General features: G+C 40.6%; 1 protein-coding gene across 1 annotated transcript; it reads right to left on the reverse strand.

The window, feature by feature from the left end:
* Positions 1-17,568: 17,568 nt before the first annotated feature.
* On the reverse strand, positions 17,569-60,448 carry FRK (fyn related Src family tyrosine kinase). The gene is made up of 8 exons (XM_067546776.1): positions 59,705-60,448; positions 46,269-46,390; positions 36,215-36,378; positions 35,375-35,543; positions 26,552-26,710; positions 23,072-23,253; positions 21,737-21,902; positions 17,569-19,024 (listed from the first exon to the last, which is right to left on the reverse strand). The coding sequence occupies exons 1-8, from the start codon at positions 60,148-60,150 to the stop codon at positions 18,813-18,815; spliced, it is 1,620 nt and encodes a 539-aa protein (XP_067402877.1). The 5' UTR covers positions 60,151-60,448; the 3' UTR covers positions 17,569-18,812.
* Between the last annotated feature and the right edge of the window lie 8,510 nt (positions 60,449-68,958).

The raw sequence follows: 68,958 nt of genomic DNA on the forward strand, positions 1-68,958 counted from the left end.
TTTGACTTCCATCTTAATGCTTCCATTTCAAAATCTGTCTCTTTGTTTAACTTCTTTTAATGCACAAAGACTTTTTTTGCGTACCTGTAGACATTGAAATTGCCATCTCTTTATTGCCCAAGCTTCTGCACTATATAGCATTGCAGGGTAAACCACTGTGTTATATAATTGGGCTTTCAGTCTTAGTGTCATACTCTTGTCATACACAACCCCTGAGATGTTTTTCCAGGCTCCTCCAGCACTCCCCTGTATAGCCCGCACCTCACATTCATGCTCATCGTCTTCTGTAACCCAGTTGCCAAGGTACTTGAACTTGTCAGTCTGATTTAGCTGTACTTCATTAATCTCTATGTCCAGTTTCCCTGTGGCACCTCTACTGACCCACATGACTTCAGTCTTGGTCCCACTGACTTTCATTCCATGCCTGGTTAGCTGGTCATACCACTGCTTTACTACATCCTCCAGGTCTTCTGTTGAGGAAGACCCTTATTACTATGTCATCTGCATATAGCAATTTCTCACCTTTTCCGATTGGGATCTCCCTGCTGACCGAGGCTATCAATATGATGAACAAACTGTTCCAAAATGTGCTGGGTACCACTTGCTTTCCCCTACTCAAAACATGGCTGCATTTTTATTTGTTTTTTTGGTACTCAGGGTAAGTTTCTTGCCTGTGCACCATATAAACATTATTTTGGGGGGCTTCTATGGGCTTCATAGATCTTGTGATGGTCCACTGCACAGGGGTGAAATTTTCCCTGTATATATAAGAACAAATCAAATCCCTGCTGCCCAGGTGGGTTCTGGAGAGACCTATGTGGATAAGGGGATAAGAAATCTTGAAAACCCATAGAACAGCTCCACTAGGTTGCTATGTTCCCCTGTGGAGCTGACTCCATATTGAACAGGAGGTGTAGATCCCTTGCTAGGGCTCCCATATCCTGGCCACACCTCTTCATCTGGACCATACCATTTTTGCTGCAAGGAAGCCTTCATTCCTGCAAAGACAAGAGCAACATGTGCCCCATAGTTTTTAAAGTTCTTCAGAGTCCTGCTGGATGAACATTGTTGTATAAGCTGTAGCCTTATCTATAGTTATAGGTTACTTTAACCAATTACCCATGTCAAGGTGAGAGTTTATATCTACTTTAATCTGTGAGAGTTCAGCCCCCAAGATCAACTACAATAGAGATGTTATCAATAGAAAGTGGACCCCCATGGAGCACAACAGAGACTTCATAGTGCTCTTTCTATAATAATTACTTTTAGTAAGCAATCAACCAGAAATACACACAGTGCAGTCTGATAAAGGAGAGAAAAATCAACACAGAACACATAGTATTTGAATTACTCATACCACGCCTTGTGGAAAACCCAAAGTGTTACACAACATCCTCATTATTATGCTTACCATCATCATTGTCAACACCACCACCACTGGTTGTTATCCAGGTGTTCCCCCCTTCACACATGCAGGCAAGGATACCCTTTTTATAATCATAGAATTATAGAAGATCAAGGATGGAAGGGACCTCAGGAGGTCATCTAGTCCAACCCCTTGCTCAAAGCAGGACTAATCCCAACTAAACCATCCCAGCCAGGGCTTTGTCAACCCAGGCCTTTAAAACCTCTAAGGATGGAGATCCCACCACCTCCCTAGGTAACCCATTCCAGTGCTTCACCACCCTCCTAGTGAAAAACTTTTTCCTAATATCCAACCTAGACCTCTCACACTGCAACTTGAGACCATTGCTCCTTGTTTTGCCATCTGTCACCACTGAAAACAGCCTAGCTCCATCCTCTTTGGAACCCCCCTTCAGGTATTTGAAGGCTGCTATCAAATCCCCCCTCACTCTTCTCTTCTGAAAACTAAATAAACCCAGTTCCCTCAGTCTCTCCTCATAAGTCCTGTGCCCCAACCCCCTAATCAATTTCATTGCCCTCCGCTGGACTCTCTCAATTTGTCCACATCCTTTCTGTAGTGGGGGGCCCAAAACTGGACACAATACTTCAGATGTGGCCTCTCCCCCCAGTGCTGAATAGAGGGGAATAATGTGTTGTGCTGATGCCCACTGGGGTTCCGACGTATTTATGAAGGTTTTAACCCCTTTTCCTTATTTGAACGTCCACACTCCACTACTTTTGAAGTGGCCCATTTTTTCATAGGCTGATTAATTCCCCTGATACTCATTAACATTTACATCACCTTATCATCACAGTGACAGGCAGTTACCTCATTTCACCAGGTTACCAATGGACATCTTGTGATGTTAACTGGTGTCTCATAGACATTATTATCCAAATTCAGCAGTTATTTTCAAAACACCAGCACATCACAAGCATAGACACAAGCTCAGCAGGTTTATTATTAATTGACATGCTAATTTACCTTTATAAGAGCTAAAACTTGTAGCCCCTGTTACATTAATTAATACTTATGTTTCACTTCCATAGCCTTAATATATCTGATATCTTCTATCCTTGACTACAATGTGTAAAATATTATTATGTCACTGAACTCATTGCTGAGCATCTGTCAATTCGTTAGAAGTCAATCACTAAAACGATTGGAGCAGAGCATTCAAAACTGGTGTTTTGAAAAAGCCAGAAACCATTCTGTCAGTGAAGTCTCAATGTGATCAAAGGTCCTGGAAAAGAAAATGTGTCTTTCTATAACCGGCCTTGTATCTGGGGTTTATTTTAGACAACTAATTCTTTTTGCAAATTCAGAAGTGAGGGGACCTAGTCTCCCTTCAAAACCCATTACTGTCAGTGGGAGTTTGGCACCCACAGAGGGCGATCCTAAAAAACGCTGAGGTTAACAAGTGTTACTGGTGTGCAGCAGCACTGTAAGATACTCAGCACCTCACAAAATCAGACTCATATGGAGAACTGAAAAGAGCCCAGGTACCTGAAGGCCACGTTAACCTGTGCCTGGCTCAGAATCTAAAAGGAATGGACAAAGATGCGTTAAAGCTGTGTTTGTGTGTCCTCAAACCTGGGGATATATATTTGAGCAGCTGCTGTGCTGCTGTATCTTATACCAGCAGGAAATAGAGCTTCATAGGCTCTGACACATCCTATCCTATAGCACACAACATCCTACTCCTGGGTATGCTGAACCTACCCCATGCGTAGATTCCTTATGCAAGGGAAACCCTCAGCTGCTGTGTTAAGATTCCTTTCTGTCACCTTTCTGCTGTATTGTTGCTAATCCTATTGTTGTCTGACTCTAGAGCCCTACGCTCTGTTAGGGTTCCCCTGCCCCATCAATCTCAGTTCTCAGACATGTTCGCAGACAGGAAGCAGCAGACCAGAGTCCAAAGTGCAGGCAATGTGATGTTTAATGAGGCTGAAGCATCAAGCACAAAATCATAGCCCTTCACACCAGTCAGGCTTCCTTTCCCATAACCGTAGATCTATATGCCCCTAGAGCTCCCTCTTCCCTTCACCATAGCTCCATACCCCGCTAGAGCTCCCTCTTCACCTCCTTCTTCTTGGTAGGCATATTTCTACCTATAGTGCCCACCTCTGCTACCATCCCTTACAATTTATGGTCATATTCTGTTTTGAAGGGTCTTGAGTCTGGGGGCTTTGGTACCACCTCTTTTGTATCCCTGGGAAGGGTAGGGAGCGAGGTTTTATTTTGGCTACGGTCACTTTATGGCCATTTAGTGTTTCTTTCTCACACCTCCCTTTACCCCCTTGCTCCTCCCAAGAGGTTGCTTGACCTTGCCCTGGCATCTGTCTTGAAGAGGAGTCAGAGCTACCCTTCATTTGTACATTCATATATCAAAGTCCATTATACCTCAAAACATTTTAACTGTAGCCCTTAACTCTTCTCACAGTAATAAAGAAAACCCATCAGGTTGTGGGTAGGCAAAAATAAAACACAACATCTTTGTTCCTTGTTTACATGTGTATCTTGAAGACCTTAGCTTTCACGTGGGCAAGCAGGTCCAAAATTCTATACACAGGCCTTAATACTTATACAAATCTAAATTTTATACTACCATCCCTAATACATGCCTGTAAAAACAGGGGTATCAAAAATCCATTGTTCTCTCTAAACCTAAGGGGAAAAAAACACTTAAAAGATGAAATGTAAAGCCTTGAAGAATAAAAATAAAAGGTAAAATAATAATGTTTTAAAAGTTACTCTAAAAATGTCTTCCACAAGACTATTCAATTGAGGCATTTTTTTCTTCAATTTTGAGAACAAAATGCTGAACATGGTTAACAAGTCATTTAACCCAGAACTAATCAACCTGTTTTCTAAAGTATAGCAAACATACTACCAGGACGAAAACTGCCATTTCATGATTAACAATACCCATCTGAGAGTTGTAGGAAGTTTCCTACGGTGTTTTCATATCCATAGAAATATACTTAGAATGATAGTGTGCAACTGTAAATTTTAATTCTAGAAGGACAGCAGTTTAATTTTACTCATAAAATATAAAAGATAATAAAGTAGAGAGGTCAGCTGTGTTTAGCCTTGAAAAATGCTATTATTATGATTTAAATATCAGTCATAAGTTAACTCAAAATCAATATTTGATGCTTGTACTATATTTAAATTATATTGCTGTAAAGTACATTAAGAAGGCAATGATGAAAACAGTTATTCCACAGACCAAACTAAGGAAGGGCCAATGCAATAAGCAATTTATAGCTTTAATGTATATTTCCTGCTGTAAACTTTCAAAAGCCATTATAAATAAATCTTTTATAATATCTCCTTATAGCTCCTAACCTAACTGCACGGGGGATGAAAGAACTAAATTATGGTTAGTCACTGGGCATTTCAGCTTTGCTCTTCAGAAACATTTTGTATGAGAATTGATTTCTGAAGCCGCATCTCAAGGGAGGTAGCATGAGTAAGAAAAACTACATAAAATGATGTTTAGTGCTTTAGGACCTATGATTAGATGCACAGGTAGATTTACTTTATATGCAATATCCACTGATTTACCACAAGAAGCAGTGAAATCCCTCATAGTTGTACTGGGTAGGAATTAGTAAATACACTTTTTCTTCATAATTGTTATACTGTGCTGGGGGGGCAAGGAAAACTGTATGCTGTGTGTTCCTGAAGTGTAGTGGGTAAACGATTCTCAATAATCAGATTTTGAGGTAATATGGCCAGAAAACAGTGTGATGCCTGAATAGGGAATGATTGCTCTCAGATTCTCTCGAAGAGTTTATGGCACCTTAGGTGCTTCGTTTTAGCATTGAGTTTAGTTACAATCTGTGCCCCCACCTACTGGGGAGTTTGAGAACTGTTAGCATACAAGGAACTGAGCACGCTATATGAACATTTCCACAGTTTGCTCACTCTCTAAATCACAAACAAGACCCATGTCAACCTATGTTAAAATTACCAGCAATGTTCTAGAAAGCATCCTTTCAACCAAGACTCTGGTTAAGATTCCCATGTCTGCTAAAGCCTAAAATCTTTAATATGCTCTTTAATAGCCCCTCAAAGAAAAAGAAATATCTTAAATATGTGCACACAACCTTCAAGACCAAAGCAACTTGTCTTATTGTTGTAACTTTTGTTCTCCATAATTTCTACCCCATCCCTACTGGTCAACTTCTCTCAAGATGTCATGCCTTAATTTAGGGCCCAATCCTGAAAGTAGTTCTGTAAATATAAGGCCTAACCCAATTCCTAATTAAAGTCAATGGGAGCTGAACTGGGCACTAAATCATGCCTGCATGAAGCCCCATAGAAATTAATAGAATGAAACTTAGGCGTAGCTACAAGCATGGAATAAATGTCTGTACCTTAGGGTACACGTACACAACAAGCAAGATGCCATGACCGTGAGTCTCAGAGACCGGCTCTACAGACTTGGGGTTGCACTGTGGCACTAAAAATAGCACTAAAAATAGCTATGTAGCTGTTCGGGCTCAGGCTGGATCTTGGCTCCGAAGCCCAGCCCTCTCCCTGTGCTTCAGAGCACAAATCCCAGCCTGAACAGCTACACAGTTTTTTTAGCGACATAACGTGAGCCCCGTGAACCCGAATCTGTAGACCCGGGCTCTGAAACGCACTGCTGTGGGATCCTGCTTGATGTGCAGGCGTACCCTCAGACAGTCACTTTCTCAGGGCAGGCACATTGTTTCGCTTGTCTGTAGGAGCCATGCACATTTATGGCCCTGTATAAATCAGAAATAAATAAGCCTCTACAAAATATAAAGCCCAACACACTCAGAACAATGGTTTATTTTTCCTTTTGTAGAGTGCCAAACCTAGGTCAAGAACTTCAGGTTCTGCTTTCCACATGCAAGCTTACATTTGTTGTACATCGGGGCTTTAGAAATCCCCTAACTGTCCCTGAAGTTCTTGACCATGATTCTTTATGTGTTCCCTTTTTAAATCAAAGAATGAGGAAGGAATTAAAATCTGTGACTGTTTTACTGTAACTAACAAATCCTACTTAGAAACCATCATTTTCAGAAGATTTTTCCGTCTGTAAAAGCCTAGGTTTCATGTTCCAGACAAAATAAAATATTTTCCTTCTAAAAAAACTTCCATATTCTTGGGCCTTGCCTACCTCTTGGATATAGTCCTAAAAGGTGAAGACGAGAAGTGCAAGACCCCTATGCCACTTAAGTTCTAATTTTTGTGAGCCAATCCTTGTGCACGTATGGAGCCCTATTGTAGTCACCTGGTCTCCCCACAGGTGCAGGGGTCCTCCTGCATGGATACAATTGTAGGATTGGGGCTTTAATGTGTAGCTAGGGTGGAGGATAAATGGAGCAGATATCTTGACCTGGGTGCTATTCACTGGAGTGAATTTCACCCATATTGAATAGTTAAAGAATTAAACCACATCTTTCGCTGTTCATGTCATATCATTTGTAACTTGGTGTATCCTACATTTTTGTTGCTTGTTTATTTTAGCAATAGGCTGATTAAAATAAAATGTGAGCTCAACTAAGAATGCACCATGTGTCTCAATTAGAGCTGGTCAGAAAAATAGGAGGATTACAATTGAAAACATTTCAACCATCCAGTTTTTCCTTAGAATTTGAAATTTTGACAAAAATTGTTGCTAATGTTAGACAACTTTCAACCGGTTCTACATGGAATCATATAGAAGAGGTAAATATTATAAAGTATCTTTGGTTAGAGCTGGGCAAAAAGCTAAATTTTTACACAAATCATTTTTTCCAATTAACAAAATTTTGCAAAATGCTTATATTTTGCACCTGTGAATTTTTGACCTAGATGAACTCTCTCTGGGGGTTGTAACCAGGGCCCCCAGCTGCTCTTCCTTTCTCTCTTTTTTTAAAGAAACTGGTGGACAAATGTTGGGGAGCTCAACTTCCTCCCAATGCCCAGAAAAAGCACTCAATTTTATTTACAGACTATATTGTTTGTAAAATTCCCTTCAAGCCTTAGCCTGAGTGTGAATAGCAGAAAAAAGATATTAAGAAACCCCCTAAAGTCCATGCTCATTGTCTATATGTAGGAAGAGGCACATTAGCTGTTTTCTCAAGTGGTTAGTCCTGACCTGCTTCCTGTTCATATTTTCAAAGCTCTACCAGCTCTTGTAGGCAGACATTGCAAAGTAAATTTCATAACTCAGATTTGCTTAGTTAGTGGCTAAAATGTCTTCACGCACTACTAGTGCAAAGATTGTCCCTGTCCTCCTCTGAAGTTGTTTATATTTCATTCTGTTTGAGTCAGAAGTTACACAGATCTGCCTCTGAATAGTGACTTGTGAATGATAAAAGCAGTTTTCAATCATGAAGGCTTTTTTTTGTTTCTTCAAACATTTTGGGCAAAAATGTGCAGATTCATTCTGAGTACAGATCTGAGCCCTCATCTTGCAAATGCTTGTCTTACTTGACTCCAGTGGGACCTACTCAAAGTTCATAAGATTAAGCATATGTGTAACAGTAGTATACTGAAGGGGGCGGGGACCATGTCCCCCGAAGCTGGCCAGGGGGGTGCCGACCGGCCCCTCCTTGGAGGAGCCGCCCCGCGTTGTCACAGGCGGCCCAGGTCGGGTGGCCTCTCCAACCCCAGCTCAGGCCTGCTAGGGGCTGAATACAATGAGGGAGCCGCGGGGACCCGAGCCCATCACACACCCCCAGCTGCTGGGCAGCCCAGGGACATCTGCCCCTGTCACTCCCACTCCCACAGTTGGGGGGAGTGGGGGAGAGCGGGAAACAGGCCCCAGACCTCCTCCCCCATGAGATGCTGCCACTGACGGGGGAGGCAGTGGGGGGCCACAAAGGCAAGTATTGGGCCCTAGGCACCAGAGACCCATGGTACATCGCGGATGTGTAAGTCTTTGCAGGGACAGGCCATATTTTGTTCAGTTTTGCTTGTATCATGGTGGCTGACTTCCTTTCATTAGCTTTCCCCTTTCATCGCTTTCTCAAATTTTATTACCTTGTTTCATATTTTAAAACTTGCTCATGTGCAACAGTAAGGGATTTTTGTATTTGTTTTTGGTTTCAACTCAGGAGAAGTGCTGAAACTCAACACCTGCTGAGATGAAAGTACCAGAGCTCAGCTGACGTGAAATGCTGCCTTCAAGCATTGACCTTTATTGTTCAGGGACTGTGTTTAAGTTACCATTAGACTTCCCTGGTTTCAGGAATCAATATATTTCTACTAAAAATTCCTTTCCTGCTGAAATGTGATACACACTTTCTTAGGTATATTCTTAGGTATGTTCTTTCAAAAAAAAAAAAAAAAAGTCAGCTGGTATTATAACAACTCCTGAGGGAGTAAAAAAGTTTTATATTACATTTAAAAAAAAAAAAAGTTATTAAAAAATGTGATGATGCTGTGACTGGACCAATTTCAGCCCATTTGGTGCCAACCAGATACTTGGTGCAACATGAGGCGAAGAGGGATCATTAACGGGGATCTGTAGCTATGCTGTTTGCATCTGATCTGAAGAGCAGATCTACCACTCCAAATTAGATCTGGTATAATGTGTTCATCTTGTACGTGAGATCTGGGATGGAGTTAAGATAGGACTGGTTCTAGTGTATGCATTTGCCCACTGCCTGCTTGAGCTGTTGGAATTTCTTGCTGCAGTGCTGAGGTGCGCCAGCTGATTGTCTGGGTGATTTCATAATGATCTTTCTTCTGAATAAGTTCAAGATGTCCTGCCACCAGGACACAATGGCCTATTCTAGGTGGTAGTTGGCTCAGGTCATACAGTTGGTTATACTTTGGATCCCGTGTTTGGGCTAGGATCAAAGGTTGGAAGGGTGGGAATTGACCTTATCATGGATTAGTCATTAGCACCTGTGGTTTGATTTTGGGGGTCAGCTCTGCTGTTGGGGCAAGAAACCTGTTTTGATGGTCTGCCCTTGAAGTTTATTAGAGCCAGAAGGTTTTCAAAAGCCTCTGAGAGAGAATGTAGTTCCCTTAACAGATTGATGGTTTACTTGAAGTGCATAATGTTATCATAGAATCATAGAAGATTAGGGCTCGAAACAGGACCAACCCCAACTAAATCATCCCAGCAAGGGTTTTGTCAAGCTCAACCTTAAAGACCTCTAAGGATGGAGATTCCACCACCTCCCTAGGTAACCCATTCCAGTGCTTCGCCACCCTCCTGGTGAAAATGTTTTTCCTAATATCCAATCTAGACCTCTCACACTGCAACTTGAGACCATTGATCCTTGTTCTGTCATCTGCCACCACTGAGAACAGCCTAGTTCCATCCTCCCTGGAACCCCCTTTCAGGTAGTTAAAGGCTGCTATCAAATCCCCCCTCATTCTTCTCTTTTGCAAATTAAACAAGCCTAGTTCCTCAGTCTCTCCTCATAAGTCATGTGTTCCAGCCCCCTAATCATTTTTGTTGCCCTCAACTGGACTCTTTCCAATTTGTCCACATCCTTTTTGTAGTGGGGGGCCCAAAACTGGACACAATACTCCAAATGTGGCCTCACCAGGGCCGAATAGAAGGGAATAATCACTTCCCTTGATCTGCTGGCAATGGTCCTACTAATGCTGCCCGGTATGCCATTAGCATTCTTGGCAATAAGGGCACACTGTTGACTCACATCCACCTTCTTGTCCACTGTAACCCCCAGGTCCTTTTCTGCAGAACTGCTGCCTAGCCCGTCGGTCCCCAGACTGTAGCAGTGCATGGGATTCTTCTGTCCTAAGTGCAGGACTGCATTTGTCCTGGTTGAACCTCATCAGATTTCTTTTGGCCCAATTCTCTAATGTGTTTAAGTCACTCTGTATCCTATCCCTGCCCTCCAGCATATCTACCACTCCGTCCAGCTTAGTGTCATCTGCAAACTTTCCGGAAGAACAATCCACCCCATCCTCCAGATCATTAATGAAGGTGTTGAACAAAACCGGCCTCAGCACTGACTCCCGGGGCACTCCGCTTGTTACCAGCTGCCAACTAGACATTGAGCCATTGATCGCCACCCATTAAGCCCAATGATCTTGCCAGCTCTCTATCCACCTTATAGTCCATATAGTTATGGTAGGCATTTTATTGTTTACACCAAGCCAGATGGGATCAGACTTCTCTTTCATATGAAGATCTTGCTACCATCATCTATGCCTTTGTCACTTCAGGTTACACTATTGCTCTACATGGGGCTACACCTTACATCAATCAAAAGCTAGAACTGGTGCACAAGGTGGCCATCTGCTTGGTAAACTGTGCATCCTACATAAAACACATGACAACTGCTTATGTGTAAGCTCACAGACAGAAGTTAAGGGGTTGGTTTGGATCAAAACCAGCCTACCTGAGAGATTGCCTCTCTCCCCACCATACATTGCTACAAATTCCAATCACAGAAGTTACTGATGCTAGATCACCCTTGGGGTAGGGGGCTGCCAAAGTATTCTCAATACAGGCATTAGGATTTTAGAATGTTCTCCTGATCCTGGTCCAAAATAGCTTGGGTTTGACAACTTTCAGGTGTAAGGTGTATTTGTTTCACCTGACCTTTAAAAAGAGATAGTGGGGCTGAAATGCAGCCGAGTGCATAATAGAGCTGATTGAGAAATGGATTTTCTGTTCCAGTGGAAATTCCAACTTTTCAAAGTTTGTTTTTGTTCCATATTGGGACAAAAAGTTGAATTTTCGAAAATTTCTGTGGAATTCAAAAAAACCTATGATTCAGAAACATCTAAATGTTTCATTTCAATAGTGTCAAATAATTTTATTTTGATAAGATAAAATGTTTTATTTCAATAACATTAAAATAGATCATATAAAGTATTGAATATAAATATAAAATATAATATAAATTGGTATTTTGATATATCAAAAGTAAAACCAAAATGAATTAAAAAGTCAAAACAAAATGCTTCAACACTATCAAAATTAAATAATAAATTCAAAATGATTAAGACATTTTTTGCAGGGAAAATTTTGTAAAAATCAATATGTACCATTAAATGTCTGATTTTGACAAAACTGTATTTTCTGACGGGAACCTCTTCCATTCGAACTATGCACTAATGGTGGTCAAAAAAATTTCAACCAGCTCTAGTGCATCATGGGTCTAGTGTCTGATTACATGCTACTGTTTGAGGGAGGAGAGAGTCAAGGATAATGTATGATGGTTTTATAATTATAAACAATTGGCAGGATACTCAAAACCCATATAGGAATGCTTTCTATTTCCACTAAATTGAAAGAAAATAAATAAATAAAATTTTGAGTGAAAGAAGAACCCATGTTTATAAAAACAGGAAACAAAAAAACTAAGAGGAAAAAATATGAATAATAAAACAGATTGAGAACAATAAAAATTAGGTGCTACAATGAAGAGGATGGCATTCATGTCTAGCTGGAGAGACAGACAGAAAATAAATCCATTTTGCCATTTCTATTGTTATACATTTAAATTATATAGTATATTCAGACAAATAAAATATCTGGTATGCACTGTCAACATATTCAGACGCTCATTACGAAGGAATGCCAGGAAAGAAATATACAGTGCAATATGCTTTTCTTTTTTCTGAAAATGTAACCAATTCCACATGGCGCTCCAGTGCTTCTTATGGCATCAGTAATATTTTATTATCTGGCCTAATTTCTCATCCCCATGCGTACTTCCAACAGATGGAAACGTGCTCAATAAAAAGAAATGACAGACTCTTTCATTCTTTTCGTTTCTTTGTTTTCTTTCCCCCTTTCCCTTTTAGACTCATAGACTGTAAGGCCAAAGGGACCATCATGATTACCTAGTCCAGTGGTTCGCAAAATGGGGGGGGCACAAGAGGGATCATGGGGCGAGGGTGCGGAGCAGGGGACAGAGCCAGTCCAGCTCCATGCTCCCCAGAGATGGAAGCAGCCACCACCGCCCACCTCCTGCAGCAGCAGCAGCCCCGGGCTGTGGCCGGGCACGTTCCCCATGCTGCTGCTGCCCTTGCACTGCTGCTGCTGCTCCTGCTTCCTGCGCTGCTGCCGGTGCTCGCTACTCCCCACTGCCGCTGCTCCTCGTGTTGCTGCTGTTGCACTCACCTCTTCCCGCACTGTAGGCCCTGGATTTTTTTCTGAAAGGGGAGGTTTGGGGGAAGGGGGGGAAATGATTGTTAGGGTCTACAGTGTGGGAAGCGCCCCCTAAACAATCACGTCCCCCCTTCCCCCAAACCCCACCTCAGGAAAAAAACTGGGCCTACAGAGCAGAAAAAGCCACCCTTGTTTTTTTTCTGAAAGGGCCCCCCCCCTTTCAGAAGGGGGGAACGGGATGAGATTTAGAGGAAGGGGGGACGAGACTGTTAGACAAAGGTCCACGGGGGGCGGAGGGGGGGCTCCATTTAAAAAGTTTGAGAAGCACTGATCTAGTCTGACCTCCTGCACACTGCAGGCCACAGAACCTCATCCACCCACTCCTTTTGTTTCTGAAAGGGAAGATATTAGGGTCAGTATCCAAGGCCCCACTTTTTTTTTTCTTTACCAAACTCTCTGTTCCTTACTGCAAAACTAAAGGTGTTTCTCAGTTTGATGGACCGCTAGTTCTATTTTAACAATCACAGAAAACTATAGAGACACCAACTGTAATATTGGAGCTGTTCCTTCTCTTCCCACATGTATGCCTATTTTCAGCTATATTTACTGTGTTAGAAGTAATGATGCAACCAAGCCACAATCAGAACTTTTTGAGACTTCCTACATATGCTCTAGAATGCAGGTCATCTGTCCAAAGACTTTTCTATAAGAATCAGAAATAAAGTTCACAGCCTCTATGATATTTAGGGTGGAAAATGTGATTTCATTCCTCCATAGTTTTTTGAGGAATACAGAGCAAAACACAACTAGGGAGTCATCTTACTGGACTGGAAATTTTTAAGCTTATGTCAAAATGAGCTTTTGAATGACTGCATGAAATGATTTAGTTCTTTAAAAAAATCCCTGAATTACATAAATAAAACATTACATAAAAAGGTTCTCAGTACAATTTATGTTATGTGAATTTTACAAGAGCTAGTCTATTGTAGAAAAATTCATCTTATATCTTCCTGATCCCTTTATTCGATCTAAACATAGAAATTTATGTCTGTTTAAAAAAAATCTATTACTGTTTCTCATAACTGAATCCATTATTTTCCCTCTATGACCCATCAGGCAAAAACAAGTGCAATAGATTGGTTTGGCAGAACCTTGAACATAAAAGGCCTCAAGAATCAAGTGCAATAAGTTAACCCCATTTTAGTGTGCACTATAACTGGAAATGCTAACCTTGATGTTCCATTTAAATCAAGTCTCAGAGAAGAACTCTGGATATAATTGGTATCTGTCATATAAATACAAATTATTATGAAATGGATTGGATTAAGGAAGCAATCTGATAGGAGGATTTCAGCCTAGGCCTACACAACAACTAAGCAGGTTTGATCTCTATCAAAGTCTGATCACCACTGTCACACTGGCTGAATAAAGGGGGCCCTTGAGGTGTATTCAGGACCTCTGATTACTCCCTTCTACACCAGTCTCGCGTTGGGGGTGTCATGCTGGCTGGATTGGGGGGGGAGCATTTAGTATATTGTTTGACATCAGTGTGTCAAAATCATAGTAATTCATGTAAGATATGCCAAGTCAGGTACTGTTAGAAAGGCTATAATGTGCTAAGTAAGATGATAATGTTTATGTTCATGTGTTATATGAGTAATGTAAGTTATGGATATATTTGATATATCTGTATTTCAAATTGTGCTGTCTGAAACACCCTAGACAGGGTGGTGGCAGAACAATAGCCTGCTTAATGGCCCATTGAGACATTCACAGGTGCAAGGGACCCAGGGGGAAAAGCCAGAGGTATACCTGATGGGTCACCAGGACTTGCTCATGTAACTCTGAACTCCATTTTGGTTCCCGTAAAATTTCACAAACAGCATGGCAGGGGTCAGAGGATATATAAGGCAGAGGCCTGGGAATCCATTTTGTCTTCAGTGGGGATTCAGCTTCAACTACCAACGGATCAGCTCATCTACAACTGAACTGAAGCTGTGAAACAAAGGACTGAGACCCATCCAAGTACTGGATGTATACCAGAGGGACTGTATAAGCCTGCAAACTCCACAATTCTTCTAGAAACCTGATGTATATGGACTTTCAAATCATTTGTATGTATCTGATTGCTCTAATCCTTTAACATTTCTCTTATTGTTTGTTCCTTTCTTTTTATAATAAACCTTTAGTTTTAGTTACTAAAGGATTGGCTGGTAGTGTGGTATTTTAGGTAAGATTCAAACTTATGTTGATCTGGTACTGTGGCTGACCCTTTGGGGTCAGAAGGAACCTTTTTAGTAAAGAGCATAGAGTTTAAATAACTGGTCTCTTTATTGGACCTGGTGGCTGATTGGAAGCCAGAGACTGAAATGCAGTAAAGGGGGCTGTGTATATTTTTATTTTGGCTTCTTGATAGCCAGTATGGGAAATCAGAAGCACTGTTTGTGGATGATTGGGAAGACTGACTTAAGTGTCACCCACCAGGGCTGGGATAATCTGCTCTCCTTTTACAGACTGCCCTGACCTTAGCATTAACAGTTGGCTACCCTAGGCATGGAAGGGTCACATGTTGATCAGCTACATTAACTGGGCCTACAGAAAAATGGAGAAAAAGAGTAGATAGCAAAGCTTTAATGTTTTAAACTGCTCTATATTTTATTATTTCTTTGGGACCTAATTCTCCATTACCTTTCACTTTCTAAGTAATAGTGAAAAATGGAGCTAAATTAAAATGGTAATGTGTCACAGCCACTTCACACAGGTATAAATGACTACAGAAGGTGCAAGGCTGTGGAGAATCAAGTCATTTATATTCAGTCTTTTTTAGTTGAATAAATGCACATGCTTAGGAGCAGATTCTGCCATCCTTATGTTGAATCCCACCTTATTTCCCAAGTAAGCCCATTGATTTCCATGGAATTTTCATAGACTGGCATACTATTCAACCAGTCTAGTCCTTAAACATTTAGGAAGTTGCACATTATTACATCTCAAAGAAACAAACATATGAGCAGCCTCAACCTTTGAAGTTTGATCCAAAGCCAAATTTTACTTTGTGGCTTCAAACTAAGTGCTCCAATTTCCAGACCCTTGCAACCACAGGACATGGAGTGTCTGAGGAAATGTCTCTGGGCCAAATGAACTGTCACCAACTCAGTGCTCTGGCTGAGGGAAACTTAAGCGCAGACTAGCAAGATGACACAAAATCAAGACTGTTATGGTGTGGCTAGAGCATCATCTCTTCAGAAATGCAGTACAATCCCCATACCTCTTTCCCACCCCCACCCCCAATCAGGAAGAAGGGTTGCTATATATTGAAATGTTCACAGTTTTGCTTTTTCTAAGTTATTATATCCCAGCACATTCAAAATCCTCTGTGACAGGCAGTACAGTAGGGGTGAAGTGCACAATTTCTCTACTAACTGTAAGCTTTAGACAACTACACAAATCTTAGGCCTATAGTGTACTTAAACTAAGTTAAACAAAATCATGGAAAAATATTGATTTTTACTGTTTTAAATAGACATTTCATAAATAAAAACTCTATTTGGGGTGTAATTGTACAGCAGTGACATTCCAGTTTTGGGGTTTTTTGGGTTTTTTTTGTTTTTTTGGGGGGGGGCGGGGGAGAACTGGAGTATGGTGCCAGTAAGATACTCTATAGTGTGCATATCTGGGAAGGGGATGGAAATTACAAGTTTGAGTTCATGGTCCTGTGTTGGTGTAACTACATGATTGCTACATGTAAGTGCTTTTTTTGGACATACTGAGCCGTTAATTGAGGTTTTTAAGGATAGTATGAGAAGTTGTCCATTTCAAGCGAACTACACTGTCTAGCACAGAAGATTTGGACCCATTTGATGATATAACTTTGAATTATGACAATTAATTCCTTGCCTTAGGTTTTCTTCTCTTTGAGAGAGTTTGATGTAATAACTCCCTTGCTATAGAACTTCTGTAATCTTTGTCATTTGCTGTAAAAGTTATCTAATATAGGTGCTTTCTATAGCTAAGATTCCAATAAGTCTTAAATGTCCCATTTGATCTCATCTTGATAACATGAACGTCCTTAGGGGTTAAGACCCTCAAACTATAGGGCCAAGGAAGTCCAAAGCCAAGGACCTCTCTGAATTTTACAACTCTATAAACGTCAAGGGAAAACTCAGCTTTTAATTAAAATGTTTCTAACTTATTTCAGTGTGAAAATCATCCCCAAAATATACCTCCTTGTCAGGATTGAAAGTTTGTCAGAGATGTTTTCTTCCTGAAAAATAATAGGCTACCCAAAGTCAAGTTGTGCATGGCTGGCCTTTGAGACCTGTTAAACTCATGGTTGTAAGGACCATGGACTGACTTTATGGTTAGTGGGACTGTCCCCTGGGCTGATGGTGCTGTGGTCATAACAAGTTCCATCTGGTTGCTGGCCACTAATCAGTAGGTGAGCTTGTTTCACTGTTGAGTAGTAAGTGTGATTTCTTGTTACAAAGAGGGGGGTGGCACATCATCATGAGACTACACTGTATTCCATCCCAGTGCCAACATTGACTTCCAATGTGGTTTTGGCCAAATCACTTAACCTTTTCTTCCTTCTATGGGGATAGCAATACTTTCCAACATCACAGGAATATTATGGCAGTTAATTGGTTAATGTTGTAAAGTACTTTACAAATGTAATTCGTATTAAATAACGGTGGGACAGTGGGGTTAAAAACAAGGAAAGAAAGGAGGATAGAGAGAGAATACAAAAGTAAAAGGGAGAAAGAAAGGAGGAAGTGGGAAAGAAACTATATAATAAAGGAGGGAGTTTGGGATTGACAAAAGAGAATGGGGTACATGTGGAAAAGAAGGAGATGCTGCTCTCCAAGAAAAGAGGAGATGAGACAAAGAGAAGAGAAAGGAGAGTTTAAAAATAGTTTTTTGAAAAAGGCTAAAAGTGGGTGGTAGTGAAATGGAGTAAATAGGCTTGATGTGGAAGAAGAAAATAAAAAGAAGAGAGAATAAGCAATGAAAGACATACAAACTTTAGGTTAGTGAATCTTTTCATTTATTGATATCTGTTTTAGGATTTTCCTGTCAGACATCATATATCTCTGATATTGGGAGAAAATAGTTGGATACCTATTTTGTGCCTATACTATATGTTGCAGAAATATTACAGACTGCAATGGATTCTATATTTCAATAATTGAAAATGGAGGAAAAATTATAGTTCACAATTATGCACAAAAAAGTCTTTGAGGTCTAGGGATTTAGCAGAAGCCATACGCCTGGCTAATTTTCCTAGAACTGTTTTTAATGTTGCTAACAATGCACAGACTCCCGTACGAGCAGCAGTGCTTCACTTTTCCTGCAGCGGAGGAAGCTGGACCTAACGTCAACCTATGCTATATAAAACACATCAGATATCTTTCAAAAAGAGAGAAGGGGGGAAACAATCATTTTGCTGATCATCCTCTGTGCTGTCAAATGAGTCAGCTGAGGCTGGGGATTTCACAGAATCACTACAAAATGTTAAGTTCATTTCGATTTCATTTAAAAAGATCTTTTCAGCTACACGATTCTTAAAATTCATGGATTATAAAGGGGCTCTATGCATTTCAATGGATAAAAAAAATCATCAACTTTGTAATACTATCTGATTCTCAACATTAGTAAACTAATGCTAATTATGATTATTTCATAAGACAGACACTGCACATATACAAAGCATAAAAAGCATACAAAGCATGTTTTGCTATTGCAGAAAAAGAGCTAATTTAATTCTTTTCCCAATATCTGTTTCATTGTCCTCTGTAGCAAAGGAATGTGCACTCCATGTACAATCAAGACATTTAATATGGCTTTGCCAACATTATAGACACAGGATATTTAAAAAAAGAAAAGTCTCAAAGCACAGATCCCGCTGTGCAACAAAGCAATCAAATTCCTTCATAGAAACAAGCTGATGAGCTTCAGCAATCTACGGTATAACAAATAACCATTCTAATAAGTAAACAGTAAAATGCAACAGGTCTTATTGAGCAAGAATCTCACGTTTTCTGCTCTTTCTTTTGGTCTATTTAAATAATAAATAGAAGAGAGCTTATTTCACAAAAAAACAAACAAAAAAGCCCTCTCCTTTCAGTTTTCTTAATCTTGGAAGACAACAGCTGGCATTAAAATCTGTAGTGCCCTGGAGCATCATCACAGCCTTGAAAATGTATAAAATTCTTTAGTTTCATCTAATAATTTAACCTCTCCTCCCTCATATTTTGAGGTTAAATTGATTTCACAGTTACCCTCTATGTCATACTCATTTAATCGATCATTTGATTTTCTTCAGTCTTTGCCACAGGTTCATTTTACAAAAGCATTTGCATCAATATAGGATGTAGGGTCCATGTCATAATCTTCCAATTTCCAGTGCAGTGTTTCAAAAGTGGGCCGTTCTTTGGGCTCTGCGTTCCAGCACTCCAGCATAATGTTATAGAACTTCTCTGGGCAGCTAGCTGGTTGAGGGATTCTGTATCCTTTATCCAGCTTCTGGATTACTTGGTAGCCCATCATACCTGGAATACATTTTAAAAAAAAGAAAGCAAGAGGAAGTTATCAGAAAGTAGCTCAATTTTTGCATACATGACTTTGCATGCACAAATCTCCTGTGAATGCAAAATGATAATGTTTACATACACAAAACCCCAACTGGGTGTAAAAATGGATGTGTATGTGCATGCAAAAGGACAGAGCACAAGACTACCTCATGCAAGTAATTTGTAAGCATAAAACTGCACATGCACAAATGGAAGTCCACATGTGAATTCCTTAAAGACCAAATTTCCAAAAATTCTAAGGATCTGTTTATTTTTTGCAGATGTTTATCTGTTGTGCTCATTAAAATGTGCATGTTTATTCCCAAAATGGCCGAAGTGTGGCTGAGTGACTAGCATGCCGCCTAACACAATCCCTTTCTTTAAAATACAGATGTGGACCATGGAAACTACAACTCCCAGAATCCTGGGCTACTTGGATTAAACATACTACAAATCAGAATTTACTGTCAATATGGACTGAACCTCTGAATTAAAATAAGGGTGGCTACACATGACTCCTTTTGCAAATTAAATGCAGCACTCAGGCTCCTGGAAGTTACCAAATGTGGTTGTGGGGCAGGGAAGAAAATAAGTGCCCCTGGTTTAATTCCTTCCCAATGTATTGCTCAGTGACAATTTATTGCATTCTAACCACACCTTTCTAAAATTGCCATAAGGCCCCCTGCTAAGCAACTAAAATAACAACAGTTATTCCAATGAGAAACTTCTTGTCATAGAAGTTCTCATTTCAGATGTTGTGTTGACACTCCTCATTCAGTATTGTAATGTTTAGTCACTGAGAACCAAGCAATAGAACTGTTTGAGGAGTTGGTGTCATGAGTAGCTGTTGGCTCTGAAGTTTTGATGGAGAGAGCCTAGTCAGAAACTGTAAGAGAAATGTACGTGTGTAGGAGACATGTAAGCTTCTTTGACCTGTGATCAGTTGACTCAAAAGCTAAGCCAGTGGGTAAAGAGATTAGAAAAGGACTGCCACTGAGACCTACTGAATCTCGAACATTGCCTAGCCATTCCATAAGCAATCAGAGCATCTACTGATCTTCATAATAACCTCTTCTCTTGATTGGCTACTGAGGAGATGGTCCTGAAAATGACATCAAGGAAGCAAACAATTGGCACATGGAGTTACATTTTCAAATGTGAAGTTTCACACAGATTATGTTCCAGCTAAGCATAAAGCAGAGAGTGCTTTCAAAAAGCAAAGACGATGGACATTATTTTGCTTTATATTTTCAGCAAGGGGAGTCTTTTCTTTGCTACTTGTTCCACGGAATGAAACCCACCTTTGAGGGATGTCCACCCCACACAAGGCCTGAAGAGGTAAAATAGTACAATTAACCTATAGGCTGCACCTGTAGGAAAGGCAGGAAGCGCTAAGGAATAATTGGCTGATGAAGTCCAGAGGTGGGCCGGGTTCATAAAGCCAGAAAGCTGGCAACAGAAAGGAACTGCAGGGAAGTAGTCTACAATCACTCCCTGGGAAGAAGGGAGGCGTTGGGGCTATAGAGGCAGGTAGCCTATGGTTACTCCATGGGAGGAGGGAATTTGGGCTGACAAGCCCAGAGGAGTGGGGAGAGAGAGAAAAGGCTCGAGGAAAGGTAGCAAGGTGGAACTCAGAGTAGAAGGTATGCCCAGGTTCCCCTACAAGCTGCTAAAGAGATGGCACCTGGACAGTGAATAAAAAAACTGCCTGAGACTGCTGGAGAAAAGAAGCTTTGACTCACTCCCTGAAGGGGAAACCAAATAGTTGGCTGAAGAGCTGAGTCACAAAAAGGAGGGTGCAGTTCCTGGAACAAGAGGGGGGCTGCAGAGAGAGGAAGAGACAAAGTGACGGAGTGCAACTGCTGGAAGGGATGTTGGCTTGGCAGAATGAATCCCCCAAACCACCAGGACTAGTGGGAGGCAGTGCCTTCTAGCCATGAGTAGGCCCTCCTCCCCACATTACATTATCAAAAAAGCTAATAATGACTTTGCAAATGCTCCATGCACAGGGAGTGGCAGTTTTGGATGAGCTGAAATGAAAGTCCTGCTGATTGAAGCAGAGACAAAGCCTGTGCAGGTGTAGGGTGTGTGTTGGGGAAAGATAAACTGGAATTTCCCCTTCCTGGTCCCCTCCTCTGCCTCTTGCCCTCCCCTATGTTCTCCTCATCAAATAACAAATTAAAATAACAGACTATCATTCTAGTAATAGTCACTGTTCCCTGAACGCTACCCACTGTACTGGGGACATGTTCTGCTCTGATATTGTTATATCCACTCTTGGCTAGTGCTCTTTTAGCCCAAATCCTGCCTGTGCTTCTCTTTATGTGGGTTCCCCCCGGCAATAGCCCAGGACTGGGAAAACAACAAAATTCCTCTTCCTCTCTTCATACATTCTTTCTTTGCTGAGCCTATGCAACATTTCATACTGGAACTTCTCCTTCCATGTAATCGTGAAGCATGGGTCCACAAAAGCCTCTCCCATTATCCCTTTCAGCAGTGGACTTGATTGATCTGGTGTCCCAGAGGTATAGCCAATAAGCTAAGCCTGTGAACCACAGATTGGTCATCCAGCAGCTCTGAATGCAGGTCACTTAAGATGTCTTAGTCCATGAATAAGCCTCCAATTCAACAAAGAAAAAAGATTTAAATCAAGAAACCGCATCAAAATATTTTTTTAAATAAAATACTTACCAGAATAAGGCATCTTCCCATAGGTGATTATTTCAAAGAGAAGTATTCCAAATGACCAGACATCAGACTTAATGCTGAATTTATTGGAGTGGATTGCCTCAGGGGCTGTCCATTTCACAGGGAGTTTCGTTTCATGTTTAGCTTCATATACATTTTCATTTTCTAACTATTACATACAAAACAAACAAAGCCAAGTTAGGATTTTATTCAGCAAAAGCACTTAAGCAGATGCTTAACTCAGCCCTGTTCAGTCAAGCACTTGAACTCAATGGGACTAAAGTATGTTCTTACATCTTTGTTGAATAGGGGCCTTATAGATGAGAAACATCTTTGTTAATCAGAAGTTTTTCTAAAGCTGTAATTTCAAGTAATTTGTAATTTCAAGTGAGCACCCAGCATTGAAATGGCTTGTGCTTAATTATAGTCTGCTATTGTGAATTCTGAATCTGGCATGAAAAGATTCCAAAAGTCCGGCAGAAGTAGCAGCACAAGCATCTTGTTGGCACATGGTCAGAATGGCTTTGGGTCTGGTCTTCAGTAAAGATAGGAAGTGATAGCAAGAGCTAATGCATTTAGAAATCTTTGTTTTGTGATTTATTAATGGCATTGAAGAGCTGTTGACTTTGATCATTACCACAACCAGTTTTCAGCCCTGAAAGACAGACTCCAAGTGATTTTATATTAATATATTAGCTCACGGTGGCTTCAATTAGTTTACGTAAAAAGAGTATGACATATACAAAAAATAAATGGAGAATTATTCTCTTTGTAATGGAAGTTCTCTGAGGTTAATCCTTTACTTCCCACAGACTCACATCCATAGCAAAAAAAAAAAAAGGCTAGTATACCTCATTTCCCTTCAGCAAGAAGGAAGCAGGGAGTGGATTGTGACTTTCAGGATCCAGTACTGCCTGTTACCCAGGCTGGAGTATAAGGTTCCAATCCAGTCCTAAATTAATTGATCATTTCATAAGGTATGTCTACACTGCAAAAAAAGGTGTGTTCTTAACTCAAGTTAGCTACCCCAGCCATGTTAACTAACTCAGGTTAACACAGCAGTGAAGACATGGCAACTCAGCTTTTAATTTGGATTAGCATCTTGAGTTAAAGCCTCTGGGGAGGCTGGCTGAACTCAAGCTGCTAACCTGAGTTAAAAGACAAGGTGCCAGGTCTTCACTGCTCTGTTAACATGAGTTAGCTAATCTGAGTGAAGAACACACTCTTTGTTTGCTATATAGACACACCCCTAGTTTTCTGAACCCTTTTCTGCGCAACTGGAGTTCATGGTAATTCTAATACGTAAATGAAGAAAAATCCAAACTCATCAAAACCCACCTTAAAAACTCTTGCAAGTCCAAAATCTGCCACTTTGTAAACACTGTGTTCACCAACAAGGACATTCCTGGCTGCCAAATCCCGGTGGATATAGTTCTGGGATTCCAGGTAAGCCATTCCTGAGGCAACCTGAGCTGCCATGTCTATTTGTTCAGGCAGATGGATCTGTGAACCTGCATCATCTGTATAAAAGAAAAAGAATGTGGAATTATTGTAAATATTATAGTGAGTTCTCAAGTTATTTAAATGTGTCACCTGTTGAAAGGAATGGTCCACATCTCCACTATAAATCAAGAAAATCAAGCTATGGAATAAAGTAGGAGTCCTAAAGAATGGTAGAAGTTAAGCAATCGTCTGTAAAGGCATGAAGTTAGTTTCGTACCACTTGAAATACAATCCCCATTCATCACCCAGTCTGGATCTGAGGATATCTTTGATAGTTGAGATATCTCCCAACAAAGTGGCACCTACCTACTTGTGACAGTGTAGGTATTTCTCTTTCCAACAGGCAAATTACCCATCGTAAAATGTGGTTAACAGTTAATATTTGTACTCACTTCTGGCAACCAAAGATTAATTGAGGGTAAGGCAGGGCCAGATATGAGAACTAGCCCCCATCCCCAGACAAGTCTGACATAGAAATTGACCAACTACTGTCAATTGTAAGAGCCTCATTTTATCTTAAGAATCTACCTGAGTGGTTCTTATTGTTAGCTATGTTACCTAAGAGATCAGGTTCCTTGAGTTGTCCTTCAGCTATGTCTTCTTTCATAGAATCTCCTGCAACAATATCTGTGCCATTTGCACATTTGTAAGAGCCATAGTTTCCTGAAATATTAATTTAGCTCAGTCAGAGATGGTGCTCAAACCAAGTGTTAAAAGACCCCTGACCAGAGCAGGCTGGCTTAATATGTGAGGGAAAGAACCTTACTGGCTTGAATAACTGAGACCGTAAATGGCAAGGCTGGAACCAAAAGACGTCACTGGTGTGTTAGTTACCAATTACGACTCAGATTCAGGCCTTTTGTGGCATATCGGGCCAGATTAGCTGCTGCTGAGAGAGAGAGATGAATTTAGACTCTTCTGCACTCAGGATGATTAACCCTGAAGGAGTGACCAACTCATTGCTATATACATTCACCACCCCATAAGTGAGATTTGAACCCAAGACCCACAGCACCAGAAGCATAAGCGCAAACATTCTAGGTGTTACTGTAATACAAAAAATATCTGCATAGCATTTCGCTTCTCCAAAAACTTTCCAAATTTGAATACTCCAATGAGATGCTGCTACCCCATTCGTGTTTGGCTCTCTTTATATTGGGAGTGTGCATTATCCTTCCTGACTGCCTTGGCATTAAAGAAAAAAATATCAATTTCAATTGGCAGTCTGCTACTGCTAATGATTTCCCACTGATACATAGTGACAGGGGATAGCACTACCTTGAATCACTTTCTTCACTCCTGGCAGTTCATCTGACTGAAATATAGAGCACCTGGCAGTCGCACTTTATGAAGAGTGTTCAGCACTATTGTTTACCACTATACTCTGCAGTCTCTCAACCTTGAATTTCCTGCTCATCCGCATGCTTTGAGCTGAAGAGGTAAAAGGCTGAATTTTAATGATAACATTTGCTCTGCCTATGTACCTTCCTACTTTCTCCTTGAGGTTAAACTCATTGTCATGATAATCCAACATTGAGCTTTTTTTACTTCTATTATTGAATCAGAAACTCTTCTCATCCCCCACACACATGTTTAATAGCAGCCATGACCTTTAAAACAGAGAGAAAAATCAGGCTACATGACAATTTACAGCTTCATGATACAACATCATGAAAATCTGTCATCAGGCTGCAGAATTCTATAACGCAGAGCAGTTCTGCATCTGTGGATAGCAACAGACCCAAACTCTTTGTTCAGTATGTTGGACAAGAAACTAGATCATGCATGGAGTTGATGTTACAGTTTAGGACTACATGATATCTCAAGTGGAGTGAATAAGAGGATGCATGTGTTTTGGAGTTATTCTATGTTATTCTGAGAGTCACAATTCCCTTCCTCGCCGCTTCCAGCTACACAGTGTCCCATAGTTATCACTCATCATAAATTTACAACGTAGCCCTTGTTGATTTAGGTTTGTTATCAAGTGCTTTTGAAAAAAATTAGTCATAGTAATGTGAGACAATACACTCTAAATATAGGCACTGACAAATAAATGTACACAACTGATCTATAACTTATTCTCTACCCTATAAGGAAAATTTGACAGCTCCTTCTGTTCTTTGTTACTAACAATTTTAGACAAAATCATCTCTTTTATAAAGAATTTACTACCAGAAATGAAATATTAGAGAAAGCTCAGGGATGCACCAGGATCTCACTAATCAGTCACAAAGTCTTTTTCAATGGACAAAAAATAGGAGAGATTCTCATGGACAGATGCATTACCAGTGTGAAATTAAATATTAAATATTTTCCCCATTTCAGACTGCAGGACTTGGTAAATCCTCACCAAATATCAAGATTGCTAGAACAGGCCCACTGTACATCACAACTGACACAAACATTCATTTAAGACAATTTAATTCCTATCTGTAATAGGAAAATATTGTTCATTAGTGTACCATTACTCTGCCTGGTGTCAGCTCAATAAATAATAATAATAATACCTTAAATGTATCCAACAGTGTTCATCAGGAAGAATCCCAAAGCACTTTAATAAACTATACATTAGGATCACTTGCCCATCACTATAATACAACCCACTTTGTGGTAAAACATGACAGACCACTGTGCAGGAAACACTGCCCTAAATGTTTGAGGGGTAAGGGAGGGGTTTAAAGCAAAGAAAATTAATACATTTCTAGGAGGGGAAATTTGGCCAGTGACAATGCAATCACCTGATTTGCACTGTGCTCCATTGTGCTATAGTTACAACAGTTTACTGCCAGAAGCAGTAAAACACTAGAAATTACCATTTTTCCTGGCTATCGATGACCCTCTACCATTGTGGTCAACATCATCTCTTAAATGTTCAGGAACAAGGGGCAGAACTCTTTCCTGCACAGGTTATTCCCAAATAGAGGCATGTAAACTCCATGAATTTCAGCCCAGTTTCCTTATTACTTTTCTATCAATGATGGTGAGGTTCCACCTAGAAATATGTGCATATGAGAAGAGGGTTGGGCTTTCACCTATTACACTTGCTTATCTCAGGTTGATTAACTGGAGGCATAGGGCGTCAACATAAAGCACCAGGGCCACTACAAAGTGAGTAAAAAACTGTGAACGTGTATTCTGTCTCCACCTTCTCAAATTACTGTTAGGTCATTTGGCAAGTCAATTTGCACCCCAATCCTAATAAATATTACAGCCTTCATATTAAATCAGAACACCGCACTCTTGCACTTATTTAGCACATTTACTGAACTGCAAGCTACTGTACTATCTGAAATGAGTTTTTTGTCTTTTGCTTACTTTGGAGGTATTCTAGCAGACTTCCATGTCTCATCAGCTCAGTAATAATATAAATTGGATCCTCTAAAGTGCAAACTGCATAAAGCTGTATAAGCTTTGGATGTCTAAGGTTCTTCATTATTTGTGCCTCCCTCAGGAAGTCCTTCGGATCCATTGAACCTAAAGCAAGAACAGAGAAAAAAAATATCAGCTGGTGTTAAAGGCCCAGCAACCTTGTGGGAATCACTAAGATTATCTTCTGTCTCTTTGTAAAGCGCCTCAGCATGACAAACCTTCAGAGTTATCGGAGAAATGAATCGGTGCAGCAGAAAAAAACAATTAGTAAGTGAAACATGTCAGTTGCCTGGGGGCACAGAGCTCATGTGCTATGACCCTAGGTCTATAAACGTGAAGGTTAGTTCTTATGGGGGGAAAAAAGAAAGAAAGACTGACATTTAATTAATAAAATAAGGCACACAGTACACTCCGTCTCAAAGAAATGTTCATGTTAGCGTGCAAAAAGCCAGAGAACTGAATATTTAAATACTCCCACACAGAAAGCACCCAAATACCAAAAGATGACTGGTGGGTTGTGCTATCCCTTTAAGAGACACTCTGGAGCTTACAACCAAGGCCTCCTGAACATAATAAAGGACACCCTGCTCTGCCCTTGTTCTATATGAACAGGAAAAGAAAACTGAGCAAGGTGAGGGAATTACAAGCTGTAGGTTGTGGGCATTAGTTTAACCTGGACTCTAGAGATTTATTTTTCTGATTATATGGTTGGTTGCTCTGACTCAAGGCTCTGAAGTAAGGGCTTTATGAACTGGGTTATGCATCACTTCCCCTAGCCTGATGCCTCAGCAAGAGGGAGAAAGCCTCCTGCCTCCTAGAACTAGGCTAGGATTGGTTTGGAGGCCTTCTTAAAGGACACGTTTTATTATTATTTTTATTTTTTGTCAGTTTGATATTTGACCTCCCCTTTCTTGGATCCTGTACACTGACTCGGGACTAAAATGCCACAACAAAAATTTTGGAAGCAGGCAGAGTTGTCTTAAATTGTCTCTGAAATTCCTTATAAAGGCTCCAGAGTGGTGCGGTGGCCAATTGCTCCTCTTCCCTGATGTCCCACATCTTCCCTGGCAGCCCCATTGGGTTCAGTCTTGTCTCTGCACTTATTCAGTGTTTATAAGAAGCCACTGGGGGTTGGAGAGGTTCCAGGAAGTTTAAATGCCATCAATAAGGGGATGGCAGCCACTTTAACATCTTCTGAACCAATGCAGACAATACAAAAGTCTATTCATCACTTTGCCCATAGGAAGTGGGGTCTTGGATGAACAGTAGCTGTCTCAATCTCAATCTGAGTAAGGCAGAGATGGTTATATCTGTGTGAGGGAACAACCATCTATACCTGCAATCATACCCAACACTGAGGAAATCTGCCTTCTCATGGCTAAATCAGTTCAGTCTTGCAATTTTACTCAACTTGCCACTGCTGCTGGATGCCCAAATATTAGCAATATCTAAAAATACTTGTATCATTGTCAGTTACATATGTGTTTGTACTAGTCCACTTGGATACAGACCTAACACCATTTATTTATCATCTTCAAGTTACACTATTGCAACATGCTATCGCTGGGGCTGGCTATTCAAAAGACTATTCAAAAGCTGCAATTTGTGTAGCATGAGGTATTCTGCCTCTTAAAGTAAATTAAGAGCACGTGACTCTCGTGCTTCACCTTCTGCATCAGCTGCAAATTCAGTTCCAGATCCAATCCAAGATCCTGGTCTCCATTTTAAATCCTAAATTGGATTAAGGACCAGCTAATTCAGGGAATGCTAAATTATCCCACTATACAAACGGCACTTCAGAGGGTCACTTTACTACTAGAGAGAAGGCTGCACTGAGTCTTCTCATAGGACAAGACATGATGATTTGCAAAGAAATCTCCTAATTTAACCATGTCATAAAATCACCCCAACTGTTTCAAGCCAGCCAGTGGGATCTAACCAGTTTAAAATAGTAGCTGGAACAGAGATAGGAATGGAGTTCGTCCTCTCAGAGGGATAACCATCTACCTCTTAGATTTGATAGTGTGCCCAGATGCCATGCTGTGTGCCCAGATGCCATGCTGCATTACCTAAACACGGATAGGTCCTGGAGAAGGATTGCTTCGAAAGCTGGTGGAAAATGTCCAGATTTTGACATTTTTTTCTGTGTTTTTTTCTTTTTCATATGTAGCTATAGATAGATATAGATTCTGGAAGAAGCATACATAGTGTCTATTGTTGGTTCGTCTAGATATACTCCTTTTGTTTTCTTTTAAGCCTTACTTTGTATTTTTCAGTGGTAGAAATAACAGCAAACCTTGCTGTTCGATCCCCATAAACTTGTAACTGTTGCATTATAGTTAATCATAATAAGCAGGCAGGGATTTAGCCAAAAACAATCTGTCCTCATTAATACAGTAATCTGAGCTATCTACTATGGCAGGATCAGAGAGATTGCCTGAGGTGCAAGTTTGGGAGTCTGCCACATGGGCTAGCCCCTGAAGAGGTCAGGCACCCAACATACCTGTAACAAGCTCCACTAATGAGAATGAGCAAACTCAGATCCACTTATGGGCCTAAGTAGCTGGGTGACAAGGTGGGTGAGGTAATATCTTTCATTGGACCAACTTCTGTTGGTGAGAGAGACAAGCTTTTGAGCTACACAGAGCTCTTCTTTTGGTCTGGGAAAGGTACTAAGAGTGTCACAGATAAATGCAAGACCGAACAGATAGTTTAGCATAAGTAATTAGCACATATTGTAAGGGGCCATTCATGGCGAAGTGACCCATTAATAATCCTCTGGTCATAGGACAAAAAGGGGGGTTAGTGGGCTACAGATTATTGTAATAAGCCATAAATCCAATGTTTTTATTAGGAGCATGATTTTTAGTATCTACCAAAATTATGAATTTAAGCTCCCAGGTCAGCTTTTGAAAGTGCTGTGCAGGTTTCCTTTGAGGACTAGGACTGAGAGGTCAGATATGGAGTGCTCACTTTGTGAAAAGTGTTCACCCGCACTTGTTTTTGTCTTTTATCATTTTCTTGTGTGAGTTCATTCAAGAGCATAGGGATTGTCTTGTTTCACCCTCATAGTAACTGCTGGGTGGCAGTTAATCGAATAAGGATCATTTGGGCCTAATAAAAGCTTATGAAGGCTCAGTCAGGAAACCCGGAAAAGAAGAAGCTCCTGAGGGAGCTGGGTAGGAAGCTATACCCAGTGGTGTCTTCCTAGAGAACACAGGCTCAAAGAAGAAGGAAGAGGCCCAGAGGGAAAATGTTCCCAGGCAAGGGGCCAAAGTAGCTCAGGGGAATGAACTAGGCATGGGACCTTCTGGGAGCATTAGAGACTGGCTCAACAAAGGGCTATGCATAGTTAGGGACGAACACTCGCATCTGGCCAAACGCCCAGCCGAGGCCCAAACTCCTGGCAGGGAATCCAGCCTGGGAGTGCTTCAGGGGTAGAGGGACTAAACCATAAAAGTGATTATCCCAGGGGCAGAGTTTCTAGTGGAGTAGCTGATTGAAGCTTTCATTTTGTTTCATGTTGTTCTTTCCCGTTAAATAAAGGAAACCCTCTTAAAAGGGTGCTCTTTAATACTGGAAAGCCTTCTTTGACTTATTTATGAGTCGAGGGTGAGGGGAAGCGGAGACGGGCTCACCTGCCGACGACCAGAGTGACCTCCAAAGTCACATAAACAAAGTAAAATTTGCTGTCTAAAAGTAAAAGGAGCTTGTTGCACTCTGTTTTAGCTAGAAGGATCCTGTGGTAAATAAACTGCAATGGATTTCTTTGCGGAATATCATAAAGACTAAATATTATTGATATATTGTGTGTCAAGTAGTTGAGATGAACTGAAGAAGATAAAACAAAAGTATGCCGAGGAAATGGGTAAAAGGCATTTAAGAAGCAGATAATTGTCCATGAGGCAGTAGTGTCATAGGAATGGTTTCAGAGCAGATGGAGGTTGGTAATCCTAGAGGGATTATTATTATTGTTACAGTAATACCTAGAGGACCCGTTGAGCTCAGTGTGATACAGATACATAGTAAGAGAGAATCCCATTCCCAAAACTTTGCAATCTAAAAAGACAAGACAAAGGTTGGGAGGGGAAACAGACAAAGAGAGGTAAAGTGACTTGCTCAAGTTCACACAGCAGGTCAGTGGTAGAGCCGGGAATAGAAAAAACATCTCCTGACTAGTGCCCTACCCACTGGAGTATACTGTGTCTCAGGTACCTGATGGACAGTTGGAATCAATAAGACCAAACTGGAGTGAATGAAGATGGTGTCCTTAACATGAAGAAAAGTGTTTCAATCTGATTACAACCCCATAACTTGAAGACTTACTGCATTCACTGTCACTATTGTATACTGTTGCATTTCTCATAAGAAAGCCTGCTTTGTATCTGTTGTAACTTTCTCCCTATTCATGCCTAAAAAGTAACAGATGTCTTGTTAGGCAGAGGCAAAGATAAGGAAACATATAAGGGAGCCAATAAGGAAATCTCTGAAGAAAAAAAAAATGATGCTACTGTGTTTCTTACAGAGTCATTGTGATTACTGCTTGTTTCAACAAATTCTATAGTTGTAGGCCTCCCGGCCCAGAGGCCAGTTAGCATAGTCAGCATGGCCTGGAAGCAATAATGTCACAAGGGAACCCTTATTTTCCAGCAGTAGTGTCATTCCTGGGCTGACAAAATGCTGAAGACACTCACTGCCAGAAGTTTGAACCGTGCTGTTCTTGGCCTGCATCTTGTAGTCCCTACTGTAACTTTTCCAACACTAAATGGATTATGTTTGTCCACCTGCATGCCCCCGTGGATACTTTGTTTTTCTCTGTACAATGTAAGTAGCTATAAGAAAGTGTAGCTAAAACTTTCATTTGAGGTCTTAAATGACTGTGTTTTCAGCCATGCCCCAATAAACCTTCTTTGTCTTTCTGTCTGTCCAATATACATTGCCTTCTGAGATCAGAGATATTGCATTAAGAACCAGGATTGATGTGGAAAGGGTCAACAAATATTCTCCTGGTGTTTTACTCTTGGGCATTACTATTTTCAGTGAAAGAGGCTAATTTTGGCTAGAACATAGATTTGCCCTCTTATAGGAAAGAAAATTTTAAAAGTCTAGCTAATACCAGGGAGTGGCTGGCCAACACAGCAGAATTGGTGTTAAAGTAGTGTATAAATACTTGTAAAATTAACATACCATGACAGCTGGTGCCGGCAACAAATAACAAAAATTCCAAATATTGATGAATTAATAAAAGATTTTATAGATATTTCACAAGCCTCTATATTACTTTAATCAAAGACTCTAGTTTAAATAGAAATCTTCTGACTCTTTCAGTGAGGCTAATGGAAACCCTGTGTAAAAGTAAAAACTATAGACAAATCATCCTGACATTTTGAAGGGCTCCATAATCCACCATTGGCAGGATCAGAAATCAGTTTCCAAACAATCAGGAAAAACTGACTCAGAATCCATATGGATTCATCTTCTGATCCTCCTAATAGTTCAACACTGCAAGTTCTATTACCATCTTTAACTCCCTTACTACCTTCCCCTCCCCTCCTTTAGGAGACGCTGTCACTGCTTTATCCTTTATTCTACTGATAGTCTTTTCCCCCCCTTCTCTATTACGCATAGACGTGTGATAATTTAGAGAATTTGTCTCTACAATTTATAAATTCTGATTGATGTTATGAGGTTGTAATTATAGAATTATTATATCAGGGAATTCCTCTATATGAAAGTGGAGTTGACCCACCAGACCAGGGACAATGGGTGCTTTTGAAACCTTAACTACTGTAATCTGACAAAACCATAGGTATGCTAAGGACACTAACTGAAGTTAGTTGCTCCAATTTATCTGCAGGATGGGGGAAGTGGAAAGAATGGAAAACTCCGATACAAGACAAAAGGACAGAGGTGACAAAACAGAGGGTTAAAAAGACCTCAGGGGGAATATGGGGAATGGCTTTTTAGAGATAGAGGAAGCTATGGGCAGGAGAGAGGAAGAGAACAGGTATGCTTTCAAAGAAGGGAGCTCTGGTGTAACTGCAGCACCAGGCAAGGTCAGAAAATCTAGCTGCTTTAGGGAAGGCTCTATGATTCTGATGAGAAACCCTGAGCTACAGGGGAAGGATTCCAGATACCCCAGAGGATTGTGTCCAAGCCCAAAGAACTCTCTTGAGTGGTGAGGAAACTGAGGCAGGGAAATGCATACAGGTGTATTTATTATTTTGTCTCAATCTGTATATAGCTTGTACTGTAAATGAAAAAGTAATTGTGTTTTTAGAATCCTGTGCCTAGTTTGTAAGTCTGTATGCTTTCACCATCACGCACCTCTAAAAAGGTAAACTGCAATCCAGAAGGCTCACACCTTTGGTGGCATTCTGTGGAATGTGAAAGAGCCACTGGGGAGGCTTGGGGAACATGGCACTAGTCACAACAGTTAGGCAGTCTGGGCCACAGGAGACCCCACTGCCAAGATAGGTATGAAACACAAGGTCTGTATTGGACTGAGTGCCTAGAGGCTCAAAGCCAGGCACAGCACCTAAACTCTGTCCAGCCACAGCAAGCTAAGGGCACCTGGGATTCAGTGTTTGGATCCGCTCACCATGGTCTGAGTATCCAGCGGGAGGAACTCGATTAGATCTGTGACATGCTATTGCACTCCTATGCCCAACACAGTTTCATTCATACTAGGGAGCCTAGGATAAAATTTTCAAAAGTGATTTAGGAGCCTAAGTCTAACTGTGAATCAGTGGGTGCTTTTGAAACTCTTACCCCAAATTTTCTATGGCATCAGATTTGTATGTGTGTATATGCACAAAATCAAATTCTTATTTATGCATTATATAAAGTGTGTAAGTGCTTTTACAGACATAGAAGATGATACATCCTTCTGAATAATTTACCATGTAAAAAGAGAATTTAGAAAAGAGATAATTTAAAATGTATATATTTGAGTCCATTCCTAATTCTAACTTGTTATTGTTTGTGCATACCATGCTTAATGGCCTTTACTTTCTCTATTTTTACCATTGCCTTTTTGTTCTCATTTTTAAATGTTATATAGACATTAATAAACATTTTAAGGCTTGTCAATTTTTAATATATAGACCTGCGTGTTTAATTCCATGCCTATTTCATTTTAACTCCAAACTAAGGAGTTGCACAATAATTAATTCCATCTCTTGTTTCTTCCTTTGTGTTATATTTCTGACCTGTAAGAAATGATGCATAATGAGGCTTGGCATAAGTTCAGTTTGGTGCTCACTTTTAGTCATCAACTGGTAGTTTACAAGTAACAAGAATAATAATCATTATAACACAAAGATAATAATATCTTACATTTACATATCACCTTTCCTCCAGCATTATTGTACACATTAAATATTCCAAAACCACTTCCTTCATCCTTAAAATCTAGCCCATTTGTGTGGAAGGCAGCAATATTTTAATCATGTATAACAATTGTAGACGACAGTTTGATCGGAAGTGGGGAAGAATGCGGCATCCAACTGAAATGGCAGGGAGAATTTAGGTTGTGATAATCTAACTACTCAATCAATTTAGTACAGGACATTAGTTTTTTACTTTTTTCTCCCCTAAAAACAGGACCTCCAATATCACAGTGTCTCACTGTTATAGAACAATTCTTCTATCTCTATCAGTAAAAAGTACAATTTGTACAACTGCTTCGGTGTGTGATCAAAAGGAGTTAGGCTGGCCCAAGTCTTGTCTTTGAGTTGATGAGAAATAATTATAAAGCCATTAAAAAGCCTTACCAATTCTGTCACCAGGTATGTCAGCTGTCCCCTTCCCCCACCATACTATCTTCAAACTCATGTGTGAACTTTTCTTTCACATTGAACCCCGTGGGAAAAGTATTCTTTTTCATCTTTATTTGCTTTTTGTATATTGCAAATATTATCCTAAATTCAAGAAAGCACTTAAGCGCATGCTTAAATTCACTCCCATTCAGGAAAGCACTTAATCATGTGCTTAACTTCCTCAATGGGACTTTCCTGAATTAGAGCCAGTAATACCTCACAAATGCTTTTTGAATGAAAGAAAATATGTTATGATATCACATTTAAAAAAACATGTTTATATCGCCTATGCTCAGTTTTGTTATCTATGTGATTCATGCCATCTGCTGGTAGATGTGTTACAATGCAAAAGATTAACTTTTAAAATTAATTTTAAAAGTTAAAGAAAAAGTCAAACAAATACCACATTATTCACACAAGTATATACAGTATATAATCAGCAATTAGTAGAGTATGTCAAATATACATGGTGTTATTACATTTCCAATCTCTATTTAGACTAATGTGTTTTACTCTGTATTACTGCTCTGAATAAAAACCTAGAGATTTATACAAACACAAATGCTGTAACACTTCATAGCAGTGTAGCACCTCTCCACCAGAAGGATTTTTGCAGTCTACAGGCTATAGATAAAATGATCACTTCACCTACTGATGAAATGCAGCCACCTCTAGGATGAAACATGTCAGCCATTCTATACCAGCAACATTATATGATTGGAGAGAGGACTTATGGGGGGGAGGGGTGTACAAAGCACCATGGGATCAATCAGGATCTCAAAATGATAACAATCTAAATTTTACATTTGACCCAGAAGATTCAGGTCTTTGAAGATGATTAGGTACCTGATTTTCCAATAAAGAATATTAAAGAATATTTAAAAAACATGAAAAGGTAGTCTTGTCAATGCCTGACAATATTAGCATTTCAGGGTAAAGTGTGACATACCTGGTTTTAATGTTTTGATTGCCACTGGTGTGGTATTATTCCATAGTCCTTCCCACACCTCTCCAAATTGACCAGAACCTAATCTTTTCAACAGTTTCAGAGAATTTCGGTCTATCTCCCACTGATCTGCGGTTTCGTATGACAAATCAAAAGGAGCAGGAACTTCTTTCTGGTGTAAAGAACCAAACACAAACATTAGATCTTTTGCTATTTTTTCAGCAGTATGTGTAATACACCTTTGTTTAAAATATATCAGTTAAAGGTGTAGCTATGAGGAATAAAGTTTCCTTACAGAACACACAGATGATAAAAATAAAACTCAACAGAGAATGTAAAAAGCATCTACAAATCCACATCTTACTGGGCACCTCTTGTTACAAAGAAATTATTTGAGCTTCAGATAAAACTTTGAAATGAAAGAGCATGAAAACTTGATATTATATAAATCTTGAAAATGCTAAAACTAGTCAAATACCCCTGCATATAAAAATAATCAACCTCCCCCCCTGCAAGCTTTTTTGAACAATGAAATGTTTCCAGCATGAACCTCATGGTTCTGTCTAAGTAATATTTAGACATCTAGAGTTACAAACGTGGTGATTTAATCTCAATATACATTTATACGTAGCTATTTATCAATCACAAGTTGGCACTCTTTTCCTCTAGCCACACAATTATTTGTTCAAAATATCAGGGTATTTTATTATGAATACGTCAGCTCCATGAATGAAGCAGTTCTCCTATCCACACAACTTCCTAAAAGAATCCGGTCAGCACCATTTTGCAGCCAGCAGGTTAGTCTGAAAATATATAGTTTGCACAATTTAGAATTAACTTTACCTTTGTACACGGCTTCCCAAGCTTTACACAGAGGCCATCACTGTTATTGGTGTAATGGTCAACAAAAGCATTCAAAGTTTTAAAAGTTTTCTTTTTGCTAAGAAAAAAGCCCTCTCCATCCTCCTGTCGGATCCTGTAGTGTTTCACGATTGCTCCATCAAAGACTAAAAAATAAAAATTGAGATATGAGTTCCCAGCTACTAAATTGTACAGTAGTACAATATAGCTCCTGGCCAACATTTTAAAAACAGAGTAACCAAAGTTAGGTTCCTAAATGTATATTTAAGGAACTAATTTTATGCCTACCACCTATAAGTCCCCCAAGTGCTGAACCTTGAGTTTGAGGACAGGGCGCCCCTCCAGCCCATAGAGACCAGCCTGCCCATGAAGTTGCTAGCACTGGACCATTTGAAGGCAGAGCCACGCCAGAGCAGTGCATCCGACATCTTGACCATAGTGGCTCATTATGCCGTATTCCTGGTCACTGCACACCTCAAGGACATCACAGATGTCTTCTGGCACTACTTTGTCCAGTAGTCTATGGCTACCCCACCACGGTGCTCGCAGACCAAGGCATGCCCTACGAGTCACAGATGTTTAAGGAATTTGCTCTTTATATAACAACCACCCACTACAGACAACAGCCTGCCCCTCTCAATGCAAAGCCCTCTGCAAGAGAGTCAACCAGATGCTGCCAGCAGGGCTTAGAACCCTGTCTGAGATGTGGCAGAGAGACTGGCCTTCCTACTTGCTGGAGCTGACCTAGGCACATAACAACATAGTGCACTCTTCCAAAGTACACCCCCTACTTCCTGATGTTTGGCAGGCATGGCTGGCTGCCAATAGACATGACTCTGGGCATCCAGCTGGGAATCCCAGGGACCCACAGTCTGGAGGCCCCAGATTGGGTCCATGAGTATCACCAACCTCTCTGTGAGGTAAACCAGATCATAGCTGCTAACATGGGCCAAACCCAAGAGAGACAGAAACAGAGCTCTGACAGACATGCTGGTGCCAGGACACTGGTGCTGGGGAACCTGGTCCTACTCAATTAGCAGAAGTGCTTCCTTCGTCTGTGGGATCCCATGCTTCAAATGGCCTGCATATGAGAGCTGAGCAGAGCCATCAGACAGAGTGGAGAAGGTGGTCCATTGCAACATGCTCAGGCCTTGCCACTTTGAGCCTGAGCCACAAATCAGGGTGTAGGGAGGAGACCCTAGTCCTGGTAGCCAGAAGGCAGGGCCGAAAAATGTCACTGGGCCCCCACTACTGGGATGGTTCACATTGGAAGCATCTATCCCTGGACCTGTCTCTGAGGCAGGGGAAGAGCAGAGGGAAGAGGATGAAGGACCCAAGTAGGAGGGACCTGAATCTAGCCCTAAGGCACGAGAAGAGAAGAGCAGGGAGGAGGCACATGAGCAGGGGAGCAGGGGGAAGAGCATAACAAGGCAGGAGCACCCTGAAGTCCTCAAAGATATGGGGGTCCCCCTTCCCAATTGATACAGCAATGCTAAGGGTGGGGCACGGTGTATGCCTGCCACATAAGGACAGGTGTGTTTACATTGTGGTAGGTGTAAGAATGGGCAGAGCCCCTTCTTTTCTCCCTCCTTTCCCCTACCCTCTTACTTTGTGCAAACCTGATTGGCTGGGGGAAGTGCCATTCCAAAACAAGGACACAGAATTAATTACAGATCACCTGAGAGGGCTTGAACCAATGAGCAGATGAGGGCAGCCCTGAGAAGATTTGGAAAGAAAACAAAGAAAGAGGGGTAGAAGAAGAAGTAGCAAGCAATACCACTGAGCTGGGGCAGAGACAACTAGAAGCAGACTGGAGAAGAGCCAGTTGCTGTACTGGTGCTTGCAAAAGGGGACTCTTACAGATGCACAGCCTGGAGCCTTGATGGGACAGCTGAGACCATACAACAACATCACATTTCATGCCAGCAACAGATGGCATGGACAGGTTGGACTGAGCCTAGGGGGAGACTGCATTGGTTTCGGACACAGAGTCTGTATGTATCTAGCCATGAGTTGGGGAGGCAGGGGAGGCGAAGGAGTTTGTGTAGCCTCTGCGAGATATTCTGACCAAATCTACTCCTGGCTTTGCCCGGATTAGATAAAAGTGTTATTCTATTGCTAAATGTGATGCTTGATCCAGGGGTGTGCACGGACGCCTGTGGCTGGGCCCCCTTCCCCAACACTGGGAAACCTTCACTTGATACAAAGGTGCTTACCACCCATAAATCCTCCTCAAAATGAAGCCTCGTATCTTTAGGTTCCTAAATGTGGATTTAGGAACCTAACTTTAGCCACCTGGGTTTGAAAACTTCTGGCCATCTGATCTAACACATAGACATACAAGACATTTTTTCCCTTGATTGCTCATATTTCCCACTTCATGGGACATGAAAGACACATAGATTGTCTAATTCAACAGAGCAATTTCATCTGTTTCTAATATTTAGTTCTCCAGTGTTGGCAATCCAAAGAGCTACTTCCAAATGGCAGACATTTAAAAACAAACACACAATGCATGTAAGCCAGTGATCTGAATGTTTTTTCTCCTATTATCTATTAGATAAACTGGCGGAAAATTCCTCATGAGCAGATCTTATTTGCACAGACACCTCTACTTTGCCTATGTGATCAATTTAAGCTGTTTTTTTAACTTAAGCCTTGAATGAAGGGGTAATGAAATGCTGTTATCTTTATTGTATGATTAAAGGGCAGCAGAACTGCACTTACTATGCCCCAGTTGAGAGATCACTATAACTTGAACCTCACTTGCTAAGCATGGGGTAGCGAGCCAAATCCAAGAGAAGGAGGGGATAGATGCGTGTTTTTATGTGGTAGAGGGGGTTCTGTTTAAGGGTCCTAGAAACTATTTGAGCCTTCTTCTTCTCTACTGTTTAAAGCTAGAGCTTAATAGGCTGTCTTTTATTTGAGAGTCCTTTTTTCTTCTCAGTAACCCTTAGAGGTGAAATCATTGGTGGTTTGGAGGCTGAACTTTAGACCTGGTATGGAGACAGTGTCATGGAAAAACACAGCCCAGAGCAAGCAGCAGCAGCAATGAGATTCCAACTACCCACCGAAGTCACCATACAATTGGGCTAGGTGGTGTGGTTAGAGATGCAGCAGCAAAGAGGCCTCTTCACCCAGCAAACCCTAGAACTGTGATTACTAATAGCCGGGGTAGGTGGGTACGATGCTATGGGACTGGACCAGGCAAAGGGCACAGCTGAGAGTGGAAGCAGTGGCAACAGCAGCACAGAGTGGCAGAGGCAAGAGGTGGTGGAAAGATGTTTTCAGGACCACCTACCAGGTCCACAGGTAACCTTATGAATCTAGCAAAGCAGGCACCCACTGCTTCCTGTAGCAGGCAAAATCACTGCTAAAGACCATTGTTCAGATCCAAGCAACAGGTTTATTTCAGCATAGGTTCAGAGTGCCCCACCCCAGTGATCAACTGAGGCATGTCAGGCCAATGATCTAGCTGAGTAGATACAAACAAGATTGTACATAAACAAAGGCAAAGACTTCAGTCTCCATACACTCTCTTATACCCAAGAAGACACCCTACTTTCTATCAACACCCCTCTTCTCTGATTTGTTACATAACAATGATTAACAGTATCTATGATCAATGATAAGAGTCTGTGTTACACTAGGTTATGTAACATGTTTACTTATTAGCAATCATATCATAGCAATCAAATAAATCTTAATATTTGACAGGGACTTTTGGAACTTTGGAGACTTTCTCTTTTTACCCTGATTATATATGGATCAGCATGACCTTTCATCATATCTTCATCCTTGAACTTCGTTCGTGTCCTCTAGTCAAATCAGGGACATTTCAAGAGTTGAATAACAAAATACATAGTAAGACAGAGATGTTGTTTTCAACTTCTTCCCCAAAATGGGTTAGTCCCTTACCATTTACATGAGGTAAAGCATGGTCTCACTTCCTTATAAGTGACAGTGGTGAGAGGTAGCAATGGCAGAGGCGTTGCTCACCTGCCCTCCCTCCACCCCCTCTCCCAGTCCGGGCTGGAGATGAACCCACCTGACTCTGAACACCCTGGACTTTGGGACTTTGCTGACCTCAGACAACAAACCATGAGTGAGGTGCCACAGAGAGAAGGTGGGAGTGTGGTGTTAAAGGCACATTTGTCCATTGGACTTTCACATAACTTTCCATTGGACTTTCACCCAAGATATAGTGGCGTGGGGGTTTTACTTGTTGTTTTCATACTTTTGAGTCATTGTTGTGTAGTCTTAAATTAATGCTGTGCTCCCTCTCCCCTTAATAAAAAATGTCTTTTTGTTATACACAGACTCAGTGCTTGTGAATGGGGGAAGAACTGCCTATTAGAAGTACCCGATAGGTATTTAGTTTTCCCAGATTTCTGGGCAGGGGCTCAAGCTGGATTTGTTTTGTAATTTTAAGAGGAACCCATAAATATTGAATCTGGCCCTACCTGGCGGAAGAGTTACATGCTATATGGTCTGACATGGTGAGATCCTGAGCACATACAGCTCCCACAGCTTTCAGTAAGATTTGTGAGTGCTCAGCATGTATGAAAATTAGCCCAATAATACCACACAATTTTATTTTTCAGTGATAAATGTTTGCATTACTATTAATAAACACTTTTATTAATCACACTGTGAACAAAGAGCAACATGGGCATTAATATTTTGCCTCGTTGGGGACCCTCCTACAAGGGCTTCATCTACTCCACTCTAGCTTCTCTGTAAATTATGACCATGAGTTCTGAGGGTGGAAGATGATGGTGGTAGTTGTGGTAGGGTCATTGTGGCACTGTCACTCTTTTCCTAGAACCCCACAGCGGACTCTCTGGTGGTTTTGGATCAAAGGAGGTGGTGAGAGGAATGTATAGCCTTTGTTTAGTTCCATGATTGCAGTTCAATTCCAATTTACAGTTCAAGGAAGAACAGGGATCATAGAATCACAAAAGATTAGGGTTGGAAGGGACCTCAGGACATCATCTAGTCCACCCCCTGCTCAAAGCAGGACTAGCCCCAACTAAATCATCCCAGTCAGGGCTTTGTAATACCATTTCTGCTCCTCCCCCTTCCCTGCAATTACATACAGGTTAGGAACTCCCTTTATAAAGGAATGTCAGATTCAGCCATGTCCAAGATTCTAGGGAGTAGAAAGGTTAGTGCGTGCTAGGGACCAACAACTGATGCAGAAGCAAAGGTACTCAACATGGATCTGCATATTTTCCCATGACCGAGACAACTCTCCCTCCACTTCCAAATGAATGATTCAAGATGAACTCCTTAAGGGGGGTAGGGAGAAAGCTGCATTGCTCATTAGGAGCTAATGGGTGTAAGTTCCATCAGTAATATTAGCTATCAGCTACACTGTAGTATAATTGACCTGGCTGCCACTGGAGGACGTCCCTCATTAAATCCTATTTGCCTGTCATCTGCCCTTATCCCTCACTAAAACCCCATCCTACCACAGTGGCAGTGTCCCAGTTTTTCACTTTGAAAATACCATCAGCCTGTGGAGAGTGGTGGGGAGGGGCAGAAACGAGTGAGGTTGTTTCTTGCTACCTGCAGCCCCACCAGTTATTTTGGGCACCTTGTTGCGGAGAGGTGATCTCACACGTTTTCCTCCCCATTAATATCCTCCCTCAGGATGAATCTCAGGGCTAATGGCGGGGAAATCTGTCAGTTGTATGCTCTGCACACTTTTTAGGGACTACAGTGCCAGCAAGTGTATTTAAGTGTTGACGAGTGGAGCCTCTATAATTTTATTTTTGTTTAGCTGGGAAAACAAATTAATATATTTCTCAGTCTCTTTCCCCTCCCCTTCTAATTTGAAGATCTAAATATTGGCAAGTCTCTTATTTCCCTTGCCACACCATCATGTATCCCATGCACTCATAGAACCATAGAAGATTAAGATTGGAAGGGACCTCAGGAGGTCACCTAGTCCAACCCACTGCTCAAAACAGGAACAATCCCAACTCATTATATTATATATACATGCACACTCAGGCATGTGTGTATGTTTAATATATGTTCCTGGAATGTTAGGATAATTCAAAATGTTGTCAATGTTTTGCATTAACTTAATTATCGCAATTACTGTCTTTATAGTATTGGCAATTACAGGACCTCTTCAGGGGCATATTGAGTGTAGCCAAATTCATAGCAAATATTGGTCATGTTAAAATTAAAACGGTTAGTGTATAGTACAGATTTTCCCATCATTAATCCAATTTTAATTGAATAGGATATTCACACATACACACACACACACACCTGCCCCACACTTCCTTAAACAGGAATACATATTTGTATTGTAACATGCGATTGCCTATCATGGACACCAGGGGGCGCATAGGTGCCATTTAAAAAAGGGGATTTTCTAAATGCCATAGGAAATATTAAGGAGCTTGGTGATTTTACCTATAACGCTGAATAAATGTCAGAAATAAGAGCCAGAGGTAGGTATATTTCCAGATCATAACAATAATTAGATTGAATGAGCCTCAAAAGTTGTTTCTTTCTAATATAGCATTTAAATGCTGAGTACATTTTGATGATGCATGATTTGGGATGAGGTTGAACGGAAGAACTGAGATTAATTCAGTAACAAAACATACAAAGAGGAAAAAGATGCATTGGCATCTTCAGAATCCACTATAAACCAGGTTATGGAAGGTTCCCACTTTTCAGAACACTGTGGTAACTATCATCATTCACAACGCTAGGACGAGATTGCAGTGAGGAAATAAATGTGAAATACTAATTTCATGGGACCGGATTTATATGTCATATTTCAGAAAAGTATTATCATTCCTACTTTTATGGTACCATTTCTCTGCTTCAGGGGGTCGAGAGAATGCTTTCTTGCACTGGGAAGCAAGACAATATTTTTGCCCATCCAGTTATTTTAATTGGCTTCCTAGTATCCGTGTGTGAAATTTGCTTTCATGTGGAGGACTTGTATAAGGTCTATGCACCATGTAAGCCCCTCTTTGTTTGTGGGAGGGATCAGCATTACAGGGGGATATTAGATGGATGTTTGAGGAGTTATTGATTTGTATTCCGGTAGCACCTTAAAGGCCCCAGCCAGGGTGCTAGGCTCTGTACAGACATAGAAGAGAAAGGGAGAGCCTGCCCCAAAGACCTGAAGAACAGCTCTTTGTAATCTCAAAAGCCTGTTTCTCTCACCAAAAGAAGTTGGTCCAAAAAAAGACATTAACCTCAATCACCTTGTTTTTCTAATTTAAACCAAGACAGCCTCACAAATATAGACGAACAACAACAAAAGGCAACTTGGCAAAAGGACAGATCTCAAAAACTACAGTGCAGTTTCTTCCCAGCTTTCCCTTTGTATAACAATTCTCTTCCCCATGAGCCTCTATTGTGTGCAGCAGCCTATCACACCCCTTCTTCATACCCCTTGCCTAGCCTAAATGTCATCCTCCTCTTCTCCCCCACCCTCACAAGAAACTACACAGCCTTGTTCTGGGAATACAAAAAGGACATGTGGGGCAGGGACTACCAAATGTATCTTGAGTGCTTCCACTCCCAGCACTGGGAAGGTCAGGGACGTCCCATGTTCATCCCTAGGAAAGCGGGGGCAGGCAGCCCACATGTCCCAAGTCTGAAGGCAAGCAACAAACTCAGATTCAGCACCTTCATGCAATTTACTGAGTATAAGTATAGTTGCCTTCTGTGATCTAAGGTTTAAAAGAAGGGTGCAACAGGTATGTTTGAGTTTTAAATGTATTAATAGACGTATAGAAGGTACCTAAATGTATTGTCATTTAATGCAATAAATCTTGCAGATGTCATTATTTAAGAACAAGAGAGAAGCCTCTTGCTGTTATTGACAGTGACTCTCAATTAAGCTGAGCACATCTAAATTATGGCCTTTAAAAAAAGGCAATCCCTACGTTGGCACCAGCACTTTTAAAAATGGATGCCTTTTACACCAGATACTAGAATCATCAACATAGAAGTTCCTTCTGCAACATGTGTATTTTTAAAATTTAAAAAAAGACATTACAAACATCAAGCAGTTAGGATGATAACAGATCTTCATGGCCTATTTAAAGTTCGATGTGGTCTCAGTTTAACTATTTGTGGCACACAAAAATCTCTCTTTAAAATTAAAAATTGAAGTTTGGTTCCAACGGTCGTGTTTGCCTTCTAAATCATTTATGAAATGTGAGGTTTTTTTTTACAATGACACGTTAGAAATGAAATGTGTTCATTTTAAAGAAAGACAGGTTTTTTCCCCACCGACCTAAATAAATTTTGCCTATTAATCTCTCCCTCATATATCTTTGGCTCATTCCATATTAGTGTGAACCTCATAGATTCCTGGTTACAGAGGCTTGGGCAAAAATCTTTTTCTCAGTTTTGACCTTCACAGAGTCAGACCTCTGTGTTTTTGCTTTGAGCTTCAAGTACAAATTAAACTCCAAACCAAAATCAAACTCAGCTGAAAACATTAGGAGTTTCACATGGTTTCCACTCAATAAAAATATATTTGTTCCAGGTAATTCAAAACTATGTCTAAGCTGACACCTCTACCCCCTGCAATAGTCAAATCCCACTTTGTAGAAGTACTGTTGGTACAGTAAGGAAGTGTTGTTGTGCAATACTTAACTATCACACAATTAATAGAAGTGGGTCAGAACCATAAACTTCTGAACCAGACCCAAACTTTTTCAAAGTGTGGTGGTTTTCAGATCCTAGACTTTGGCTCTCTTACAATTCACTGGTTACATATTATATGAATATAATTATGTATGTGTGTAATTATACATCTTTATAAGATAAGGGTGCAGTTTTCTCTGGTTTTACAATGATCTCGGTGTGTGAGTAACCACAATGAAATGGAAAATATCACTAGGAAATACTAGCTGGAGTTGCAGTATTTTGTTGCCTTTGTCAGGCTTGACAGGGATACTTTTTGACTGTGCTTTAACACCTAAGCTGTCTCCAGGTGATATACCACAGCCAGACTGTATGTGGATGACAAACTGGATCACTTTCCTAGCCTGCTGACACACGCCTCAAAATACTGCAACTTCTACTGGATTCCATTCCAGTAACAGCAAAATGCTTTACTGGACTAATGTAATTGATTGTGTGGAACGGTCTTAATTCAATGCAAGTGCTGAAGGGTCACTAGACTACTCTGTGAACAAAGACTTTGAAAGCTTCTTCCAGTACATCTCTAGGTATCCAACGTTATATCCCCACCAAGTGTCTTCTACTGTTATTCTTTTGGCTTATGTTTGTATCATAGGTTTGGAGAATGGTGTCCAAGAACATCCATCATGCTATAAGAGTTCATATGACCCATCAGGACTAGTGTTCTTCAGCACAGAAAGAAGTTAGGATGACTGATGTAAGTAAATTCATGCTTTTCCCTATTTGTTAGGCAATCAGTCTATTTTCAGGTAAGAATTTTACCAGGAAGCCCATCACATCTCTTGAAGCCAGAATGAGGGACCTTGAATAAATAAAAAAATTAAACCTGCCACCATAGATACAACTAACTTTTCTATGAAGTTTGATCATGTGTTTCTGAAGTGCAGTTTTGCAAACCCATCCCACAAAAAGACCAGTATAAATCTAAGGATATAGTCTAGCAGAGATTCTACTGTTTGCATATCCTGGATAGATCTGCCCTGTGTTTAATTTCCACTCTGTGAACCGGTAGGTGAATTGATGTACAAATCTAATGTATTTGTGGCTTTTAATTATGAAACCAGTTCCCATTTCAAGGCAACTGGAACAATGAAAAGCAATAAACACAGAAAGTTCATTTGAATTTTGAGCATATTAATAAAGAGCTATAAAATAAAAGGTAGTAAAGACCTATTGGCTCTTGCCAACTTTTATGTATCTTTGGTAATGAGAGATTATTATGGATTTTAATTTCATTCTCATACATGCAGTTTATTACTCTAGAAAATTTGAAAAAAAAAAAAAACCAGGCTGAATAAGAAACTCCTTAAAATATTTCTCAAGATAAAATTTGTGATACCTGAAAGAGAGAATTCGCCTTTTTGACTTTCACTTTCTCGGATTAGGAAGGCTCCTGCCTGATTTCCAGGGCACAACAGTTGTTTCTCTCCATCTGCTCGTGAGACCGGGCCAAAAAACCATCTAAACAAGGAAAGAAAATTCTAGCATTAATTTTAGCAGTCAGTAATAATGACCAGAAAAGATTGTTACGCTGTGTCTACTTAGCATATAGCATATAACAAAGCATACATTCTTTTTGCAAACAAGCAAAGGGGAATTTTGATATAACTTGTATTTCAAAGACTGTCTCAAGATATCCTTGAGGCATTTCAATATTGACCCAGAGTTTTGGAAAGACCTCACTCAGGATCGTTCTACCTAGCAAAGTCTCATCCATACTGGAGCCACACAGCCTCTGAGCAGAAGAGAACTACTGAGGCAGAGCAGAAGCGCCAGCAGCATACATCTCTTAACAGCAGCATGTCTGCTGTTAATCACGTAAACCATAGCGGCATCTCTTGTTCAGTGTGCCACAGACCGTTCAAAGCCCAAATTGGCCTGATCAGCCAGTCATATGTTCACAGAAACCAAACCAATCAGTGATGTCATGGTCATCTTCAAATTCAAAGGACAAACAACAACATTAGAATATTGAGGGGGAGGGGGAACAGGACAACACATGCTATTAGAAGATACTATTTAAATATCTGAAGTAAAATCCTGACTATGGAAGTCAATGCCAAAACTCCTATTGATTTCAATGATACTAGAATTTAAGCCTGATAGAGAGTCCTTACTATAAAAGAGACTCACCATGGCTATCTTTAAATAGCCTTTTGAACAGAATTGATGCCAAGTCCCATTTGAACTACAGGAGAATATATGTTTTTATGATGAATCTTGATTTGTAATTTATTAATGCTATCTGCACTAAATGAAATAAATTCATTTAAATTAACTAAATTATGCTGAACAGATTCTTCGCAATTCCAGTTCCTTGCTGATTTATGAAGTGACTAACTGGCAGTCATGGCAGGCTGCTGCTGTGAGATAGATGAGCAAAAACAATGCCCACCTCATGTCACAGAAAATACTTGAACAGCTGACTATGGGCTGTGAAAATTAGCTCATTTAAGAGCGGTTGTATAGCACTCCAGACACACATAACACATCTGATTTTCAAAACCTATTCAAATAGCATTTCAGCTGAAATGTTGAAAATGAAATTTAGCTAATTTTATTGGGTTGTTTGACAAGAATGTACCTGATGAAAAAAATGAGATAACTGCTCATCAATTTCAACTGGGATTATTGAGCTCCTGGCAAACAAAACAACCTCTCTCTAAGACTACCGCTCTCTCTCCTCCTCCCCCCCTTCTTTGATTTAAAAGATGACAGAGAGTTATCAAAAAGTGGATTGTGTATTCTTTTGTGTCAATGTACAGAAAATTTCCTCTTAAATAAAATATTGATAAACATGCCTCCAGAAGAAATCAATTTATCATACTATACATAATTAGCCTATTCAACAAAAATACCTTATCTGCAAGTTACCAGTAAAAAGATCAGAAAGAGTCATCAACAAATTATGTTAGCACCTGGAATGCTTAAAGTTATTCATTGGGATTAAGGAAATAAATAAGAACATGTGGTGAAGGCTTCAGAATAATAGCATTCTGCTTGCTTGATCAAACATTTATGGTGTGAGTAATGTTTCTATCACGAAGGAAGATGAACTTAAAAAAGGACAAATCCAGACTGGCCAGTCCTGATCCCATAATAAACTGCATATTTGCTTTGGTTAATTATATATTGTTTTATATAATGTTATAATTAATCAGTGTTATAAATAACAACTCTCTGATCGCATTTTAACCACCTTCTTGACTATGTCATCATCAGAGCCATGATTGTACTGATGTCTATATTACATGAGCCATGAGAGATACAGATGTCTGCTGGACAGACAATCGGTCAGTCAGATCAATCACAAAAATGCAGCTTGAACCATAACACGATAAAGAACTGAAAGGAATTCGGAAGAGATTTAACATCAAGGTACTTCAAAATCACACTAGTCATGAGACTCTTCAACAACGCCTCATTGAGAGGCTCTCTGACCTACCTGACAACATCAATGACATCCAAACGTATTGGAAGGAGTTCAAAACCATTATTCACAAGGCATGTGCTAAATTCATTGGATATTCCACTCACCACCATCAAGATTGGTTTGATGAGAACAATGAAGAAATCCTAGCACTTACTCACCAGAACAGAAGCACATTTTGCACTTGGCAAAATGAATCCTCTAGCCAGCAAAAATGAGAGACCTATCATCAGCTTGAAGCTGTAGTTCAAAGGAGGCTGCATGACATCAAGAATCAGTGGTGGCAAGCAAAGGCCATAGAGATCCACAGGTTTGCTGATCAGCATGATATGAGAAGCTTTTTTCAAGCAACAAAAACCATCTATGGGCCAAATTCAAATGGTATAACCCCTTTGTGATCCCAGGATAACTCCAACTTCTTAAGGATAACGTAGCCCTTAAGCAATGTTGGAAGGAGCACTTCAAGACTCTATTGAACTGTGAATCTGAAGTCTCCACTGCCAAAATCAAGTCCATTCCTCAGCATCCAGTAGTAGAACCTCTTGCCGACCCCCCATCTTCTGAGGAAGTTTGGCGTGCCATCACTCAGAATAGAAACAACAAAGTGCCAGGCCCAGATGTTATCCATGTGGGGGTCTTCAAAGGTCTTCAAAACTTCATCAACTACTTGTTAGAATTTGGGTTAATGAGGAAATTCCACCTGACATAAAAATGCCAATATTGTGACCATTTTTAAGAAAGGGAACAAGTAAATGTGTGGGAATTACAGAGGTATTGCTCTCTTCTCCATTGCCAGGAAGATCCTTGCTCGCATCCTTTTGAACCGTGTCTTCCCTCTTGCTGAAGATGTCCTTCTGGAATCCCAATGTGGTTTTAGACCATCTTGGGGCACCACCAACATGATTTTTGTTGCATGACAGATCCAAGAGAAGTGTAGTGAACAATACCAGACATTGTTTATGGCATTTGTTGACCTAACTAAGGCCTTTGATTCTATTCAATCATGAAGCATTATGGAAAGTGCTGTCTAGGTTTCGTTGTCCACTGAGGATCACTCGTGGTCTCAGGCTACTTCATGATAGAATGAATGGGTTAGAAACAGACCCATTCATCATCCGTACTTGTGTTAAGCAGGACTGTGTTATTGCCTCAACCCCTCTCTATCTATCTTGCTGTAATCTTGATTCTTATTCATGACTGTCTTTCCAATGCAATTGGGATTGAGTATTACATGGACCACCATCTTTTCAATCTGTGGCATCTTCATTTTAAAACTAAGATCACTGGGACTGTTATTACTGACCTTCAGCATACTGATAATTGTGCTATCCTTGTACACACCAAGACTGACTTGCAATCCACCCTAGATCTCCTCTCAGGCACCTATTTTAGCCCAGGACTTCTCCCTCAACATTGAAAAGACTTCAGATCTAGGTGGTTGGAGAGCAGTGGCTGCTGGCTGGGAGCCCAGAGGTGCTGGGGCTATGAACTGCCAAGCCTGGAAATGCCAGAGCTCAGCCCCAGCATGCTCCAGCACAAATTAAGGACTGGGTTGAGTCCATCAACCTTAGTTATGTCCAAGGTCCCTTACCAGCAAGGTATTCATGACCCAGAACTCTCTTCTAGAGCCAGGGACTCTTGGCACTGGCTGAGGAAAGGATCTCTCCTCTTGAGTTAAGGTCCTCCCATGGAGACCAAACCAGAAGGACCCTTCCTCAGGACAGCAAACAATTCCTCTAATCTATGGTATCTGCTGTTGACTAGTGAAATCTTTCATCGGAGCCAGGTTTCTCTGAGACTTAGCATTCATAGTCCCTGCCTTCTGGAAATTTTCCCACCCAGGAGCATTCTCTCTGCATTTCCTCACTGGTGACCCCCAAGTTCTCCCCACTACCCAAACCTTTTCGGTAAGAGCTTTCACTTCCTGCAGACTGGGACTCTTCCTCTCCCAAGGATCTTCTTTTCACCTAACACCCTTCTGCACTGGAAGCAGGGTCTCTTTCACCATGCCTAGGTTCTTCCCTACCCAATTAACTGCTTTCCAAATATTCAGTGATTAATTAGTCCCAGGTGAACCTGAATTGCCTCATTCCTCTTTGTGGAGCCTGTGAGAAGTAGACTGAGACCCTGACCCTTCAGAGGGCCAGGTACCCTCTGACAAGAAGCCTTAGCAACAATGATGTACACTCCAACGTATTGGAAAGACCAAGACCGCTCTCTCTGTACGCCACCTCTGGGCTGCAGATGTCCCTTTGGCAGCAGAACCTGTATACTTCCATTCTGTGAAGTGAGAGAAGAATTGAATTTATTCAGGCTGGACTCCTGTGGACATGGAGCCCATCTCGACAGAGATGCCTTGCGCAGCAGCATGGCTGGGAGTGGATTTTTATGTTTACATACAACACACATCTATATTTTAAATGTTCTATGAGCATACAGGAGGGAGGCAAGGAGGAAAGGTGAGAGGAATGAGTTGACAGGCATGGACAGTGACACTGAGAAAGAGAGTTAGGAAGTGGGGGAGAAGATAGGCAAGAAGAGGTTGAGGGAAGATTGCAGAGGATTATATAGGAGGGAAAAGCAGTGAGAGTGGGAATGAAAAGCCTGTGAGGGAAGGGGCAGGAGAAGATCAGAGCTAATAGCCAATAGGAGGAAGGGAAAGACTGCTGTACTTGCTGGGGGAATCTTTGCCCTGTGCCTAGGAAGTACCACTTGCAGCAGGGATTTCACAGCCACCCTGGGGGAATGATTTCATAGCATTGATTTCATTAGCAGGAAGCTTTCCTCTTCTTCACTCTTTCTCTTTTTTAATTTCCTCCCACTGCACTTAACTATACCCCCTTGGACTTTCCTAGATAATTCTCTATTCCTCTTGTTTACACTCTCCAGATATTTGTAGACTTAAACTCCCTACTAGCTCCACCATCCAAAGCTCTGCCTACTGTAGCACAACTAGCTACCAGTTGTCAGCAAAAGGTAGAGAGAAACTGGTTCTGACTATGGTTAAAGTAGAAATATAGACAAGGACAGCCTTCTACATCATTTCAGAAACTGTCATTAAAACTTGCTCAGAACATTAAAGAAAATGTTTAATGTAGATAAAACTTGAGAAAAGGGTTAATTTAAAGCACACAAACAAGCCATACAGATCTCCACTGATCACTTAATTCCCATAATCAGAAACTATTTTTCCTGAATGGAACAAGAAATACAGGTTTTCCAGATAGCTGTTCAGAGCAGCATAATTCAACCTTAGCTAAACACAATGCACTTGGGAGGGAAAGTTCTGAGTCATGCTTGTTGCTCGGATTCGTGCTGATGAATAATTAAATTATTATGATACCATATGAGAAGTATTGTTATGCTTAATGTGTGGGACCTAGAGACTCAGTCACTGACATCCACTGGATCTCCTGGCCAAAGGAAGGTTATTTTAGTCACAAGGTGAGGAAACAGAAACTATGATGTAGTTTCATAGTTCATTATTTTTCTCCCTGAACCCAATTTACATCAGGTGAGGATCTGACCCTCTGTTTACATATTTGATAGTGAATGGGGTTATCACTTAGCCATGTACTGCAGTTCTTCTCATGAGGCTTTCACATTTTGATACCATGATTGAGGTTTTTATTTAAACAATTATGAGGGGGATAATTGTTAGGGATACGGCAAATTCCTTTTTTCCTGGATACTTGGATCCTGGATATCCATTATTAGTATCCATTGGGTACCAGATACAGATCAAGACACCCTTTTATCTTTCCCCTACCCACTGTGACTTCTCTCTCACTGCCCTATGTACCCCCCTGAAGTTCCCCATTATGACCTACTCGTTGTGGAAAGGAGTGTAGGTAGAAGTGAGAAGGGGAGATAGAAGATGTCCTCCCAGAATAGATTGTGGTTCCAGACACTCCTTTTCTCTCTGGTTAGAGGGTAAGCACTGATAAGCCCCAGGCTTATTTTAGCTATCTGAATGTGGTTTAAATTTTGTATCGGAGTTTGTACAAAGTTGAATTTAGCAGTTTCCCAGATTCTTGTAAAAATAGTTTATGAAGAATCAGCGATGTGAATGGTCATAAGGCCTTGTGTGGGTCCTCTGCTTGGAGCAGTCAGTTTCAGCCTACAACCATACCACAGCCTTCTAATCACTACTTTGTCGGGAGGGATGTGTCATACACATGTTTACACAACAGTGGTTTGTAAACCAAAGAACCATATCACAGGTAATTCAGCCAGATAATCTTCTGGGACTGAACATGTAATATGTCCTCCACCCATTTCTGACTAATTTCTGTGCAGATCTTTGATATTGTTTCCTTTTTGCATGGAAAAGTAGTGCTCATAGCTGGAAAAAGATTCTACCCCAGAGGTGGAGGTCCAGATTTTGCCATACTTATAATGTGCAGTTCTTTTCTGAACACGTAGTCCTATTAATTCCACTACTTATTTAGACCTAGATCCTCAAAGATATTTAGGCCCCCAGCTTCCACTGATTTGAAGGGAAGTTAGGAGCCTAAGTAACTTTTGAGGATCTGGGCCTTAGAGCATGATTCTAATACCCTTTTACTGAGTAGCATCTTATTCTTATTAGCACTCCTTTGTGTCAGTGATGTTGGGATAAATGGAGTGGATATAATACAACTTACATTAGATAAACAGTGAATGGACCTTTTATGAGAAAGAGGGGCATGGGGAAGACACATAATGAGACTCCAGACTTTTTCTAAAAAACAAAGAAAGGTTTCTCTGTAGCACAGTCGCTCACATTGCTTGATTTTTTGAGTCATTAAAATTAACTCTACAGCTGGGCAGTATTTGTTGTCCATAATAATTTTCACCATGTCGTTTCCTTGTTTAGTTAAAACACCTGGTGCTAATGAAACAAAAGCAGGTGAATTTGTGTTACTATGGTTCCTGTTTACAGTGTAGAAAAATAGTCAACACAGCACAAAAGAGAGAGAGAGAAAAAAAACATACTTTTTATTGGGGACATTTATATATTTTAGTTCAGCTTTCTGTTCTTCCATCTTGAAAGCTTAATCTTAAAATTGCTCTGTTTTCTTCTGCCCAATTGACATCCTGCTTAAAGTAGAACCTGCTTTTTAAAAAGAAAGAATAGATCTCTGGGCTGCTTTGTTTGTTTGTTTTTTAATCTAATGTTTTATTTCTTGAACCCAAAAAGAGTAACATTCAGGGTATAGACTTTGATCAGATAGAGCAGAGAAGCAACTTCTCTCCAGTACATTCCCACTGGAAATATGAAACCTTGGCTAGATCATTGTTTTGAGTATAGACTGTGATGCACACAGAATTAAAATACTGAAGGACTTATCCCAGCACTTCAGCTGGTGACTTGTCATTAGAGAGCATGCTCTACCTTGTGGTACAAAGTATGCTCAAGCAGAGTGAAATCCAGACTTTATAAAACTCCACTTTGGAAAGTCATCTAGCCTCCTAATCAGAAATGGACTAATGATCAAATAAACAACCAACCAAACAATTGCCCAGATCAACCTAAACTGTAAGGGCCTGAGTGGGAGGAGGCAGGAAAAAAGGGAAGCAACTGCATGCTCTAAACCTTGTATCCCTTCAGGTCACAGGCCCAGAGTAGCTGATCAACTCTTCATTGGGCACTGCTTAGAATTTCTCAGCATTTGTTGAAATTTGATGTTTGAAGACTTTTGCTCATCTCCTATTAATGGGCATCAGATAGCTAGAATACTTTACCATTGTGATATGGAGGGGAAATTGCACTGTGCTTGCCCCCAAACACAAACAAATTCATGGGTCCGTATTCTCTTTGTCCTGGTGGCCTCGCAAAGGTGGCCACACAAGCTGCCAGTGTCCGCCCTTGAAAATTGTTTGTTGCACTGATTGTTTTGTGACTCTCCAGCCAAACAGAACATTGGAGGATTTCATATCTTTTTACAAAAACAGGTGTTTTTAATAAAAATCAAGTTACAACCCAAAGAAAACAAATTTAGCACCAGAAACACACACCTGTATGCTAGAGGCACAGAACCTAGCAGAAATGTTGACAAAATATCTCTATCTGTGATGGGGTGGCCCCCCACACTCACCTGGAAAGGGTTAATGGAGGCCAGATGAGCCAATTAACCTATTGGGCTAAAGGCTGAGAGGAAAGCCCTAATTAAGGGAATCTCACTTGTGCAGGAACAGGTGGGGTTTCTATAAAGCCAGGGATCTGAGAGCAGGAAAGGGGCTGCCAATGGGAAAGGGAAGTCACTCCCTGGGAAGATAATTTGGGAGCTTGTACTCCCAAGGAAAGGAGCAGTGAGGACTGGGAAAGGATACCCAGAGGTGCTGGGCTGAGGGTCCCTGGACTGGAACCCAGGGTAGAGGGTGGGCTTGGGTTCGGGTTCCCCTACCAGCCACTGAGGGCATGGCATGGCATAGCATTGTGTAGAGTAGAGGGGTGCTGAACAGGAAGACTGCCTGGGTCACTGTCGGAGTGACAGAGAATTGAAGGACTGTACCGTGGAAGGGAGGAACATTGAGTGACTTGGCCAGAGAGTTGAGCCATGAAGATGATGCTGCAGTGCCTGAAGTGAGAGAGGGGTCACAGCCCTAAGAAACAGACAGATGGCGTGCAAATGGCAGAAGGAGGAATTGACCTTGAGAGCTAATCCCCAGAGTGACCAGGAGGAAGCTCCAGACAAGCAGTGAGTGGAGCACCCCCTGACACTAACCCACACTAACATCATAAATCCCTATGTTTTGTTAATCATAATATGACCATACCAGCCCAGCCTCCTAGCCCTGGAGGTTTCTCCAGCTAAAGGAGCTAGTGCATTCTTCCTGCAGAAGGAGGTAAAGAGACTATTTGTGGAGAGTAAGGATGCATACACCTTTCACAGTGCAGAGCTCAGCTCCTTAGAGCTGAGGACAGAGGGTCAGCCACTGTTTGGATCCTCCCCAGGTGAAGAAGGAGCGTATTGGAGCTTCAAAAGGATGTTTTAGCCCTTTCCCCACCACTTCTCCTGCTATTTAGGCAGTGTTCCTGGACTTGGCCTAATACAGAGAGAGCTTTGGTGGAATATTTTTACACTGCTACATAATTAACGCCTCATGAAGTGAGATAACATAACTTATTGTGCTACCAGCAGTATATAGGTCATGTGCAATTGATATTTAAAGGCATTTGTTTATCTTTAACTACCTGATTAGTACCAAGCATTCCAGGTACACCCTAGTAGAACACACCTGTGTCTGAACATACCAGGTACACCCTAAGATTCCATAGACAGCAACAGTAAAGAGGTCACTGAGTATAAAATGTCAGGGCCCTAGCCTTTCGCTCTATTTCTGGTACTTATATGGCCCATATTACTATAGTATATAGTGTGTATATGTATGTGTGTGTATATATATAGTCTATATATATACAATATAGTATAGTACAATCTTCAGTGTATTTCAGCTCACGAAATACAGAGTCACACAGGAAGACTGTGTGGTAGGACTTCAACACAGGTCTCCTAAGTCCAAGGCTAGTGCACTAATCACTGAACCATCCTCCTTGTCTGCCAAGGGTGAGATTTCCTGGGGACTACCCACACTGTAAGGTACCACTCAGCATGAATACAGGTGGCAAAGTCAGTCTTTAAATTACTGTTTGTTTAAAAAAAAAAGGATTGTAGTGAAACATTAGTCATCCATTTAGCATTTGACATGTAGTTTGGGGGTGGTGATCGTGAGATGGTCAGGGAGAGTAGATGCTACAAAAACAGAGAATTCAATAATAATGGGGGCTTTCAATTATCCCTGTATTAACTAGAAATATGTCATATCAGGATGGGATGTACAGATAAAATTTCTAGACACCATTAATGATTGCTTCTTAGAGCAGCTACTCCTGGAACTCACAAGGGGAGAGACAATTCTTGATTTAATCCTAAGTAGAGCACAGGATCTGGTCCAAGACTCATAGACTCTAAGGTCAGAAGGAACCAATATGATAATCTAGTCAGACCTCCTGCACAATGCAGGCCACAGAACTTCACCCACCCACTCCTGAAATAAACCTCTAACCTATGACTGAGTTATTAAAGTCCTGAAATCATGGTTTAAAGATTTTAAGGTACAGAGAATCCACCAGCAAGTGAGCCGTGCCCCATGCTACAGAGGAAGGCGAAAAAAAAAAAAAACCCCAGAGGCTTTGCCAATCTGCCCTGGGGGAAAATTCCTTACCAACCCCAAATATGGCGATCAGTTAAACCCTGAGCATGTGGGCAAGACTCACCAGCTGGACACCCAAGAAAGAATTCTCTGTAATAACACAGAGCCCACCCCATCAAACATCCCTTCACAGGCCATTGGCATATCTACCACCAGTAGTCAGAGATCTGTCAAGTGTCAAACTAGGCTGCCCCATCATACCATCCCCTCCATAAAGTTATCAAGCTTTGTTCTGAAGCCAGCTAGGACTTTTGCCCCTACTGCTCCCCTTGGAATACTATCCCAGAACTTCACTCCTCTGATGGTTAGAAACCTGCATCTAATTTCAAGTCTAAACTTCACCAAGAGGTGAATATATCAGAATTGCTCAGGAATAGTGACCATAATGTAATTAAATGTAACATTCTCATAAGGGGGGAAATTCCAAAGAAAACCACCACAGTAGCATTTAACTTCATAAAGGGGAACTACACAAAAATGAGGAGGCTAGTTAAATGGAAATTAAAAGGAATAATCACAAGAGTGAAATGCCTGCAGCCTGAATGGAAACTATTTAAAAATCCATAATAGTTGCTCAAACAAAATGTCAGAGAAATGCCACCCTAGCTAAACAGCAGAGTAAAAGAGGTGGTTTGAGGCAAAAAGGCATCCTTTACAAAAAATTCCACTGAGCAAAAAAGAAAGGAGCATACCTTTGGCAAGTCAAGTATTAAAGTATAATTAGGGAGGCCAAAAAAGAATTTGGAGAGCAACTACTAAAAGATACAAAACATAACAGCATATTTTTTTAAAGTACATCAGAAGTAGGAATCCTGTCAAACAATCATTGGGCCTACTGAACAGTCAAGATGCTAAAGGAGCACTCAAGGAAGACAAGGCCAATGCAGAGAACCTAAATGATTCTTTTTATAGGTCTTCACTGCAGAGAGTGTGAGCAAGATTGCCACACCTGAGCCATTCTTTTTAGGTGGCAAATCTGAGGAACTATCTCAGACTGAGGTGTCAATAGAGAAAGTTTTGGTATAAATTGATGAATTAAACAGTAATAAGTCACCAGAACCAGATGGTATTCACCCAAGAGTTCTGAAGGAACTCAAATATGAAATTGTAGAACTACTAATTTTGGTATGTAACCTGTTGCTTCTGGTCAGCCTCTGTACCAGATGACTGGTGGATAGCTAATGTAACACCAATTTTTTAGAAAAGGCTCCAGAAGTGATCCTGGCAGATACAGGTTTGTAAGCCTAACTTCAGTATAAGGCAAATTGGTTGAAACCATAGTAAAGAACTGAATTATCAGACACATAGATGAACCTGATATTTTGAGGAAGAGTCAATATGGCTTTTTTAGAGGGAAATCATGCCTCACCAATCTGTTAGAATTCTTTTGATGGTGTCAACAAGCATGTGGACAAGGGTGATCCAGTTGATATTGTACTTGGACTTCAGAAAGCCTTTGACAAGGTCCCACACCAAAGGCTCTTAAACAAAATAAGCAGTCATGGGATAAGAGGGAAGAACCTTTCATGGATCAATAACTGTTTGAAAGATATGAAACAGTGTAGAAATAAAAGGCCAGTTTTCACAGTGGAGAGATTTAAATAGAAAGGTCCCCTAAGGCTCTGTACTGGGACTTGTGCTGTTCAACATTCATAAATGAGCTGGAAAAGGGGGGTAAAACAGTGAGGTGACAAAGTTTGCAGATGATACAAAATTTCTCAAGACAGTTAAGTCCAAAACTGACTGTAAAGAGTTACAAAAAGATCTCACAAAACTGGGTAATTGGGCTAAAAAAAAAAAAAAAAAAAAAAAAAAGGCAGATTAAAGTCCATGTTGATAAGTGCAAAATAATACAGATTCATTTTCCTGGCCGTGAAGAGAGGCTTTTGAATATGACTGAGGAAGTGCTGTCTGACTGAATATAATGGATAGTAACAGTGGGCTAGATCCTGGACACTACTGTCTCCAGGGTACTACGAGGGACCCTAAACCTGCTCTGACTGGTCACTTGAGGATTCTCCGAACATGAAAGAACCCTCAGCTGGTACAAAGCTGGCATAGCAAACTCTATGTCAGTTGCCTCTGGCCCCAGCCAATGGTTGGGAGAGCATGTTTCAGGGGCAACGAGGATTTAGCCCAATAGCTGTAACATTGTTCCTCTGAACAGTGAAGTATATTTCTGGGTGCTATTAAAAAAAAAAAAAAAGATGTTGACTGTCCCTACTCATCCAGCTAGAAAGTTACTGTTGGAACCTAACAATGTCAGTGTTACTAGCTAGTTCACTGATGATCGTTTTATTAGAAACATGCATCTATTCTGGGATTGTAGTCAGAGCTGTCTTAGCAAACCTTTTACCCAACTGCAATGCACATGTGTGGCTCCACGCTCCACTTCAAATCAGATTCCTTATGAAATAGTCTACTCCCATTAGATTCCCAATCTAACTTTACAGGTTTAACAGGCTCAGATAAATTTTGCACAAGGATCCCAACATTTGGGTGCACAGCTAAACAGCTTTAACAAAAGTATGTTACTTTGCTACAGCTACTCATTCATCCTTTTACTTTACCATAGTCTGACTCAGATTCTGAGCTCTACAGGGCAGAGATTTGTTTACACAGCACCATGCATTGCGTCAGTGATGAGGTACAAACAAACACAGATATCATAGAAATTCACCCATCATTAGTAACAAAACATGTGAGGGTATGTTTCCTGTTTCCTGGCCTTTTAAGTAATTTAGTGAGGTTGCAATTATTTATTTAAACTGCAAGCTCTTTGGGGGCAAAAACCTCATCTTCTTACTCTTTGGAAAGCACCTAACATACTTTTACTGCTCTATAAATAATCATAATAATTACCTGTACCAGCTGTGACTTACTAATATTCCCACATACTTTGTAAGGAGGTGATCAGGGCGTGTGCGGAAGGGAAGTGAAACTTGCACTAAAACAAACATCTGCCTGATTTTATTTATTTGGGGCCAGACTGGGATCTCCTTAGTCATGTTAAATAGTGCTTTGCACCACTGAACTTTTTGTGGCGTAAAGTACTATTCAGTGTGAGAAAGGGTATCACAATCTGGTCTTTGTGTTAAGACAAGAGGACTGCGACGATTGGCACATATGATGTGTGTGTTACTTACGGTTCAGCCTCGATGCTCTGATCTGGAGCTACATAGTTAGCAGGGATGTAGCCTTGGAGCTTCTGGCCAGGCCGGGTTGACCCACTGTCCAGGAGGAGCCTAGCATACCACCAACCTTCCTGAGATGCATTCAGTACCTCGAGTTTATCTCCGGCTCGGAAGCTCAAATCCTCGTTAGTGCGGCCCTGGTAATCATACAGCGCCACAAAGCTGTGGTTCTTCTTGGGCTTCTGCTCATGCAGTGAAGACGAAGGTCCAGAAGGCTCAACTTTGTTTGATGCTGCCCCAGAGGTGTCTGGTAACTGTAAGTCATCTCTCATCGCGCCTGGGTTGGGTATGACTAAGTCCGTCTTGGATTTGTCCCCCGGTCTGCAATGACTCTCTTGGAAGAGCCAAGGGGTACACCGCTCCATACAAGTGCAGTGCTTTCGGCAAAAGTTCCCCATGCTGCTCCTCTGTCTCTTTGTGGCTTCTTCTCTCCTCCTTATCTCTCTTTTGTTTTCCAAGTGGCAATACCTTTATACTTTCTTTTGCACTGTCATCCTTTTAACTCTTTGCAGGAAATTTTTTCTCCCTTTGGCACAAAATGAAATAAATTTTGCTGTACCTGGAAACTTTTCTCTCCAAAGCCCCACGGTGAGCTCGTTGCAGGCAGCTTCAGACATAGGAGTGATACCTGAGCATTCAAATGCAACATCACATGTGGGGGAATTGTTCACTTCCTCATCTGATCAGGAAAACAAAAAAAGGACAGTGTCTGGGCAAAACTCTGAGAGCAACAGAAAATCATTGATCTTTTTGTCCTTCCAAAAAATAAGTAAAAATAATTAGAAATTCTTAGTGTTGACTCATCTCAAGTTTTACTGCTTCTGATGATTCTTTTCTTGTCCCATAAGGGCTCCTGCTCTATGATCAGCACTGAGCCTCTCTGCACATTCTAGCTCTTGGTAATGAATAACTAACCTGGCCAGCCTGTTGTCGTCACAGCCTGAGACGTGGGCTGCCTGAATATTTTTATTTGCTTCCTGGTTTGCTTTGGTTTCTCTTCTCAGTGGGAATCCTACTTGCATACCTGTGTCACTCTAGCGTCCTCACCTGGGAGCACACCTGCTGCTGCCGCTTTCCACATGCAAGCTTACACTTGTTGTATGTCAGGGCTTTAGAAATCCCCTTACTGTCCCTGAAGTTCTTGACCTAGGTTTGTCACTCTACAAAAGGAAAAATAAATATTTGTTAGTTATAGAAAAACAGTCACAGATTTTAATTCCTTCCTCATTCTTTGATTTAAAAAGAGAACACATAAAGAATCATGGTACATTGTTAAATTGTACCAGCCTTATAGAATAAATAACTTGTGTGTCTCATATTCTGGGACCAACACACCTACCACAACACTGCTACTATAGCAGTCAAATTCCAAGGAAACAGAAAGCTGTTCTCCCAGTTTATCTGCATTTATAAAACAGCCATCACCACAATATCGAGGCATTATATGGTATTTGGGTCAAAGAAGCACCGAAGTCCAGATTCAACATTGTACACTTTGTGCTAGCAAAGCCTTAGAACTTCACCCGGTTGCAGGGAATCCCTGGGTTGTTTCTACAGAGAATACAGGTATTCCTGGATGGGGAAGAGGCGGACTGGGCATAGCTGAGGTAAACCTGCACCCCAGGGTGACCATTAGACTAGGGGCACTGCTTGCAGCAGCCCTAGTCTGTGGTGCAGCCACCCGAGTCCCGATTGCCCCTGAATGGCAGAGGTGCAAGACGGCTCCTATCAGGCCCTGGGCCAGAATTAATAGGGCTCATACATATTTCTCACATTTACCTCTGTTCCACACAGAATGACTGATGTCTGATGCTGTAATTTATTCCCATTAAAAATGGTGAATAATGAACTGACAAAAAATGAGAGAGACAAGGCGGGTGAGGCAATATCCTTTGTGCCCAAAAACATGGAAACTGTGGCTGCTTGTTTATTGAATCCCATGAGCTATTTATTAAATTTCTCAAACCAAGTGCACATATAAAGAAAGCAAAAATCAATTTTAAAGTTCACAAGAGACATGTTGTAGAATGATTTTTCTTATGACATCCTCTAGATTTGTTACAAAATTCTCTTGATATATTGTTTGAGGTGCCCTTGCCAAATTTACTGGCTGTGGTCAGAAATGTGAGTTTGTCCTCAAATCTGGGTATTTCCCACGTCCATACCCAGTATATTTGGTACAATGTGAAGTTTCCTTCTAGTAAACCTTTTGTCTTGGAGAGTTTACATTAGTGACTGCAGTGTTTTCCTCCTGTCTTCTGTTCATTTGCATTTTCTTATATAATTGCTCTCTGATTCCACAGCTAAGATAATATATCTAATTATATAACTGTCAAATTAATAATGAAGAATGTATGGTACTTTGATCTTAAATACCATGGTAAAGGATAACATGCAATGTCACTCTGTCAGATAAAATCTACAAGGGCAATCAATCCTCATGTTTGTTTTTTATTTATTATTTTTATTATCAGAGCAGCTAGTAGCCCCAGTCATGGATTGGAACCGCATTGTGCTAGGTACTAAACAAATACAGAACAAAAAGAGAAATCCTGACCCAAGAACTTACAAAGACAACAGGTGGATACAAATGCACTGACAGGGAGTACAAGGAAACAATGACGATATTGATCAGCATGATAGACTGAAGTCTCAGTGCACCTGCAGCTTTGCCATTATCAAGGTTTTTGTAGGCCTCATGACAAAGAGTTTTAAGGAGGGATTTAAAGGAGGATAAAGAGTAGTTTTACAGATGTTTATGGAACTTCTCCCAGGTGTTAGAGGCATAAAACAATCACCAGCTGAAAACACTGTGCTATCTCAGACACCATTGTGAGGGAAGAGTTCATAATGGTGACTTTTAAAGGGCCACCTGATTAGATGTATTATCTAGGAAAGGAGAACACACATTATATCTTCCTCTGAATCACTGAGTATTGGATTGGGACTACTGGTCTTATCCAGCATGGCAGCTCCTAGGTTCTTACATCTGTCGTGGCAGAACTATAAAGAAATGTTACATAAATTCCAATGAACGGATTCTTGTCAGAGACAGGATCCTGGACTAGATGAACCATAGGCTGAACCAGTATGGCAACTCCTATATTCCTATGTAAATTAATCAGATTTTTTTCACTCTGTTTGTGGTGGTAAGGGAATTATTTTCTTTATTTGTTAATAATTAGAAGACACAATATTGCTCATGTGTGATGGAATGCACCCGTTTTCACACCCTACACACTCTTGTAGTAATCTTTGTACAAAATATGCCTTTTGAGGTATCATCTGAAAACTACTAACTCACTGGTCAATAATATCATGATAAAATGTGTGCAGTAACATATATGTGAACTTGTAAACATAAACTGAAATTATGACTAAAGTGTGTTTACCATACAAGTCTGGGGAGTGGGTAAACCCATTTCTCAAAGACTAAGGGTTGGTCTACACTACACAATTGTCCTTTTGCTGGTTAGTCGGGAGGGTGGGGAGGCGACACAAAGAATCTACAAGATGTTAAAAAAAATTTACTGGCCAGGGATACAGAATGATGTGAATTATTGCAGATCTTGGAAAGGAAAAGGAAAAGACCAGCGGGTCTCTTGAAAGTTCCCATATACCCCTTACCTGTGATGCAATAGGCATTTTATCAGGTAGCAATGGACATTTTGGGTCCTATGCCACATCCCACTCAAAGGGGAAAGAAATATATCCTGGTGGTGGTGGAATTTGCCACTAGATATCCTGAAGCAGTCACTTTGACTAGCATAGAGGCTGATTCTGTGGCAAAAGCCCTTTTAATTTTTATTAGCAGTGTAGGTTTCCCTGGGATGATATAGCTGAGGTTAGTCCTGCTTTGAGCAGGGGGTTGGACTAGATGACCTCCTGAGGTCCCTTCCAACTCTAATATTCCATGATTCTATGATTCTATGATTCTAAAGAAGTTTATCTGACAATGGATAAATTTCATGTCTCAGCCATACAGTGAGTTATGGAAGTTGTGTGGGGAGAAACAACAAACAGCTGCCTCATATCACCCAGAGACAAATGGTCTGGTGGAAAGGTTCAGTGGAACTCTAAAATATGTGCTGGGAATGTATGCAAATAAGAGAGTTCAAGACTGGGACAAAATGTCACCATATTTGCTTATAGGGAGGTGCCTCAAGAATCTACCTGATTTTAGCTACCAAGTTCTACCTGATTTTATCTTCTATATGGAAGGAAAGTGAAGGGATCTCTAGATCTCATCAGAGACTCCTGGGAAGGCAATAATGAGGCAGAGGGAGAGCCAGGAACTGAATATTTGCAAAGGTTCAGAAAAGAGTTAAAAGACATGATGGGTATTGTTCAAACTAAACCTCAAAAACAATCAATAGCATGATATGACCAACCTACTTGTAAACAAGCTTTTGAAACTGAGGATTTGGTGTTAGTGTTAAGTCTTATGGAAAAAATACAAAATTCTTCAGGGACTTTGAGGTGATAGAAGAGGTGAATGAAGATACATATGTTAAAAAGCCTCATGGTAATGCTGTACCACAGCTGGAACATGTCAACAGACTGAAAGTTCATCACAGCAGGGAAGTCATGGTAAACATGATTTGTTGTGTAGAAGGGGAAACTGAGGCATACTGCCTCATTGAGTTGATGGTGGAATGCCAAACGGACTTATTGCTGGAAAGCATCAATATCTGCAGTAGGATAACACCAGCCGAAAGGTGTTATCTGTGCTGCAAGAACACAAAGAAATATTTTCTAGCAAGCCAAGGAAGACTCACTTGCTGACTCATAAAATCATTACTGTAGGACCACAGCCACCTCCCAGCAGAGATCACTGTATCACTGGCAAGATACAAGAGCAAATTTGAACAGAAGTACAAAGCATGCTGGACCTAGGGGTATACACATACTGATGGCGGCAAAGCAGATCTATCCAGATCGATTGAGCAGCAGTGAAGACCCGCTCAATCAATCCAGAAGTCAATTCAATTAAACCACCTCCTCAAAAGACGTAGCGCTGCATTGACAGGAACGCATTTCCCGTTGATGCAGTGCAGTGGAGACAGTGCACTAAAGGGAAGTTAGGAAATCAACAGGACTGACGCCAAATTTCCCGGTAAGTGTGTACTAAGCCTGGAAGTTCTTGGGCATTAAAGAAGTCTGCAGCTCTTGGTCTTTAGCCCTAAGAAAGTCAACTCTGAAAGGGTTTGTGTTGATTACAGGAAACTCAATGCCAGATCTTTACTCTATGCCTAGAATTGATGATATGCTGGATATTTTAAGAGCTGAAATATTTAGTTTTGCTTTTGACTTAGTTAAGGAGTACTGGCAGATTCCTTTAGATGATGATGCATGGAAAAAATCTGCTTTTTTGACTGATATATGACAGTATGAGTTCACAATGTTACCATTTAGGTTAATTAATACAGGAGCCATTTTTCAGAGGCTGGTCAACCAAGAAAGGGTTACAGGACTTCACAAAGGCCTATATCATCAATAGAGTGGGGTTCAACAATTCTTGGTCTGATCACAAGAAACACTTGGGAATTGTGCTATCAAAGCTCAAAGGAGCAGGCCAGTCTATAAAAGTCTCTAAATGTAAAACTGGAGCAGCAAGAGTTCCTTATTTGAGACACTGGGTAGAGGGATATGGAAACTGTACATGTAAAGAGAAAAAAAAACATGGTGGCAGATGCCCTGTCCAGGAAAGAGGTCTCTGACCTGCTGCTTCTGAGTCAGCCAGTGGTCATCCCTTCTGTGGCTTTGTAAGAGAAGAGAAGTCAAAGTGTGACTGTATGGCTGGCAGCCTGCCAGCTATGCACAGACACTCAAGGTGTAACCTGCATGAGGTTTGGCTGTTTGTGAGCAGCCCAGGTAGAAGCAACAGCAGCAAAGCAGTGAGAGGCACCCCAGGTTGTAGGATAAGGGTGACACAGTCCCTCACTGGTTTGGATTGAACCCCGGAATGTCATACCATGACCCACGTCAACTCCCACCGATCAAATGAAGTTAACTAGGAGAAGGTACTAGAGCTCCATTCTGTATTGCCTTTTCCTATGAGCGTCAGGAGAGAGATGTCTAGGTGTAACCACTCTCAGGGAATGGATATTGGACCCATGTTCCCAGGAAGGCACAGTGTGGGGTTCTAGAGTCACTGTTGATAACTCTGGCCTCTCAGGAGGTTCCAGGGAACTGCTGGGGCCTGGAGATCATTTCACAAGGGGGCAAATCCTGCTTACCTCATGGAATAATTTGGAGACATTCTGAAAGGATGTCCCTGCATGTCAGAAACCCTGATGGAGCCATGGCAATTGGGCCTAGTGGCCAGAACCAGAATCAGGCATCCAGAGCATGGTTGGAGCAAGGGTGGAGGTGGTCTTGGAATGGGGTGGGAGCAAGAACAATGCTGGAGAAGGCTAAGATTTAGGGAGTCTGTTGCCACTGTCAGGCAGGAGAAAGTTCCAAGCCCTGGAATTACATTGAGCACACTGAGCTGCTGTTCCTCCTGTGAAGCTTATATACCTGGCCTAAGAGTCACTGGACCAGTTCCTGGCTTTGGGATTGGCTGGAGCCTAGCACAGGAATGACTCATCACCTTACACTGCACACTTTACCTGGAATATGCCCCTCTCTTGTAGGAATTTCCATGGGAGAAGCATGCTTCAAGGCCAGGTGGAGGAATCTAAGGTATTACCCTAAAAACACTCACATGCCATTGATTTCAAGTGGAATTATTGATGCTCAACATTTCTAAGAACTCCAGTCTTCATTTTTAATGGTTTTGTACAGATCTATGAAATTTAATACTGCATATGAAAAAATGAATGAACACCCTGTCTATGAAGAAGAAAATCTCATTGTTTACTGCAAAAGCAAAACACAAAGTAAATTAAGTTCCATTTTAATATCTTGCATGCTCATATTTGGCATAAACTAGAAAAAGCACTTCGTTTTCATTTATGAACTACTGAATATATTATCAAAGACTAGGTGGATCTTCATTATATATATATTCCAATAGACTGAACTCTGTGCACATTTCTTGTTTTAGTTTATTTGCTTTGCCTTGTGTCTCACACCTTTTTCCCCTCCCCTCCCAAAAACTTTGTACTTTCCAGTACAATTCCTTGGACTGCTGTCTTATTTAATTAAACCAGATGACCTCAATATCTGAAACCATCCAAATAAACAAGTTATTGGTTGTAGACTGACTACAGAGGACTTAATAGTTGGTTATATTTCTGGGCTTTATTACCAGCAGTCCTAGTCCCTGCACTGGGAAGGACACAAACTTTAGTAAAAACATTTATTTTTTTCTGTGATCCTCTCACCCACAACCTTATCACCGACACTGGCTAGAAAGGATAATGCATTTGTTATGGACAGAGAGAGGCTGTTTTCAATATGGAGGCTAAAATTTAGTAAACTGGACTTTATTAGTATTAAAGGGAGAGGTTAATATTACAGGATAGTTATTTGAAAAATGAACTACCTGGAAACAAATAAAATGATCCTGGACAATGTGTCAAACAGAATCTTATAAAGTTAGACGTTAGAAAAATAAACTACCCTACAGAGCAATTTGTCCATTTCCTTTTCCAGGCATGTTATTCTCAATTGCTGTTAAAGTTGATTTCCGTTTGCTATGTTAAAAAATTACATTATCAATGTCATCCATTCAGAAGATGGCAAAACTTCAAAGTGTCTTTTAACATACATTCAGTACTGTGCTACTATACTCACCTTACAAAGAAGGCTCTGTGTTATAACAAACCTTTTCTCTGATGAAAAGCTAATTTCCATTTCCCCTAATTCCATTAAACCAAATTCTAATTAAACTAATATCTAGCATTCTCTAGGCCTATTACAAAACAACTCTGTTTAAACACAGTTGTGAAACACACTTGTTTTTTGTTTCCTGAGCGGACAGGGGGAAAAATCATATTGGAACCATATTAGGCTTTAATATTTTAATCTTGGTACATATCTAGACTAAAATATTGATTTCAGTGGGACAACTCAGGGAATAAAGTACTATTTAGCATGAGTATAGCTATCAGAATCTGGCTTATATTACATTTTGGTGCACAAATAGGACTTTAGTTTATAATCTTTTAATTGTCTGAGTCTGGCTGATTTGTGTATTTGCTTTACCTTCTTCCTTGATTGATTCAGGCTGTTAAGTTACTCAAATCTCTGAACCTCATGTATCCTTTGAACCGATTATCACTGAAGTTTAACTAAGGAATTCTTATTAGTACTTTGGTACATTTATTGAACTTAATGTAGTGTGTTCATTGAGCACCTATTCCTTTTATGTAAGCATATGGGGAGTAGTTGCTGAGGCAACAGGTCATTCTCCATTTTAGCAAATGGACTCTAGACTACAGGAACAAGGGAGTGAGCAGCAGGCTCTGGTTGCTGCGTTATATGGTATTTAAATACAAGTTTTCCATGCCTGCCCGAGAAGAACACCATAGTCTGCATTGCAACCCTTTATGGGGGGAAATCAATATTCCAAAAGAATATCAGCTAATATTTCTGCATGTTTAGAAATACGAGTCAGCCAGAATGGGAACTCGTCAAAGAATGTGTTTGTTTTATCTTATTAATGAGGATGAGATCACAAAGGAAATAAATTTCTTCTGGAATCAAAGATAAGAATTGTTTTCTGTTTCACATAAGGAAAAACCTCCATCTGGGATGGAAACTTTCTGATATTAAAAATTAAGAGTCTTACGAGTTATTATCATTGAATAATGTGTGAAACTACTACAAAATTACCAATAATACCACTTTGCTCTATTTACATTGGACAATCTTCTCTAAAGCAATCAGAGCCACCATTTATATAGTTATAATAAACGTAATAGGTCATTTAAATATCCTGATGCAATATGCCTCTCTCTGAAAACCTCAGTGATACATTAGGATAGTGGAATTCAAAGAGAATTTTTAAGTGTGTGAGAAGGGCTTTAGTCAAATAAAACATTCAAGCAGCTTGCTCTTTAAAGGAAGGGAAAAGATCAGAAAATTTATATGTCTCAATCTTGTGTCTGAATTATCGCGTTAGACAGTTTAATCTATTAAACTATGTTGGCTTTTTTTTTTGGAAATAATAAATAGAAAGTAGTGCGGTCTCATTTTTTCTTTACAATTGTCTCTCCAATAATATTAACTTTTGTCTGCACTTCAGAATGGAATAC

The sequence above is a fragment of the Emydura macquarii genome, unplaced genomic scaffold, assembly GCF_026122565.2.
Source record: "Emydura macquarii macquarii isolate MOO-44397 ecotype Brisbane River unplaced genomic scaffold, CSIRO-AGI_Emac_v2 contig_1146, whole genome shotgun sequence".
Classification (NCBI taxonomy): domain Eukaryota; kingdom Metazoa; phylum Chordata; order Testudines; family Chelidae; genus Emydura; species Emydura macquarii.

Coding starts and splice junctions, on each gene's coding strand:
- FRK (XM_067546776.1), bottom strand. CDS start 60,150: ATGGGGAACTTTTGCCGAAAGCACTGCACTTGTATGGAGCGGTGTACC. Junction 36,379..46,268: donor AGGCGAATTCTCTCTTTCAG/GTATCACAAATT, acceptor TTTATTTTTTAG/TCTTTGATGGAGCAATCGTG. Junction 21,903..23,071: donor GACTTGCAAGAGTTTTTAAG/GTGGGTTTTGAT, acceptor TGTATGTAATAG/TTAGAAAATGAAAATGTATA.